The sequence below is a fragment of the Arachis hypogaea genome, chromosome 12 (genome assembly GCF_003086295.3).
Source record: "Arachis hypogaea cultivar Tifrunner chromosome 12, arahy.Tifrunner.gnm2.J5K5, whole genome shotgun sequence".
Classification (NCBI taxonomy): domain Eukaryota; kingdom Viridiplantae; phylum Streptophyta; class Magnoliopsida; order Fabales; family Fabaceae; genus Arachis; species Arachis hypogaea.
Genome location: NC_092047.1, coordinates 53,473,818 through 53,545,906, shown reverse-complemented (window position 1 = coordinate 53,545,906; position 72,089 = coordinate 53,473,818). Strand labels below are relative to the sequence as shown.

Below are 72,089 nucleotides of genomic sequence, written 5' to 3'. Positions count from 1 at the left end.
GGGGTCATCCCAGATGTAGTGTTTGGCATCCTTGATTAGCTTCCTCCTCATGTGCTTATTGGTGTTAGTTGGTAGTTCCCTAATAGCCTTGAAGTTAGCTATGTCTGCAAACCAAGGGGTTACTCGAATCATCATCAATTGTTCATCAGAAAAGCTTTCATTTACTGCTACTTGATGCATTACTTCTTCTTATGGGATCCTTGAGAGGTGGCCAGCTACCATGTTCTCTGCTCCGCTCCTATCTTTAATCTCAATATCAAATTTTTGGAGCAGCAGAATCCATCTTATTAGTCTGGGCTTAGATTCTTGTTTGGTAAGCAAGTATTTGAGTGCTGTATGATCAGTGAACACAATTACTTTTGAGCTAATAAGATATGATCTAAACTTATCAAAAGCAAAAACTATGGGTAAAAGTTCTTTCTCCGTGGTGGTATAGTTCCTTTGATTCTCATTAAGGACCTTGCTAGCATAGTAAATAACATGTACTAGCTTGTCTTTCCTCTATCCTATAATAGGTGCAGAGGAGAGTTTCTTCTTAAGTTCATCAAAGGCTACCATGCACTCTCTATCAAAAACAAAGGGAGTATTTGAGACAAGTAGGTTGCTAAGGGGTTTTGCAATCTTTGAAAAAACTTTGATAAACCTCCTATAGAACCCAGCGTGTCCCAAAAACTTCTGATTGCTTTGACATTGCAAGGTGGAGGTAATTTTTTAATCACTTCCACTTTTGCCTTGTCCACTTCTATGCCATCTTTTGAAATCTTGTGACCAAGAACTAGCCCTTCAGTCACCATAAAATGGCACTTCTCCCAGTTTAAAACCAGGTTGGTTTCTTGACACCTTTTTAGCACAAGAGCAAGATGGCATAGGCAATTAGAATATGAATTCCCAAACACAGAAAAGTCGTCCATGAATACTTCTATGAACTTCTCAATCATATCTGAAAAAATGGGGAGCATACACCTTTGGAATGTTGCAGGTGCATTGCACAATCCAAAGGGCATTTTCCTATAAGCAGAGACACCATATGGACAAGTAAATGAAGTTTTTTCCTGATCCTTGGGGTCTACAACAATTTGATTGTAGCCCGAATACCCATCTAGGAAGCAATAATACACATGTCCTGCCAATCTTTCAAGCATCTGGTCCATGAAAGGTAGGGGAAAGTGATCCTTCCGGGTGGCTTCATTAAGTTTTCGGTAGTCAATGCACATACGCCATCCGGTCACTGTCCTTGTGGGTATCAATTCATTCTTCTCACTTGCCATAACAGTGATCCCTCCTTCTTAGGGACTACTTGCACCGGGCTTATCCAAGAGCTATCTGAGATGGGGTAGATCACCCCTACTTGCCACAATTTCAACACTTCTTTCTGAACCACTTCATTCATAGTTGGGTTCAGCCTCCTTTGTTGTTGTCTTGAAGGTTTGGCATCTTCTTCAAGTAAAATTTTATGCATACACATTGAAGGACTGACCCCTTTTAAATCTGCAAGTGTCCAGCCTATGGCATCCTTGTGTTGCTTCAACACTTGGATAAGCTCCTCCTCTTATTCTTTGCTCAGACTTGAATTTATGATTACTGGGTGAGTGTTGTTGGCACCTAGATATACATATTTCAAGCTGGGTGGTAAGGTTTTTAGCTCTAGTTTTGGTGCCTCTGCATCTTTGTTGTCTGTGGTGATTGGCATAATTGAATTTCTCATGGTTGCTTGTGGTGGTTCTCCATCTGGTGCTTGTTCCAGCTCAATGGTTCCTCCACATTGTTCTTCTTCCAAGACTCCTTGAACTATTTGTTCCATGGTGTCTACTAGCATCCATTCTCCTATGGATTCTTTGGGGTAACTCATTGCTTTAAAGACGTTTTTAGACCATTTTCTCTTCATGCAACCTCAAGACTAGTTCCCCTTTTTGCACATCAATGATGGCTCCAGCAGTAGCTAGAAATGGTCTTCCTAAGGTAATTGACGTGTTGGCCTCTTCTTCCATGTCCAGCACAATAAAATCAACAGGGAAGATGAATTCTCCCACTTTCACTAGCAAGTCTTCTACCACCCGATGTGGAAACTTAAATGTTCTGTCAGCCAATTGGAGTGTCATTCTTGTTGGCTTGGCTTCCTCAATCTTCATCCTTCTCATCATGGTTAGGGACATGAGATTTATGCTAGCTCCCAAGTCACACAAAACTTTCTCAATAGTGATATCCCCTATGATGCAAGGGATTTGAAAACTCCCTGGGTCTTTCAACTTTTGAGGCAGCTTCTTCTGTATGATGCTGCTACATTCCTCGGTCAATACTATGGTCTCTTTTGCCTCCCAGTTCCTCTTTCTTGTTATAAGCTCCTTAAAAAATTTGGCATAGAGTGGCATTTGTTCTAATACCTCAGCAAATGGTATGTTGATTTGTAGCTTCTTAAAGATATCTAGGAACTTAGAGAATTGGCCATCCTTCCCACCTTTTCCCAGTCTTTGTTGTAACGACCCAACTTCCAATACATCATGATCGTACCAAAAGTAAGGCGTTACTGACCTGTTTTCCTTATTAACTATTTACTATTAAGCCTTTAGTTCGATATCGCGATTCAATTTTAGAAAAAAAATACTAGAAATTTTTGTTTTTGTTAATCAAAATCATATAGCAAACATCACCAAGTAATAATAATCACATAATTATTAATAATAGTAATATTATACAAAAGAATTTAAATAAAATTCAGGTACAACTCCTATCCCTCTACGTAAAATAAAAACTAAAGTAACAAGGGCGAGGGAATTCTATGAAAATATCCTAACTCAAAAACTTATCTCATAAATAAATACTATAATCGTCCGCAGCTTCAAACTGAGTCTTCGAACCTGTGTCACTGAAAGGGTGGAAGATTTTGGGGTGAGAACAAACCACACGTTCTCAGTAGGGAATGAGAATGCCGTAAAAGTAATGAAATGAAATGCAAATAATTAACATACTCAAGCAAACTATATTTCATCCTAAATCCAAAAGCCTTTCTTAAAAGTTTTTCCTAGACAGTATGAATGATTAAACTGTTCCAAGCATAGGTTCATTAAGTCTGCTGAACCAGTTTAGCTTTTCATACTTTTCTAAACCAAAAATATAAACCAAACACAGTCTTCAGTCCATCTCGTAATTAACCACGGCCCTAGGCCCAAGCAACTCAATCAACAACCAAATCATTACAATCCAACCAATTTTCAGTCACAAACACAAGTAAGAAGGTTCAAACACAATCAAGCAGTTATATCAAGTAAAGTAATTAGCAATTAAACATAACTATTCACATAGGCAAACCAATTATAATATGCACACCCAAACAATGTCATATAAATGCATATGATGCATGCCTGTCCTACTGGCCATGAGCTCATGCGTCGGTTATGTTGCCAGACCCGACTCGGATAAGCGGGATTCAACCACCATCCTTATCCGTAGGTTCCACAAGCAAGCGGGACTAAACCACCATCCTTGCCCGGAACACGCAAGCGGGATTTAAACCATCGTCCTTGCCAAATAATTTATCAATATGTGAGCGGGACAAAACCACCATCCTCACTGCAGGCAGGACAAAACCACCATCCCTGCATAACAGTTTACGCACTGAGCAAGCGGGACTATACCACCATCCTTGCCAGGCCTCATCATATTCTCAATAACATCCACAGTCAATCAAACTCAAAATCTTATTTCAAAAAAAATCATTCTTGACCCACTTTCAAATTACAAATGTATTCAGTTCACATCTTGCCAAGAACCACTTTTCTTAAGTAAATTTTCTTTTCAAAACTTTCAAACAACTTCATAACCAAGCCAAATTCAAAATATCTTCTGAAAGACTCATAATCACTCATTTTCAAATCATTCGCTTCATCACTTTGAAATCAAGAGTTATTAATCAACAACCTTGGCAAGGACTCAAGACTTTAGGGAAGAATAACCTGCTTCATTTCTTAAACTCTTCAGAAATTCTCGGAATCATAGTTGCTTAAGTTGAGATAAATTAAAGTAAAGATTTAAAATCAAAACCAAAGCATGTAAGCCAAGAGTTCTGAACCAGTTTCAAAACCAAAATTATTTAAGTCCAAAAAAAAAACCCAATTTCTTTTCATTCTTAAATCAGAAACTCTCCCAAAGGTACTTCTTTAACCAAACTTCAAAACATAGGCCCCTTCTTATTTAAATCAATCAGGTAACATGAACTTTTATTAAACAGTTTAGCTCAAAACACCAATTTCTTAATAAATCAAGAACCAATACGTAGAACCTCTCAAGTCCAAATCTTTTTCTAAATCACATTTTAAAACAGAATCTGGATTTTTATGAAAATTCGGCAGCATCTCCCCTAAAACTCGGACCTAACCACCCTTACGGGTTACCTCTTTCTCAACAAGTCTCCCCCTTTCCTCAACTACTACCAAATAAGAGATTCTCAAATCAATCAGAAAATTCACAATTTACAATAGCCAACAGTTCGGTCATAACCCACAATTCCCACATAACCCATCAATTCAACTTTCACCTCATCAATTCGTAACTAACTTTCACTTATCATAGGATTCTTTCAAAATTAAACTCAATAAACTAGTATTCCAAGAAACTTGGTGTTGAGGTAATTTGGTCACAATAAAAACTTGTACCATCTCTCTTAAAATTCTGTTATTGTTTCCTAAGAAAATGCAGAAAAACAGCAGCAAGTAGTAAGTTTGATAAATTTCTTAAAAATCCAGTTTTCACCCAATGCCTTTCAAAATTCACGACCTCAAACAAGACTCTTTTAGTTTTTTATTGAATCAAATTCCAGATTAATACCATGTCATATGAAAAAGTTATGAAGTGAGAAACACAGCCAGACCTTTTAGAATTCGGTTTCCAAAATCCAGCGAGTTATCCATACTCTTTTCAACATATCTACTTGGTTAAATAGGATATTGACATGAAATTTAAAATGAAGATTGTGGACACAGGAAACTTGAAAATGCCGTTGGTTTCAGCTCAAATACTTACCAAAATTGAAAGTTAAGTGAGTTGGAAGTTGGTGCTTCTGCAGTAAAGAAACAGAATTTTCTGTAGAAACCATCAATCTTCAAAAATTCATTTCTCCCAAAATACTCATCAATAAATTCTGAATTTTTTATGAGATGCTCAAAACACAGTAAAGTTTCATGCAAAATAGTTTTATTCAAGTATATGAGCTGGGATGCTCCCAGAAATTGATTCTTTCTACTGTCATGCATGCAGAAATTCTGCCTTAAGCATTTTCAACAACCTTACTTATCAAAAACCACATTTGAACTTATAACCCTTCCAAAATCACACGTTTAACCTCTTTCCAGTTATTCAAAATTTTCTTCATTGCCAACACAGCCCAAGAACCCAAAATCAATAATTCACACGATGTCAAGTACTTAAGCATCATCAAACATTTTCTTTTCTATACTATGCCAAGCATAATTTTCCATATACACTCATCATCATTCAAACACACAATAACTCATCAATTCACACCAGCAAGCTCAGCAACAAAAGTAACACCATTTATTCTATCCCTTACAACATTCAGTACGCACAATCATCAAATCAATCACCAACTACAGTTATAATTCAACTCAATTCCATCCACATCAGAGAAAACAATATCAATTACAACTTCAAACACTCACAACAAAATCCAAAGACATTCGCAGCCTTAACCTGAATTCAATAATCCAATTGAAGCACTAAAACATCATCAAACTTATTCCAAATTTCACAACCTCAAACCAAGCTTATTTCTATCAATTAGTCTCTCATAACAACAAAACTAATTACATTCACAGCAATAATCAAAACTCAATTCATCAGTTATCCATACCACAGCTTTTCAATAATTAACTCGGCATATTTCAATTTAATAAACTATACTAAATTAATCATTAATCACAACAACATCTAAATTCAATCACAACTCAGAATAATCACAACAACCAACTAATTTCACATGCATTTCATGTCATTCATGTTAATTAAGAAATTCTTAACCTTTGTTAACCATTTGCACTTATCCAATAACTTTGTAGGCATTCTAAATTAAAAATGTTAAATCCCCTACCTCAGTTAGTCAAAATCCACAAAATTAAACGTGACTCCAACTTCGTTCTAACTCGCATCAGCAACAACAGCAGCTGTAACATTTTCCTGATGACATCAACAGTGTCCCCTATGATAGTTTTAGCAGTAAACAGGGAAAATAGAGATGCAACACTGAACAAAAATATAGGTTTCCTTAGTTAGAACAGGTGAAAGACATAGGAATAGGATAGAAGCAAAGCAAGGATTGAAGCTCACGGTCTCAAAAATGGAGGAATTGGAACCAAATCAATAGCTTCAATGGCAGCTCTTATGGCGGCAGAGGCTCCGGCAACTATGAAAATCACAAGCAGAAGCAGAACAGAGGACAACAATGAGTAGAGGCAAGGACGAATTACATCAGAATCAAAACAACAACTTCGGCGTTTCAACTAGTACCAGCGGCGGACTTTACTCACGGCGGTGGCGACGGAGGGCACAAACGATGGCACTGGAACAACGGCGCAGAACCTTCGCGGTTCTTCCTCTCTGAACCCGGTTCCCAACGGCGACGGTGGCAGAACAACAATCCAGGAACAGCGGCTCCTCTCGTGCGTCCTCTTCCTCCATCACTCAGTGATGGTGACGCGACTCCACGGAACGGCAGCGACGATGGAGCATGAACGGCGACGGCGACAGGAGGCACAGCGACGCCTTCTTCCTCCTGCTCTTGGCTCGGGCTCGTTTCCCTCCTCCGGCTCCTTCTGCGACGGCATGACTTCAACGGCGATGCTTCCACAGCTCCACGAACGGCTGACAGGAAGCACTGCAGCGCGGGCAAGGCTGGGCGACACTGGGGATGGTGGCGACGGCGTAGCAGGGCCCGACGAGCGGAGGCGGCGACGGTGCCAAGCCCCCTCCGGCGACGCTCTTCCCTCTTTTCTCAGATCCCACTCTCTTTGTGCTTCTTTCTCAGCTCTGTGTAAATGAGTTTTACGTTTAGGAAAGGAAAGGGGGGAAACTAGGGGTGCGGCTGAGTGTGGTGAGGGAGTGAGGGTTAGGGTTTTCAATTTGGGAAATTAGGGTTTCTGAATTGAATTTGGGAATTAGGGTTAGAAATTAGGATTTTATAAAAGAATATGGATAGATATGAATAGATATTTTGATAAAATTGGAGGATAGAGTAGTTTTAAAATCAAATATACTCTCTTAAAAATATTTAGAAACATTATTTATCAACATATTGCTAAGTTCAATCAATTATTTCTAATTTAAAATATAAAATGAACATATTAATCATATTTTTATAAAATATAGTTTTAAACTCAATATTAATTATTCACTTCAAATGGTATAATTTTTCATTATTTTTCAATCACCAGAACATTAATTTCAAATTGCAAAATAACTAATAATAAAAATTGTACAAAAATATTAATTGACTTAACTTAAAGTATTTACAAATATCAGTCTAATCATTTCTAATAAAATAATTTCTAGGAGTTCAAATTAATAACATAATTCATTCAAAATAGAATTTATTTAAATTAAATTATACAAATCTTCTTATTTTTCAATTATCAAAATTATAATTTCAATTATACCAAATATCTAATAAAGATTATATAAAAATTCTAATTAATTTAAACTCCAATTATGATGAATTTTCATTTAATTACCTTTAGTAAAATAATTTTCTTAAAATAAAATTATCAACAAATAAAATAAATCACAAATAACTAATTATTTGATTTTCAAAAACTAGGGTTGTTACATTTGTGGATATGGTGCTTTTGGCACATAAGGCTTCAAGACTGGTTTTGGTTGAGGTAGAGCAGGGATCTCTTTTTCATCCTTATTCCCATGCTTTTCTGTAACTTCTTCATGGTTGTCTTTGCTTTGGGTTCCTTCCTCCACAACCTTCCCACTTCTTAGTGTAATGGCCTTGCATTCCCCTCTTTGGTTAGCTATGGTATCACTGGGAAATGTGTGTGTGGGGAGTGGGATTTGCTTGGATAAAATCCCCACTTGTGCTTCCAACTTTGAGATTGTTGCACCTTGATTTTTCAGATTTGACCTGTATTCCTCTTGATTAGCGTCTATCCTTCTTTCAGTTTGTGCTTGTCTATCCCTAAGGGTGGAGACTGCCCCTGTAATCTGTGATGACAGTTGTGCTATTACAACCTCCATCCTCTCAAAGTTGCTCTTGATTTCACATGGTTGCATAGTTGAGGGTGGTGTGTCTTGATTGAGGTTGTTGTGTATGGGTTGGTTGCTAAGGTATGATGTGTTTTGTGAGTTATGGTAAGGTCTATGGTTCCCTGTTTGATGGTTGGGGTTGTGGGTGGAATGCTTATTTGATGGATAAGGTTTGTTGTGGTCTTGGTTATGGTTTTGTTGGTTTTCCCACCCAAAATTTGGATGGTTCTTCCAACCTAGGTTGTATGTCTTAGAGTGTGGGTCATATGATGGTCTATATGAATTGTTCACATAATTAGCTTGTTCCCAGTCACCTTTAGATTCTGGTGCATTCCCTTCTTGTTGAGGAGTTTGGTCTTGAATGACTAGGGCTTGATTGGCCTCCATCCTCTTAGTTAAGGATGCTATTTGGGCTGCAATTGCCTTGTTCTGAGCTAACAAAGCATCTACAGAGTTTAGTTCTAGCACTCCCTTCTTCTGAGTCCTTTCTGAAGCATAGAAATACTCATTTTCAGCTACATTCTCAATGACATCTATGGCCTCTTCAATGGTTTTCTTTTTGTTGAGTGAGCCTCTTGAAGAATGATCCATGGCCTTCTTTGATTCATAGGATAGCCCCTCATAAAAGATATGTAGTTGTACCCACTCATTGAACATTTCTGGTGGGCATCTCTTGTCAGATCTTTGAATCTTTCCTATGCCTCATAGTGTGTTTTTCCATCTTGTTGTCTGAAGGATTGCACCTCAGCTCTCAACCTGTTGATTCTTTGTGGAGGGTAAAATCTTGCAAGGAATCTGTTCACGACCTCCTCCCATGTAGTTAGGTAATCCTTGGGGAATGATTCCAACCACTTTGCTGCCTTATCTCTGAGTGAGAAAGGGAACAAGAGTAGTTTGTAGATGTCAGGGTATTCTGAAGAACTGAAGACTGATGGTTTAGAAGTTATAGTAAATTCTGGTTGCGAGTATAGTTACTAAACTAAGCAATCAACCTTTCTTACAAACGTTTTGGTTGTCACAAGTAACAAACCCTTTTAAAATTGATAACCGATTATTTAAACCTCGGGTCGTCTTCTCAAGAAATTGCAGGAAAGTATGTTCTTATTATTGGTTATGAGTTTGTAAATTGGGGTTTTGGAGTTTGGGCAATGGGCACAGGTATATTTATAAATTAAAGCAATAAAAATAAATAAGAAATTTTTATTGTAATTAAATTAAAAACCTTGACCCGGAGAAGATTAATCGGAAGTTCTATCCTTGTTGAATTTTTCTCAAGATCAATTGATAATTAAAGGTTGCTTCTACTTAGTTATCCCTTACCAGGTAAAGTAAAAGAAAGTCAAGTAAGTTAGAAGTCTACTTCTATTCACAAGTTCTAATCCTCTCCCTTGGGAAGGATTAGTGTTAGTGACTAGAGAGCCAGCCAACGATAAACCCAATTACAATTTAACTCTGGAGTAATTCAACTCAAGGGTCTCCAAATATTAATCAACTCTAAAATCAAGTTAGGATCCAACTTAGAACATTAATTAATAACAAACAATAGAAGAAGTGATAAATCTTAAATACCTCAATTATATTAAATAAAATATTCAAATCTTAACATGGAAAAGTTCATAAGCCAATTAGGCAACATAACTAATACAAGCATTAAAGTATCTGAAAATAAGAGATAAATATAAAGTAAAAGAAATATTGAACCTGATGAAGAGTTGAATCCTAAATCCTTTAAGAGGAATCCTAATCCTAAAACGTAAGAGAGAGGAGAGAACCTCTCTCTCTAAAAACTTCATCTAAATTATCAAAAGTGAATTATGAAAAGCATGATTATGAATGGATGCATTCTCCCACTTTATAGCCTCTAATCTGTGTGTTCTGGGCTGAAAAATGGGTCAAAAACAGCCCAGAAATCACTCCCAGTGGTTTCTGTTACGTTCAGGTCGCGGAAAAGTGACGCGGAGGCGTCGTCCACACGTTCGCGCGGATTGCAATTCGCAGATACGACGCGGGCGCGTTATTCACGCGTTCGCGTCACCAAACGTCAGTGAAACTATGGCAAATTATATTTCAAATCGAAGCTCCGGATGTTAGCTTTCCAACGCAACCGGAACCGCATCATTTAGGCCTCTGAAGCTCAAGTTATGACCGTTTGAGTGCAGAGAGGTTAGGCTGGACAGCTTTAGCAGTTCCTTCAGTTTCTTGTATTCCTTCCACTTTTGCATGCTTCCTTTCCATCCTCTAAGCCATTCCTGCCCTGTAATCTCTGAAAACACTTAACACACATATCAAGGCATCTAATGGTAATAAGAGAGGATTTATATTAGCAATATAAAGGCCAAAGAAGCATGTTTTCAATCATAGCACAAAATCAGGAAGGAAAACATAAAGCATGCGATTAGTATGAATAAATGGGTAAAGAGTTGATAAAAACCACTCAATTAAGCATAAGATAAACCATAAAATAGTAGTTTATCAACATCCCCACACTTAAACATTAGCATGTCCTCATGCTAAGCTCAAGAGAAGCTATAAAAGAAGTGAAGAGGAATGGTAGAATATATGAAATGCAACCTATCTTATATGAATGCAACTACATGCAAAATATTTCTACCTACTTGGTTAAAAGTAAATAAATCTTCCAAGAACAAATATGAATTGGATTTCACTAATTCAAATTACAAAATAGAGTACAAATAGACTTGCAAGAAGAAAATATCTCATGAAAGCCGGGAACAAGGAATCGAGCATCGAACCCTCACCGGAAGTGTACACACTCTAATCACTCAAGTGTTTAAGGTCCGACTCTCTCAATTCTCTACTAACCTTGCTTTCTAAGGCTTGCTCTTCATCTAACAATCAACATAAATTTAATGCACATATACACATATCAAGAGGTCTTTTAAGGGTTGTAATGGGGTTAGGGTCAAGGTAGGATTGTATTTGGCCAAGTGGACTAAAATCTGAATCCTTAATTAACTTAAACTTTTCCCACCTAACTTAAGACAATCCATGTAATCAAAATACGAAACCTAACTATCCATTAACCATGTTTTTCAAATATTCATGCATTCTAATTTCAAGTACAGTACATATGCATTGCTTTCACCACTTACTTTGGGGCATTTTGTCCCCTTTTTTTTTTTTACTATTTGCTCTTCTTCTTTTTCTCTTTTTCTTCTTCTTTTTTTTCTTTTTTTTTTAATGTTCCCACTCGACGCGGACGCGTCGGCAACGCAGTCGCGTGGGGCGATTTGTGCCACGGGCATGCCTCCAGCCACGCTCTCGCGTGACTCTCTGTTCATTTTATTATTTTCTCCAATCACCTGCGACGCGGACGCGTCAATGATGCGGTCGCGTCGCGTGAATTTTTTTATATTATATATATTTTTTTCTTTTATTTTTTCAATGCATATGATTAAATTATTGAATGCATGAACATGTCCTAAACAGTTCTTTCACATTTTCAGGAAATTCTAACATACTCAATTCTCAAACCAAATGTTTTCAATCCCAATTTTCCCACACTTAATTCATGACCACTCTCACTAGTCTGAGCTAACCAAGGATTTAAATTAAGGACATTATTGTTTTTCGCTTAGAGTTAATGATGTGCTAAAAATAAAGAACAGAGTGGTAAAATAGGCTCAAATTGGTTTGCAAGGGATAATGAAAAGGATAAGGCCATATGGGTATGTAAGCTTAGTGAAACAAGGGCCTCAATCATATAAGTGCATGCATACATCAAACCATAGAAATATAGATTTAAGCAAGACAAAGATTACAATTTTAGAGAGAAAAACACACACCAAAATAAAATATTGGTTAATAAAATGAAACCAATTCAAATATGCTCAAAAATCTTACAGGTTTTATGTGTTCGAGCTCTAACCCATGTTCCAAAATAATATTTCTTCAAACAAGTGTAACAAAAAATTTTATTCAAATTAGTGAAATGCTATAAAAAGTTTCTTGAAAAAAAAAATATTACTTTAACCAAGTGGTAAAATATGCACAAAATCAAACAAACATGCAAATGTAACAATGAACAAACAAAGAAAATAAAACAATGGTGCTTGAAAAGAAGGTAGCTAACCCCTGGAAGTCGGTATCGACCTTCCCACACTTAAATATTGCACCGTCCTCGGTGCATGCTAAGATGTGCAAGTGGACGGGCTGCTCCAACTGATGCTTTTCTTTAAGGATAGTGCAGATGGACTTGTTTGTCTCCCCTGTTAGAAGTTTCTCCCTTTTTTCGTCTTCGGTGGCCAGCCTGAAAGAAGAGAAAAAGAAGAACATTATCCTAGAAAAAAAGATAAGAAAACAAATAAAATATGGTTGGGTTAATGCCAAATAATGAGGGTCTCAATTACATGGAAGCTTCAACATGCAAGTGAGGAAACAGTATAAGCACATGGCATATCAATAGTGCAAAATTTACAACAATGAGGGAGAGTGTGGGTAAAGAGAGGTAATAGAAATTCATGCCAATGCCAAAGTAATACAGGTATAAAAGATTGGCATTGAATTAAATAATATTACCTAACCAGAATAAAACAGGTCACTAAGCACCCAAAATAATTCAAGAGAAGATGCAACAGTTAAATAAGAAATTTCAACACCAACAAAAAAGTAATAAATTTAGAAAAGAAAGTAAAAATATGCACAAAATTAAAATGCAATGAATGAAAGTATGCAAATAAATTAAGTAAAAATAGAATGAAGGTGAAAAAGAATGAGAAGTGAAAGAGATAAAGTAAGAAAGAAAAAAGAAAGAAGGAAAGATAGAAGAAAAATTAGGATTTGGGAAGGAAAAAGATAAGATTTTTTGGCAGAGTTGGATGAGCTGTGCGGCGCGAGCGACGCGGACGCGTGGGGTACGCGTTCGCGTGAGCAGTGCTTAAATGATTCGACGCGGTCGCGTCGGTCACGCGGACGCGTGACATGATCTGTGCGAGTGGCGCGAGGGCAGCCTCGCGCTCGCACAACTCTCTGTTCGAAACTCTTTTGACCAAAATATTGGGTGACGCGGTCGCGTGGTTGACGCGATCACGTGGATGGCCAAGATCGGAGGGCGACGCAGACGCGTGGGGCACGTGGTCGCGTCGTAGGGCTTGTGCGTCTCGCACCATTCCAGCCCCATTCCAGCCCAACTTACTACCATACACCCGTTGACGTTGATTCCACAGAGCCACGCGGTCGCGTGGGGGACGCGGACGCGTGGGAGGCTCTTTTGCCACATGACGCGGTCGCGTCAGTGACGTGGTCGGGTGGGGTCAAATTATGCTAAAGGCGCACCTCCAGCCACGCTCTCGCGTGACTTTCTGTTCGATTTCTTTTCTTCCCCATGCACTGGTGACGCGGACGCGTCAGCGACGCTGCCGCGTCGCGTGCGTGCTTTTTTTTTTTTTAAATATGCAATATGCAGTATGCAGAATGTAAAATGTAGATGTGGATGGTATGAATAAATCCAGGTTCAATAAAAATAGAATAAAATAAAACGAAAAAGAAACAAAACGAAATAAATTATTGGCATGAATTGTTGGCTTTAGGATGCTGCTACCACAATTTTCTGGGTTTGGGTTTATGTAGGAGCCTAAGACTCTCCTTTCTTGCCCAGCATGATTGCCAGCTTCCTCTTCAACATGGTTATGTGCTTCTTCTTCCATGGTGGTTTCTAGATTTTCCTCCACTAGTTCCTCTCCAATTATGCCATTGCCTCTTGCTTCCCTCCTTCGCCTAAGGAGGGTCCTCTCAATTTTACTATCAAAGGGAGATGAAGTCTCTCCTCTTCTACCTGTCATACAATTGGCTAATAACCAGCAGAGAACAAGTGCAGTAGGGAAAACCTTGTTGAGATTAGTGGTTATCTTTGTTGATGCAATTAATCGAACAGTTAAAAGAGTGGAAACATGGATGATGAATAAAAATAATCAAAGAAGGAAGAAATAGAACTTAGAGTGGAAATAAAAAGAAAAAAAATAAAATAAAAGGTGCTAAATAAAAGAAAATAAAATAACAAGGAATTTAAATTGCTTAATCTAGCTCTCCAATCAATTTAATCACTGTCAAATTTAAGCCAATCCCCAGCAACGACGCCATAAAACTTGATGACCGGAATTTACTCCCCATTATAAAATTTGTGAACCCGTTCTTTTGGCAAGCGCACCAAAATTATCGTCAAGTAATAACCCACAGTGGAGTGGGATCATATCCACAGAAATTGGCAAATTCGAGCAGTTTTAATTAATTGATGAATTAGTCAAGCGGATCAATAGAACTGTGAAGTGCAGAATTGTAAATGACATAAATGTAAATGGCTAGAATATAAAGAAAAGCAATAAAGTGCAGAAATGGAAATGGCAGAATGTAAAGTGCAGAATCATAAATGACTTGAAGCGGGAGGATTATATGTCATATATCCAAACACCAAAACCCAGATTCTACTCAAGTGTGAGAAGGGATTTCAAGCATGGTTTCATGTTTCCTTTTCCAAGGTTCCCATGAAACCCAATTGCATTCAATCTCTTTTGCAAGATAATTGAACACTAAGCATTAAGAACGAAATTCCTTCTAGCAAATCAAAGAGAAGATGAAGAGAAGAAGAATTTCACTATTATCAATCCATCAAGTACAACAGAGCTCCCTCTCTCAATGAGAGGGAAGTTAGCTACTCATAGCTCGAAGAAAAGTACTCAAAAGTGAAGTGTAAAAATGGATCTTAAAACTAACTGCTTAACCCCTTTTCAGTACTCCTTGGGGGTATTTATACTACTCCTAGTAAAATAAAAGAATTACAAAAGTGAAAAAGGAAAATTACATTTTGGAGGGAAAAGAAGCTCAATAAGTGTGACCTGGCGTGTGATTGGTGCTCTAGTGGCGTGTCACGTGCTCTTCAATTTAGCTTGGCGTGCCACGCTCAGCCCTTCAAGTGGCACGCTCGTCTTCACTAACAACCTTGGCGTGCCACGCCTTCGAGCTCAAGTGGCACGCCCTAGTCTTTTTCCACTTCTCTTTGCCTCTGGAAACTTGAACTAGCGTGGCACACCCAGGGTCTGGCGTGCCACGCCCCTTTGTGATTGAGTGGTTCCACTGTTTGGCGTGCCACGCCACGAACTCAAGTGGCACGCCCCAATGCTTCTTTGCTCTCTGGATGACACTGGCGTGCCACGCTTAGGATTCAAGTGGCACGCCTAAGTGAAGAATAGTGAGTGGCGTGCCACACCTTCGATACCAAGTGGCACGCCCCTTGTAATTGTCCTCCTTCATCCTCTCTGGAAACTTATACCAGCGTGCCATGCCCATGATCTTGCCTTGGTTCCAGTAGCTGGCATGCCACGCCTCAGCCTTCAAGTGGCACGCCATAGTGAGATGCTTGGGTTGGCGTGCCACGCCTTCGATACCAAGTGGCACGCCCAGTCCTTGTTTTTGTTGTCCTTGTGCATTGGCGTGCCACGCCTGGTTGCTCAAGTGGCATGCCTAAGTGAGATTGAGAGGTTGGCGTGCCACGCCTTCGACCTCAAGTGGCACGCCCAGTCTTCAATTGCCTTCAGCCCTTTCTCTGGATTATTGCATCAGCGTGCCACGCCATGCTGTTCAAGTGGCACGCCCATGGATTTGTGAACTCTTCAAGCTTGGCGTGCCACGCCTAAGTTCTTAAGTGGCACGCCCAAGTGACTTCTTGGAGCTGGCGTGCCACGCCTTCAATACCAAGTGGCATGACATAGTAGAGGTTCTTCTTGGAATGGTGAGTTGGCATGCCACGCCCCTTTGCTCAAGTGGCACGCCCATAGTAGTTGATGGATTAGGCGTGCCACGCCCAATCCTGGCGTGCCACGCCCCTTTTGTGTCTTCCCTTGTTGCTCTCTAGAACTTTGTACTAGCGTGCCATGCCTAGTCCTTGGCGTGCCACGCCCACATGCATGCTTGGACTTCCCCTCTGGAATTTAGTACTGGCATGCCACGCCTAGCTCCTGGCGTGCCGCGCTAGTGCATTTTTGTGGCGTTTGCTCCCAAGTGGCATGCCAGTTTCACACCCCCAGCTTCTTGTTTGTCTTCTACCCATTTTTTATGCCTTTTTCACCTGAAATTCAGCACAACTCATCTCAAAGTAGTGTACCATAATATTCATCAAATAATACATGAATTGTGCTGATCAAATGAGATTTATGCTCTTTTATGGTCTTCTTTATGCAAGAAAGAATGATAGATGATGCAAGTCATTAGCCAGCGCCGCTCTTACTGCATGGTTGGAGGCATCACACATAATCTCAAATGGTTGACTCCAGTCTGGTCCTCTCACAATTGGAGCTTGAGTCAGGGCAATCTTTAGTTTTATCAAATGCTTGCATGCAATCCTCACTAAACTCGAACTCAATATCTTTCTGCAGTAGTCTGGATAAAGGTAATGCTACCTTACTGAAGTCCTTAATGAATCTCCTGTAAAAACCTGCATGGCCAAGGAACGAACGGACTTCCCTCACGGAGGAGGGGTAAAGTAAACTAGAAATAACATCTACCTTTGTTGGATCTACTGAAATACCAGTTTTGGAGATAACATGTCGTAGAACAATCCTTTGTTTTACCATAAAATAACACTTTTCAAATTTCAATTCAAGGTTTAAACTAACACACCTGTCTAATACTCTAGCTAAACTATCCGGCAAAGGTTAAAGGAATCACCATAAACGCTAAAATTATCCATAAAAACTTCCATACAGTTCTTAATAAGATCTGAAAAGATACTCATCATGCATCTTTGGAAAGTAGCCGGTGCATTATATAAGCCAAAAGGCATCCTCTTATATGCATACGTTCCAAAGGGACGTGTAAAAGTAGTCTTTTCCTGATCTTGAGGAGCTATATGAATTTGAAAATAGCTTGTATAACCATCTAAAAAGCAATAATGGGATTTACCTGACAGGCGATCAAGCATCTGATCAATAAATGGCAAGGGGTAGTGATCCTTGCGAGTAGCTTGGTTGAGACGCTTATAGTCAATGCAAACCCTCCATGAATTCTGCACTCTAGTTTTCAGGAGCTCTCCATGCTCATTCTTTATTGTTGTGACTCCAGACTTCTTAGGTACCACTTGTAGTAGACTGACCCATTCACTGTTTGAGATGGGGTAAATGATATCTGCTTCAAGTAGCCTGGTCATTTCTTTCTTGACAACTTCTAAGATAGTGGGGTTTAATCTTCTTTGGGATTGACGGATAGGCTTTGATTCATCTTCTAAGTATATTCTGTGCTCACAAACTTGAGGGCTGATGCCTACTATATCTGCCAAGCTCCACCCAATTGCTTTCTTATGTTTTCTCAGCACACTAAGCAGCTGCTCCTCTTGTTGGGAAGTGAGTTCCCTTGCAATAACAATTGGGAACTTCTGATTATCCTCAAGGTAAGCATACTTGAGGTGTGGAGGAAGGGGCTTCAATTCCAATTTCTGCTCATGGCTAGGCTCTAGATCATCCAGGGCTAGTGATAATGGCAAAGTGTCCTCATTGTGTTTAGAGGGTGTCCCCACACTTGGACCTTGCTTCATGTGTTTCTTTTCTACTTCTTCTTGGTGAACTTCAGCTATAGTTTCATCAATGATGTCGCACTGAAAGATAGAATGATCTTCCGGAGGGTGCTTCATAGCTTCATTTAAACTGAAACTCACTGTTCTGCCATCTATCTCAAAGGAGTAAGTTCCTGAGAATGCATCCAGCTTGAACTTCGAAGTTTTCAGGAGTAATCTTCCAAGCAGGATTGATGATGGTCTTCTTGAGTGATTAGGGGGGCATTTCCAGGATATAGAAGTCAATGGGAAATGTGAGCCCCTTAATGCTCACTAATACATCTTCAGCAATTCCAACTACTGTAATAATGCTTTTATCTGCTAACACAAAACGAGCTGCCGACCTTTTTAAGGGAGGGAGCCTCAAGGTATCATATATAGACAATGGCATTATACTAACACACGCTCCTAAATCACACGTTCAATCAGAAAATATTGCACCTTCAATGGTACAATTTACCATACATGGACCTGGATCACTACATTTTTCAGGTATACCTCCCATTAAAGCAGATATAGAACTATCTAAAGGAATAGTTTTTAAAGCATTAATTTTATCTTTATGTATGCATAAATCTTTTAGAAACTTTGCATATTTAGGTACTTGCTGAATAACATAAAAAAGGGGAACAGTTACCTCAACCTTTTTGAAAATTTCTACCATTTTGGGATCAAGTTTCGTCTTCTTTCTGGGCTTCCTTGCAAGGTGTGGAAATGGGATAGGAATGGTGCCACTTGTAGTTTCTGCATCCTTTGGTTCTCCGTTCCCTTGCTGAGCTACTTCTTCTTCAACCTTGTCTTGTACTTTCTCTTCCTCCTCAGCTTCTTCCTTTTTTACCATATCCTCAACTAGGGCGTGTTCTGATGGGCTTGGCTCCTCCTGATTCCTCTCTGGTACTGTGGTTCCGGACCTCAAAGTGATGGCATTGATGCCACCCTTGGGGTTAGGTAAGGGTTAAGAAGGAATTCCGCTGGAACTTAAATGTTGGTTAGTGGAAGTAGGTAATGAATCTATCCGAGCGGCGAGAGCTTGTAAAGTGGCATTCAGACCGTTTAGAGTAGAGTTCAGTGTAATCTGCATGTCTTGTTGTCCTTGTGCAAGAGAGCGAAGCATCTCGTCATTTGATGAGGAAGTAGGATAAGTGATCTGTGGGACTTGTTGTTGGTTATGTTGGGGTCCTTGTGACTGTCTTAGGTGAGGAGCTCTGTAAGGTTGGTTCTGATTCTACTGTCTGTTGTTGTTATTCCACCTCTGATTTCCATTGTTGTCTCTGCCTCCTTTGTTATAGTTATCCCTCCAGCCATGGTTGGAATTATCTCTCCAACCTTGGTTGGAGTTGTCCTGCCATCCTTGGCTGTGGTTCCCACCTTGGTTGTAGTTGCCGCCTTGTTGATTGTATCCTTGATTTGAGTGGTTATAGAAGTTATAAGTAGCTACCACAGTGTTGTCTTCTTGTTGGAGCTGTGGGCATTCATCAGTATAATGACTATAATCAGCACAGATTCCGCATACTCTTTGGGGAACTAACTGTTGGCTTTATTGTGGTGGGGAGGGCTGAGTTTGTTGTTGATTTAACTGCAATTGCTTCAGTAGGTTGGTCATTTCACATATACTCTATGTAAGAGCAGTAGTCTCACTGCTAGAGGAAACTTCTGCAATAGCTTTTGAGTGGCTATTCCTGTGCCTGTGATTTCTAGTAGACTCAGCTAAGTCGCTAATCAGTTGCCATGCCTCATCTGCGGTCTTGTACTTTTTCAGAGAACCATTACTAGCACCATCTAGTGTAGTTTTATCCCGAGGCTTCATGCCCTGAGTGAAGTAGCTGATCAAAACTAACCCATCAATCATGTGATGGGGGCATGCGTCCAAAAGGTTCTTAAAGCGCTCCCAGTACTCATAAAGAGTCTCTGATTCTCCTTGAACAATGCAGGAAATCTCTTTCCTCAGTCTGTCTGTAACTTCGGCTAGAAAGTATTTTTCCAAGAATTCTCTCCTGAGCGTATCCCAGTTGGTAACAGTTGCTTCAGGTTGGGAGTAGTACCACTCCCTCACCTTTCCCTCAAGAGAAAACAGGAAAGCGGTTAACAGAATAGAAGTTTCATTTGCACCATGACGCCTAACAGTAGAACAGGCTGTCTGGAAATCCCTTAGGTGCTTGATAGGCTCCTAAGCAGGTAAGCCATGAAATTTAGGCATCAAGTTGATTAGTGCAGTCTTCAGCTCAAAATCTGTAGCCATAATTGGATGATGCACTTGATACGGCTGCAGTGTAAAATCTGGAGCTCCAGCTTCCTGGATAGTAATCCTCCTAGGTGCTGCCATGTTATCTGCACGTGAATCAACTGAATCAGTAGTAAAGGAGCTTGTTTCTTCCTCATATGGTGGTTCAGATTCGCCCTTAGATGAGCCTGGTGAATCGATAACAATCACTTCACCACCCTCTGAGGCTAACTTGCACCGAGCTCGCCTAATACGTGAAAGAGTTCTTTCAATTTCAGGATCAAATGCAGCTAAGCTCGGATCAAGCAGTGAATGCGTCATTCGATGAAAGAAACATATAGCTCATGGTAATAAAATAAAATAAAATATGCAAATAAAATAAAAATATATACACTAATTAATAATTCAGCACACAATTGCAACTCCCCGGCAACGGCGCCAAAAACTGATGCATGGCAGAAGTTAGACCAATTAAGAGATTATAATATAATAGAACAGCATTGCGAGTATAGCTCTTAACCAGCAAAAATCCGCCTCATCAATTTAGAAAGGTTGTCACAAAAAGATTAGAATAAAAATACTGGGAGTATGAGTCCCAGGTCGTCTCCCAACGAGTTGCTAGAAAGGGTGCTAAGTTATTAATCAGTAGTTTTCTGAGAATTTTGAGAGTTGAATGACAGAAAATAAATAATTGTAAATTAAAAGAGAAATATATATTCTAATTGAAAAGCCTTGACTGGGGGAATGATTAATTGGAAGTTCTATCCTTGTTGGAATTTTCTCAAGTGTAGTATAAAGAGGTTGTTATTTTCACTTAGTTAACCCTTACTAAATAAAGGAAATTCAAGTGATTGAGCTAACTCTTATTCGCAAATCCTAGTCCTCTCCCTTAGGAAGGTCTAGTGTTAGTAAATACAGAATTAGCCAACAACTTCCAATTTAACTAACCACTTGAGCATTCCAACTCAAGTGTCTCCTCCTAATCAACCCCCATGTCAAGTAGGGAATCTACTCTATTGACATGGATATCATCTTCGTTGTTGGGAGTTTGGAATAGAAAAGAGACATGATAAATTAAATAAAATAGGAATTCAAAATTAATTAAAAGTAAAAGTAATCCTTTGCATTAACAATCCATGAAAATAATCCAATTACCACTCTAAACAAGAATTAAGAATATGGAATAAATAAAGAAAAGAGTAAGGAAATAAACTAGAATAGTATCTTCAACGGAAGTGATGACTCTTCAATATCCAAAAGCAAAAGCATAAAACTAATAAACTATGAATGTAAAGAAAAACTAGAGGAAGAGTAATTCTCTCTCTAGATTCAGATCTAAAAACCTAAAACTATCCTAATGAGAATATGTGAACGTGTCTCTTGAGTCTCTGCATGTTTCCTGGCATTATTGTGTTTTTGGGTCGAAAACTTGGTCAAAACTTGGCTCGAAATTGCCCCCAGCATTTTCTGTTAATTCTGCAGATCGCACAGGTCACGCGTACGCGTCAGTCACGCGTGCGCGTCATTTGGCGAATTTTCTTGTCACGGGTACGAGTCGCCCACGCGTGCGCGTCTTTTGTGCAGATTCCAATCTACGCGTATGCGTCAGGCACGTGCACGCGTCGCTGTAAATTTCTCCATTCCGCGCGCTCGCGCGAGCCATGCGTGCGCGTCGGTGCTCGCTGGTCATCTCCTTATTTTCTTGTGTACCTTCCATTTTTTTGCAAGCTTCCTCTCCATTCTCTAAGCCATTCTTGCCCTATAAAGCCTAAAACACTTAACACACAGATCACGGCATCGAATGGTATAAAGGAGAATTAAAATATACTAATTAAAGATCTCTAGGAAGCAAGTTTTCAATCATAAAACAATACTAGGAAGGGATTATAAAATAATGCAAATCATATGAATAAGTGGGTAAAGGCTTGATGAAACCACTCAATTAAACACAAGATAAACCAAGAAATAGTGGTTTATCCTGGAGCAAAAGTCTGATTCAGAGACAGAAAAAACACTTCAGATGCTGTCCAAATCTGACCTCCTTGCACACGAAAGAGCTTTTTTGGAGCTATGGAAGTCCACATGGAGCGTTCTCAATTGCTATGGAAAGCTAACTTTTATAGCTTTCCAGCAATGTATAATAGTCCGTACTTTGCTTCAGAATAGAAGGCCCAAAACTGGCGTCCAACGCCAGCCTCTTGCCCCATTCCAGGCGTCTCGCACCCAAAGGAGGAGACCAGCGTCCAAACGCCCAAAGAGGACCCCTTAGCCAGCGTTCAACACCCTAGAGGCCTCATAGCACATGGATCTCATCAAGGCTCAGCCCAAACACTCACCAAGTGGGCCCCAAAGGTGGATTTTAGCACTAAAAATATTGTTTTACCTTTCTTATTTAATCCTTAGTCATTAGTTTAGTATTTAAGGGATATTTTACATAATCTTAGGGGACTTTTTGCCATATTTTTGTTTAACATTGTATTTTCTATCAGTATGAGTTTCTAAACCTCCTAAGTTGAGGGAAGGAGCCCTGCTGACTCTTATGGATTAATAAAAGTACTACTGCTCTTTCTCAATTCGTGTTTGATTCTCTATTCTAAGATGTATCTTCGTTCTTCATCAATATGAATGCGTTGAACTGGCATAAGGATATCACATTCCACATGGATTCAGAGTGAGTCTTTCAGCAGACAATCATGAACCACCAGCTTGATTATACATCTCTTAGATGGCTAATCCACAAATTTCTTAGGGACTTCTCGAGACACCAATTCGGCCGAAGTATGGGGAGATTAGGGTCTCTGTGGTAGAGGCTAGAACCCAAAGGCGCAGAATCCTCTGATCTGGAAGATTCGACCTTGTATGTGGCATTTTAAGTAGGATCACCAAGGAGAATGAACTGCAGGAGCTTCACCTTCAATCAGACTGGATCCGCACTAACTCTGGGGTTCAGATCTGGAGGAGTATTGGCGGCTGCTCAAACTAGCATCAATAACATACAGCCTGCTGATGATTGGACTTTTGTGTGGTTTAGAATTCATAATAAATTCTCATTGCAAGTACAGTTTCTAAACCAACAATAATCCTTTCATACAAAAATTTGTTTGTCACAAGTACAAACCCCTAAATTTATAAACCGAAGTATTGAACCTCGGGTAGTTCTCCCTAGGGATTGCAATACAGTGCCTTGCTATTGGTTATGGAGCTATGTTTGGGGTTTTTGAGATATTAGACATGAAAGGTAAATGCCAATGAAAGTAAACTAACAACTAGAAGGCTCTTGGCAAGGTTGTGAGAATTAGAAGTCCTATCCTAGTTATCCTCCTCAATTGAGACCATAAATTGTCCATTGCTACCACTTAGTTAACCCCTAACGATGGAGAAAAGTCAAGTGGGTGAATCAACTTGATTCCACAAGTCCTAGCCAACTCCCAAGGGAAAGACTAGCTTTAGTGGTATCCAAATCAATTAGCAACTTCTAATTATCAATCTACAAAGGAATTAGATAACTCAAGCATCACTAATTACTCTATCAAGACCAAGAGGAGAAAAATATATACTAAAATCCAACCAAGCATTTTATCAAACACTTGGGAGGCACGAAAGGAAAGCATAGTAAATTGATAACAAGGATAAAATCTATCAACAATTGAATGTAAGAAATTAATGACAACAATCAAAGAACACAAGATCTACATGAATTATCTCGAATTGCATTAAAAGAAAATAGAATGAACAAGAGTAGATCTACAAACAAAATAGAAGAAAGTAATAACAACAACGGAAGAATAATGAATGTAACAACAAGGAATTAAGAAGAAGAGGTAGAAGAGAACATGAATTTAAACCTAGATCTAAGAAATAAACCTAATCCTAATCCTAATTCTAGAGAGAAGTGAAAGCTTCTCTCTCTAAAACTCAAACTAAACTAGCCTAATGTGTGTTATGATAGGTCCTCCCCTCTCCCTTCAATCCTTGGTCCTTTTGAGTGTTTTGGCGCCAAAGTTGGCTTGAATTGGACCCCATAGGCCTTGAGAATTCGCTGGCCACGTTTTCATTAAAAAAATCATAAATCAGCACCAACGCGTATGCGCACAGCACGCGTACGCGTCCATGGGCAAGTTCGCAATGTGCGCGAAAGCGCCTGGTGCGCACGCGCGTCCATGGCCGAGTTCAACTCTTTGGCTTTTCATGATCTTCTCTACTTGCATGCTTCCTTTCTTGCTCCCTTGATTCATTCCTAGCCTTTTTCAACCTGAGATTACTAATAAACACATCAAGGCATCTTATGGAATCAAGGAGAAGTTAAAGTTATCTAATCAAAGACCAAAAAGCATGCTTTTTACACTTAGGCACAAATAAGAGATATCACAAAAAATCATTCTAAATCATTGGTTAATTGTGAGAAAAGGTTAGCAAAATACTCTAAATCCAACACAAGATAAACCCTAAAAATGGGGTTTATCAACCTCCCCACACTTATACCTTAGCATGTCCTCATGCTAAATTAAAAGGGAAACAAGGGGTATGATCTTTATTTAATGCAACTAAACTACATGAATCCCATCTAAATGCAACTACCTAGGGTGAATGCAAATGCTTGGTCAAAATAATTAAACTTCCAAGAGAATATATATGAGCATAAGAGCTAGAGTAATAGGGATCAAGTCCAAACCACAATTGTATTGAATTATGAAAAGAATTTCAAACTTGCAAGAATATAGATAATAGGGGTGAATACATGTAATTGAGCTATTGAACCCTCACCGGATGTGTATCCACTCTATTCACTCAAGTGTTTAGGGGTTTATTCATTCAATTCTCTCCTAATCACATTTTCCAAAATTTGTTCTTCATCTAACAATCAACAATCATTCAATGTATGCATTCATTCATCATGAGGTCTTTCTCATAGGTTGTAATGGGGTTAGGATCAAGGTGGGATCATATATGGCTAAGTAGACTAGAGATTTAAATCTTTGATTAGTCTAGACTTTCCCACCAAACCCATATAATAACCTATACAATCAAGTACTAACCTAATTATCCATCCTTCACTTTTCACACACTCATGCATTTCTTTTGATTTTTCCAACACTTATGCATTGATCCTTATTGAGGTTTGCTTTGGGGCATTTTGTCCCCTTTTTACTTCTTTCTTTTTCTTTGTTTCTTTCTTTTTCTTTTTTTTATTTTTTTCTTTTTTTTTCTTTTTCACATTTACTTTTTTTCTTTTTCTTTTTCTTTTTCTTTTGTTTTTCTCATTTTTTTTCTTTCTTTCAAGCTACATACAAGAACATCAATGCATAAGGTCTATACATTTAATCAATACATGAGTATGCACCCAACTTCCCAAATACAAATACAAAATATTCTTTCATCCTAACCAATGTTCCTAATCTCCCCAAACTGGAATATAAGACACTCTCACTAGCCTAAGCTAATCAAAGATCCAAACAAGAGACTTTATTGTTTTCCGCTTTAGGCTTGTAATGTGCTAGAATAGGAACAATTGGGTTAAGCGTAGGCTCAAAATTGGTTAACAATGGAGGATAGAAGGTAGGCTATTTGAGTAAGTGAGCTAATTGAAATGATGGCCTCAATCATATAAATGCATGAATACAAGGAATAAATGGACATATAGAATCAAGCAAATCAAGGATCACAATCATAGGAAGGGAACAATCACACACAAGAATGGAAAATAGGTGGTTATAAAATGTAACTACATCAATAGGCTCAAATCTCACATGCTTGTGTTCTTGGCTCAATACATGCTTCACAAAGTATGAATTCAAGCAAGTTTAAAAAATTTTCAATCAACTGGGGTGTGTTCTATGGATGGATTCTTTTGAAAATATCATCATTTTGACTAAGCTTATTAATGCAATGTTGTGATTGAGAGTTTCCAAAAATTCCTTAGTTTACCCTTTTCCCTTTTTCAATCAAAACAAGTTTCATATGAAAAAGGGTTAACTAGGTCTTAACAATTCCAAAATAATTTCTAATCACAACGACAAGCTAAGAGGATAACTATATAAAGAAAAACCCAACTAAAGTATAAAATCTAACATCCACAATATCTACATCCAAAATGAAAGAGTATGCAACATAGAAGTATCCAAAATATCTAAAACAACCAATATATACAATAACGTGCAGAATAAGATAACTAGAAAAATATAATTAGGAAAATAGCCGAAATATTCACCGATCTACCGACGGTGCCAACGGCAACCTCCTCACACTTAAGATCAAGCATCATGCCCGATGCTAATCTTCAGGCTCAGGGAGAGGTACACCAGTCGGCTCTGGCTCTGGCTGGGGCTGTGGCTGAGGTATCTCCTGAGTAGCCTGGGTCTGTGATGGTGCCTCCACGTGAACCTGCTCCTCCTCATGAGTATCCTTATCATGTAAATTCGTATGCTCCTCTTTGTGGGTCTCCTCATCTGAACTGGAGGACTCTGGAAGAGGGGGCAGCTCAAGGCCCTGGGCCACAAACATCTGGTCAATCCGGTCCAGGCGACGCATGATCTGGCGCTTGCTGCAATCCATGAATCGGAAAAGACACTGAACCAGTAAGTAAGTCGGCTGAGGTGCTGGTGGTGGTGGTAAAGGAAGTGCTGCCGCTGAGGTAGATGCACCTGCTGAGGCTGATGATGAAAAGGGTCCAGCTCCTTCTTCTGTTGCTTTGGCTCGAGATCGGCGTCGGGAAGGAGGCTTCTCGTTCACCCAGGACCCCCATGGAATGGTCACCGGCTCCTTTTTAGGGAGCGGTGGGGGTGGTGACACGTCCTCCGGTAGCCACTGGACACAGGCCCGCTGAAGCATCTGTGTGATAAGGACGGAAAATAGAAAGATACCTCTAATATGGGCCCGCCACATGAACCGCCTGATCAGCCGGGGGAAATAGACCTCCTTCCCCTCCACCACACAGCTGATCAGGATTAACATGGCCATAGGAATCTCTGAGAAGTTGGTAGTCGACATGAGGTAGTGGGCAAAAATCTACTACCATATCTTGGCCTCCTTGCTCAAATAGATAAAACGCATCCCCTTGGGTGCCTTGTTTTCCGCATCCATGACCCAGGGGGCCTCTGGGGTAGCTACCACTGCCCTCAAAGCATCAAAATCGAAGGTCATGCAGTGGAGCTCCACCTCGGCCTGCTCGAAGGCATTAGTATCACCTTCCTTCGGCCTACAGGTAAGGGCGTCCTCAATAGCTTACTCAGTGATGGGCACCTGAATACCTCTAACCAGAACCGAGTCAAGGGTGTGGCAGAAGAAGTTGCAATAGAATTCCTTCACCCACGACCGGTTCACCCGGCTAAGCTCTCGATCCACAAAGTCTAAACCCATCCTCTCAATGCTGTTATTAATCGTTTGCCTCAAATCGGATGGAAGGGCTAACTTCTTTTCAATGTTCAAGTTCTTTGTGTTGTAGCTCGGGAGCCGAAGTTCACAGTAGAGATTCAGGAACTTTACTGAATCTTGGGTAGGTAAGGATTGATTTGCCCTCTCCTCATCATCAATAGGATTTTTAGAATAATCCACATAGGGAGAGAAAGTGGAATCTGGGGCCCTTTTCCTCTTTTTGGAGGTGGCCTTGCCTTTTCCTTTAGCCGACATCCTGAAAATAGAGTATGAGTGTGAATGAGCAAGTATGCAAGTAGCAAGAAGCAAGGGAAAGCATGTTTAGGATGCAAGGTAAATGGCAAGTAATCATGTTGTGACCCAAAATTGAAAACTCGGAATCCAAGTAAGCGTAGAAAACATAACTATAGACTAAGAATTCAAACAATTCAAACAATATAGCACAAAAGTCATGCATTAGGCATATTCATCATCACACCTGAAAAGAATGGTTACAGAGTTAGGTGAACTGAAAAGTGAAGTTAGTAGGTTAGACAAGTTAGTGAGTTAGAAAAAAAATAAAGTTGAAAGTTAGTGGTATGATGGAGAATAGCTTAATTAATAGAGAGTTACAAATTGTGCACAAGAATCTTGTTCACAATCATGAGAATATAGAGATACCAAAACATGGATAATGGACTCACAATAATTGGTGTTGCAAGATATAGAAAGCAATTGTGTAACTATGAAAAGTGGAAGAGTGACACAAAGATGGTACACCGAATATTGTAGAAGAATACACATTATGAAAGAGAATTGCCAATTGATTCAATTGAAAAATTAAGCACTTCCTGAAGTTTCTTTAGTCATTGCGAATCATGGGAACCAAAATGAGAATAGGAGGCTGGCCCGAAAGTCCCAGGGATTGAACTTGGTGCGGTTTAGGCAAGAATCAATATGAAAATTCCAAGTTCAATCCGAAGTGGAAATGTGGGGTTAAAAACAGTTCTAGGAAAATCGAGCAGCATTCCGGCATAATATTGGATGTTCCTGGATAGGCAAAAAACAACAAGGGAGCCATATGAATTCAGAAGCACTAATCAGTCAATAACCATATATCCAAGCAGCATCAATCAATGTCAGAGTGAGAAATGCAGCAAGTCGTGGCAGAATATGAAAAGTTCATCATGAGAATTCATGAACATACCACTCAGCAGTCAATCAAGAGGTGCTCAAAGAGGTAAACAAATACGGCGCAATTATCAGGCCTAGAATCCTCTATCCACATCCTAGCTACCTAACAGCAGAAATTTCTATCTATCCTAACAATCAAAATTCAAATTCTAACTAACTAACAAGAGCTAACAGCAACTAATAACAAAAATAAACTTAATGAAATAAAATAGAGTTGGAGCAGAGGCTGGTAACTTGGAATGCAGGGCAGAGATGGGAATTGGGACTGGGTAGGTAGTAGGGATGAGGCGGGTTAGAAATGGAGTAGCCGCCTCAGATGGTGGTGGCGGTGACCCCACGGCTGTGCTCGGTCAGGGTTGCAGTGGTGAGAGGGGCAAGTGAGACAAGAGGGATAAGTGAGAAACGGAGATAGGGAACGGGAGTGAGGGTGGGAGAAGAAAGGTGGGGGCAACGGCGGTGGAGGGACGCCGGCGCAGTGGTCGGAGGCGCGATGGGGATGAGAAGGGGTAGGAGAGGTGTTGGAAAAGAAGAGGGGTTGAGTGGGTGCGTCTGCGCGAGTGCTCGTCACGCCCTAGGGTTATCCCAATTTTGGAACCGACGTGGGAGTGCACAGTACGCGTCCGCGTGCATTGATGAATTTAGGGATGGACGCAGGAGCGTCTCGTGGACTCATGCGTGACTGGGCTAATTAATAAGGATGCGCACGCGTACTGTACGCGTTTGCGTGGTATGAGTTGGGCTAAAGGCTCAATGCTGGCCCAACGCCAACATAACTCTCCAGAAATTGTATGGACTGGTGGCAGCCGCTTAGGGACGCGTACGCGTACAGCGAGCATCCGCGTGCATGGCCATTGGTGCACGAAATTGTGATCTCCAGGCTCGAACAAATCCTGGTAATGGCTCCAAAGCTTGGTGCTCTGATCTTAATTCATAATTGTCACAACTTCGATACAACTAACCAGCAAGTGCACTGGGTCGTCCAAGTAATACCTTACGTGAGTAAGGGTCGAATCCCACGGAGATTGTTGGTATGAAGCAAGCTATGGTCACCTTGTAAATCTCAGTCAGGCGGATATAAAATAATTATGGAGTTTTCGAATAATAAATAATAGAATAGGGATAGAGGTACTTATGTAAATCATTGGTAGGAATTTCAGATAAGCGAATGGAGATGCTTTTCGTTCCTCTGAACCTCTGCTTTCCTGCTATCTTCATCCAATCAGTCTTACTCCTTTCCATAGCTGGCTTTATGTGATACATCACCACTGTCAATGGCTACTTTCGGTCATCTCTCGGGAAAATGATCCAATGCCCTGTCACGGCACGGCTAATCGTCTGGAGGCATCACCCTTGTCAATGGCTTCATCTTATCCTCTCAGTGAATAATATGCTCACGCACCCTGTCACGGCACGGCTATTCATCTGTCGGTTCTCGATCATGCTGGAATAGGATTTACTATCCTTTTGCGTCTGTCACTAACGCCCTGCAATCGCGAGTTAGGAGCTCGTCACAGTCATTCAATCATTGAATCCTACTCGGAATACCACAGACAAGGTTTAGACTTTCCGGATTCTCTTGAATGCCGCCATCATTCTAGCTTACGCCACGAAGATTCCGGTTAGGAGATCTAAGAGATATTCATTCTAGCTTATTTCATGTAGAACGGAAGTGTTTGTCAGGCACGTGTTCATAGGGGAGAATGGTGATGAGCGTCACACATAATCATCACCTTCATCACGTTCTTGGGTGCGAATGGATATCTTAGAAGCGAAATAAGATGAATTGAATAGAAAATAGTAGTACTTTGCATTAATCTTTGAGGAACAGCAGAGCTCCACACCTTAATCTATGGAGTGTAGAAACTCTACCGTTGAAAATACATAAGTGAAAGGTCCAGGCATGGCCGAGATGGCCAGCCCCCTAAAACGTGATCAAAGGATCATAAGGTAATCCAAAGATGATCCTAAGATCCTAAGATGATCAAAAGATGTCTAATACAATAGTAAGAGGTCCTATTTATAATAAACTAGTCACTAGGGTTTACATGAATAAGTAATTGATGCATAAATCCACTTCCGGGGCCCACTTGGTGTGTGCTTGGGCTTGGGCTTGAGTGTTACACGTGCAGAGGCTATTTGTGGAGTTGAACGCCAGTTTCTGTGCCAGTTTGGGCGTTCAACTCTGGTTTTGGATCCTTTTCTGGCGCTGGACGCCAGATTTGGGCAGAAGGCTGGCGTTGAACGCCAGTTTACGTCGTCAATTCTTGGCCAAAGTATGGACTATTATATATTGCTGGAAAGACCTGGATGTCTACTTTCCAACGCAATTGGAAGCGCGCCATTTCGAGTTCTGTAGCTCCAGAAAATCCACTTTGAGTGCAGGGAGGTCAGAATCCAACAGCATCAGCAGTCCTTTTTCAACCTCTGAATCTGATTTCTGCTCAAGTCCCTCAATTTCAGCCAGAAAATACCTGAAATCACATAAAAACACACAAAATCATAGTAAAGTCCAGAAATGTGAATTTAACATAAAAACTAATGAAAACATCCCTAAAAGTAACTAGATCCTACTAAAAACATACTAAAAACAATGCCAAAAAGCGTATAAATTATCCGCTCATCACAACACCAAACTTAAATTGTTGCTTGTCCCCAAGCAACTGAAAATCAAGTAGGATAAAAAGAAGAGAATATACTATAAATTCCAAACTATCAATAAAACATAGCTCCAATCAGATGAGCGGGACTTATAGCTTTTTGCCTCTTGAATAGTTTTGGCATCTCACTCTATCCATTGAGGTTCAGAATGATTGGCTTCTATAGGAACTCAGAGTTCAGATAGTGTTATTGATTCTCCTAGTTCAGTATGATGATTCTTGAACACAGCTTCTTTATGAGTCTTGGCCGTGGCCCTAAGCACTTTGTTTTCCAGTATTACCACCGGATACATAAATGCCATAGACACATAATTGGGTGAACCTTTTCAGATTGTGACTCAACTTTGCTAAAGTCCCCAATTAGAGGTGTCTAGGGTTCTTAAGCACACTCTTCTTTTGCTTTGGACCTTGACTTTAACTGCTCAGTCTCAAGTTTTCACTTGACACCTACACGCCATAAGCACATGGTTAGGGACAGCTTGGTTTAGCCGCTTAGACCAGGATTTTATTCCTTTAGGCCCTCCTATCCACTGATGCTCAAAGCCTTGGGATCCTTTTTATTTGCCCTTGCCTTTTGGTTTTAAGGGTTATTGGCTTTTTGCTCTTGCCTCTTGGTTTTAAGAGCTTTTGGCTTTTTCTGCTTGCTTTTTCTTTTTCTTTCTATTTTTTTTTTTCGCCCTTTTTTTTTCTGCAAGCTTTGTTCTTTGCTGCTTTTTCTTGCTTCAAGAATCATTTTTATGATTTTTCAGATTATCAAATAACATGTCTCCTAGTCATCATTCTTTCAAGAGCCAACATATTTAGCATTCTTAGACAACAACTTCAAAAGACATATGCACTGTTCAAGCATACATTCAGAAAACAAGAAGTATTGTCACCACATTAATATAATTAAGCTAAGTTCAAGGATAAATTCGAAACTCATGTACTTCTTGTTCTTTTGATTTAAAACAATCTTTATTTAAGAGAGGTGATGGATTCATAGGACATTTATAACTTTAAGACATAATTACTAACTACTAATGATCATGTAATGAAGACACAAACACAGATAAGTACATAACATAGAAAACGAAAAACAGAGAAAGTAAGAACAAGGAATGAGTCCACCTTAGTAATGGTGGCGTTTCCTTCTTGAGGAACTAATGATGTCCTTGAGCTCTTCTATGTCTCTTCCTTGTCTTTGTTGCTCCTCCTTCATTGCTTTTAGATCTTCTCTGATTTCATGAAGGATGATGGAGTGCTCTTGATGTTCCACCCTTAGTTGCTTCCAATAATTGTGTGGAAGAAAATGTATCCCCTGAGGTATCTCAGGGATCTCTTGATTTGCAGTCAAATGTTCTACCACTGAGCTATAGACCCTTGATGGAAGCTTTTGTCTTCCCTTTCCTCTTTCTAGAGGCCTCTCTGGCCTTAGGTGCCATTAATGGTTATGGAGAAAAACAAAAAAGCTATGCTTTTTACCACACCAAACTTAGAATGTTGCTCGCCCTCGAGCAAAAGAAGAAAGAATAGAAGAAGAAGAGGATATGGAGGAGATGGATGGGAGTGTGTATTCGGCCATATGGGTGGGATTGGGTGGGAGAGAGATGTTGAATTTTGAGGGTAGTGGGTGTATGGATGTGAGTGGTAAATGGAAGATAGAAGGGATGAGTGTTTATTGGGAATAGAGGATGATTGAGAAGAGAAAAGAGAGTGAGTGAAGGTAGGTGGGGATCCTGTGGGGTCCACAGATCTTGGGGTGTCAAGGCATTTACATCCCTGCACCAATTTAGGCATGCAAAATGCCCTTGCACACAACTCTGGGCGTTCAGCGCCAGGTTGGTGCCCATTTTGGGCGTTCAACGCCCATTTGCTGCCATTTCTGGCGTTGAACGCCAGAACCATGCTTGTTCTGGGCGTTCAGCACCAGGATGCTCCCATTCTGGGCGTTCAGCGCCAGAACTATGCTCTGTTCTGGCGTTTGAACGCCAGACAGATGCTCCTCCAGGGTGTGATTTTTCTTCTGCTGTTTTTGATTCCGTTTTTGATTTTTTTGTTTATTTTGTGACTCCACATGATCATGAACCTAAGAAAACATGAAAAACAATAAAAATAAGAATTAGATAAACATTGGGTTGCCTCCCAACAAGCGCTTCTTTAATGTCAATAGCTTGACAGTGGGCTCTCATGGAGCCTCACAGATGTGCAGAGCTTTGTTGAGACTCTCCAACACCAAACTTAGAGTTCAGATATGGGAGTTCAACACCAAACTTAGAGTTTGGTTGTGGCCTCCCAACACCAAACTTAGAGTTTGACTGTGGGGGCTCTGGTTGACTCTGCTTGGAGAGAAGCTTTTCCTGCTTCCTCTCCATGGTTGCAGAGGGAGATCCTTGAGTTTTAAACACAAGGGAGTTTTCATTCCATTGAAGGACTATTTCACCTCTGTCAACATCAATCACAGCTCTTGCTGTGGCCAGGAAAGGTCTTCCTAGGATGATAGATTCATCCTCATCCTTTCCAGTATCCAGGACTATGAAATCAGCAGGGATGTAAAGGCCCTCAACCTTTACTAACACGTCCTCTACTTGTCCATAAGCCTGTCTTCTTGAGCTGTCTGCCATCTCTAATGAGATTTTAGCAGCTTGCACCCCATAGATTCCCAGTTTCTCTATTACAGAGAGGGGCATGAGGTTTATTCCTGAACCAAGGTCACACAGAGCCTTAAAGATCATGGTGCCTATGGTACAGGGTATTATGAACTTTCCAGGATCCTGTCTCTTCTGAGGCAATGTCAGTTGATCCAGATCACTTAGTTCATTGATGAACAAGGGAGGTTCAACTTCCCAAGCATCAATGCCAAACAATTTGGCATTCAGCTTCATGATTGCACCAAGAAACTTGGAAGTTTGCTCTTCAGTGACATCCTCATTCTCTTCAGAAGAGGAATACTCATCAGAGCTCATGAAGGGCATAAGGAGGTTCAATGGAATCTCTATGGTCTCTAGATGAGCCTCAGAGTCCTTTGGTTCCTCAGAGGGAAGCTCCTTATTGATCACTGGACGTCCCAGGAGGTCCTCCTCCTTGGGATTCACGTCCTCTCCTCTCCTCAGAGGTTCGGCCATGGCGCTTATGTCAATGGCCTTGCACTCTCCTTTTGGGTTCTCTTCTGTATTGCTTGGGAGAGTACTAGGAGGGATTTCAGTGATCCTTTTACTCAGCTGGCCCACTTGTGCTTCCAGATTTCTAATGGAAGACCTTGTTTCATTCATGAAACTTACAGTGGCCTTAGATAGATCAAAGACTAGATTTGCTAAATTAGAAGCATTTTGTTCAGAGTTCTCTATCTGTTGCTGAGTTGATGATGGAAAAGGCTTGCTATTGCTAAACCTGTTTCTTCCACCATTATTAAAGCCTTGTTGGGGCTTTTGATCCTTCCATGAGAAATTTGGATGATTTCTCCATGTTGAGTTATAGGTGTTTCCATAAGGTTCACCTAAGTAATTCACCTCTGCTATTGCAGGGTTCTTAGGATCATAAGCTTCTTCTTCAGAAGATGCCTCTTGAGTACTGTTGGATGCAGCTTGCATTCCATGCAGACTCTGAGAAATCATATTGACTTGCTGAGTCAATATTTTATTCTGAGCCAATATGGCATTCAGAGTATCAACTTCAAGAACTCCCTTCCTCATAGGCGTCCCATTACTCACAGGATTCCTTTCAGAAGTGTACATGAACTGGTTATTATCAACCATGTCAATGAGTTCTTGAGCTTCTGCAGGCGTTTTCTTTAGGTGAATGGATCCACCTGCAGAGGTGTCCAGTGACATCTTTGATAGCTCAGATAAACCATCATAGAATATATCCAGGATGGTCCATTTTGAAAGCATGTCAGAAGGGCACTTTTTGGTCAACTGTTTGTATCTTTCCCAAGCTTCATAGAGAGATTCACCTTCTTTCTGTCTGAAGGTTTGAACATCAGCTCTAAGCTTGCTCAGCTTTTGAGGAGGAAAGTACTTGGCTAAGAAAGCCGTGACCAGCTTATCCCAAGAGTTCAGGCTGTCTTTGGGTTGGGAATCCAACCATAATCTAGCTCTGTCTCTTACAGCAAAAGGGAAAAGCATGAGCCTGTAGACTTCAGGATCTACTCCATTAGTCTTAACAGTATCACATATCTGTAAGAATTCAGTTAAGAACTGAAAAGGATCTTCAGATGGAAGTCCATGAAACTTGCAGTTCTGCTGCATCAGAGAAACTAATTGAGGTTTCAGCTCAAAGTTGTTTGCTCCAATGGCAGGAATGGAGATGCTTCTTCCATGTAAATTGGAATTAGGTGCAGTAAAGTCACCAAGCATCCTCCTTTCATTATTATTATTTTCGGCTGCCATCTCCTTCTCCTGTTCGAAATTTTCTGAAAGGTTTTCTCTGGATTGTTGTAATTTAGCTTCTCTTAATTTTCTCTTCAGAGTCCTTTCAGGTTCTGGATCTGCTTCCACAAGAATGTTCTTATCCTTGCTCCTGCTCATATGACAAAGAAGAAGGCACAGAAAAATAATAATAATAATAATAATAGAGATCCTTTCTACCACAGTATAGGGATCCCTGTGTGAGTAGAAGGAGAGGGGGAGACAATGAATGTAATATAATGGAAGAAACACAACTGTGAGGATGGCAGAGATGTGAGATGAGATGTTAGGATATGAATGAATAAATAGAATAAGATGGGGGAGGGATAATTTTCGAAAATTATTTTGAAAAAGAGTTAGTGATTTTCGAAAATGGTTTTTGAAAATTGTTAGTATTTTTTCGAAATTTTTTTTTAAATTAAAAATAAAAATAATTAGTTAATTAAAATGAAATTTTTGAAAAAGAGGGAAGATATTTTCGAAAATTAGAGAGAGAGAGTTAGTTAGGTAGTTTTGAAAAAGTTAAGAAACAAACAAAAAGTTAGTTAGTTAGTTGAAACAAATTTTGAAAAGATAAGAAGATAGGAAGTTAGAGAAGATATTTTGAAACCAACTTTTTGAAAAAGATAAGATAAGAAGATATTTTTGAAAAGATATGATAGAAATTAGTTTTGAAAAAGATTTGATTTTTAAAATCACAATTAATGACTTGATTCACAAGAAATCATAAGATATGATTCTAGAACTTAAAGTTTGAATCTTTCTTAACAAGCAAGTAACAAACTTGAAATTTTTGAATCAAAACATTAATTGTTATTGTTATTTTTGAAAATTTGGTATAAAAATAAGAAAAAGATTTTTGAAAAATATTTTTGAAATTTTCGAAAATAACTAAGAATTTTGAAAATGATTTGATTTTTGAAAAAGATTTTGAAAAAGATAAGATTTTCAAATTGAAAATTTGATTTGACTTATGAGAAACAACTTGATTTTAAAAATTTTTTGAAAAAGTCAACTCAAATTTTCGAATTTGATGAGAGAAAAAGGGAAAGATATTTTTTTGATTTTTTGAATTTTTATGAAAACATGAAAAATTATGCAATGCATGAAATTTTTAGATCAAAACAATGAATGCATGCAAGAATGCTATGAATGTCAAGATGAACACCAAGAACACCATGAATGTCAAGATGAACATCATAGACACAATTTTGAAAAAAATTTTAATGCAAAGAAAACATGCAAGACACCAAACTTAGAATTCTTTAATGCTTACGCACTAAGAATTCAAGAATGCATATGATAAACATGAAAAGACACAAAACAAAAAATCATCAAGATCAAACAAGAGGACTTACCAAGAACAACTTGAAGATCATGAAGAACACTATGAATGCATGAAATTTTCGAAAAATGCAAGATGCATATGCAAGTGACACCAAACTTATGATATGACTCAAGACTCAAACAAGAAACACAAAGATATTTTTGATTTTTATGATTTTCTAAATTTTTTTTTTTCGATTTTTTTGAAAATTATATGAAAAAGAAAAAATAAGGATTCCAAAATTTTTAATATGAATTCCAGGAATCTTGCATTCTTAGTCTAAAGCTTCAGTCCAGGAATTAGACATGGCTCACTAGCTAGCCAAGCTTTCAATGAAAGCTCCAGTCCAAAACACTAGACATGGCCAATGGCCAGCCAAGCTTCAGCAGATACCTCTCATGCATACAACAGGAAATTTTATTGGCAACAACTAACTTGCTCTTGTGATGATGATTAGGAAGCCTCAGTCCAAAAGAATTTAGACATGGCTTTGCAGCCAGCCAGGCTTCATATGCTTCATGAAACACTAGAATTCATTCTTAAAAATCTTGAATAAAATTTTTGAAAACATTTTTATTTTTTTCGAAAATAGATGCGAGATTTTTGAAAATATTTTTGAAAGATATTTTTGAAAATAAAATAAAAAGAAAATTACCTAATCTGAGCAACAAGATGAACCGTCAGTTGTCCAAACTCAAACAATCCCCGGCAACGGCACCAAAAACTTGGTGCTGTTACCGGATCAAAAGGGAATCTGGCACTGATGTTTCCGGACCAAAAGCTTGCCGAAGACTCAAACAATCCCCGGCAACGGCGCCAAAAACTTGGTGCACGAAATTGTGATCTCCAGGCTCGAACAAATCCTGGTAATGGCTCCAAAGCTTGGTGCTCTGATCTTAATTCATAATTGTCACAACTTCGATACAACTAACCAGCAAGTGCACTGGGTCGTCCAAGTAATACCTTACGTGAGTAAGGGTCGAATCCCACGGAGATTGTTGGTATGAAGCAAGCTATGGTCACCTTGTAAATCTCAGTCAGGCGGATATAAAATAATTATGGAGTTTTCGAATAATAAATAATAGAATAGGGATAGAGGTACTTATGTAAATCATTGGTAGGAATTTCAGATAAGCGAATGGAGATGCTTTTCGTTCCTCTGAACCTCTGCTTTCCTGCTATCTTCATCCAATCAGTCTTACTCCTTTCCATGGCTGGCTTTATGTGATACATCACCACTGTCAATGGCTACTTTCGGTCATCTCTCGGGAAAATGATCCAATGCCCTGTCATGGCACGGCTAATCGTCTGGAGGCATCACCCTTGTCAATGGCTTCATCTTATCCTCTCAGTGAATAATATGCTCACGCACCCTGTCACGGCACGGCTATTCATCTGTCAGTTCTCGATCATGCTGTAATAGGATTTACTATCCTTTTGCGTCTGTCACTAACGCACTACAATCGCGAGTTAGGAGCTCGTCACAGTCATTCAATCATTGAATCCTACTCGGAATACCACAGACAAGGTTTAGACTTTCCGGATTCTCTTGAATGCCGCCATCATTCTAGCTTACGCCACGAAGATTCCGGTTAGGAGATCTAAGAGATATTCATTCTAGCTTATTTCATGTAGAACGGAAGTGTTTGTCAGGCACGTGTTCATAGGGGAGAATGGTGATGAGCGTCACACATAATCATCACCTTCATCACGTTCTTGGGTGCGAATGGATATCTTAGAAGCGAAATAAGATGAATTGAATAGAAAACAGTAGTACTTTGCATTAATCTTTGAGGAACAGCAGAGCTCCACACCTTAATCTATGGAGTGTAGAAACTCTACCGTTGAAAATACATAAGTGAAAGGTCCAGGCATGGCCGAGATGGCCAGCCCCCTAAAACGTGATCAAAGGATCATAAGGTAATCCAAAGATGATCCTAAGATCCTAAGATGATCAAAAGATGTCTAATACAATAGTAAGAGGTCCTATTTATAATAAACTAGTCACTAGGGTTTACATGAGTAAGTAATTGATGCATAAATCCACTTCCGGGGCCCACTTGGTGTGTGCTTGGGCTTGGGCTTGAGTGTTACACGTGCAGAGGCTATTTGTGGAGTTGAACGCCAGTTTCTGTGCCAGTTTGGGCATTCAACTCTGGTTTTGGATCCTTTTCTGGCGCTGGACGCCAGATTTGGGCAGAAGGCTGGCGTTGAACGCCAGTTTACGTCGTCAATTCTTGGTAAAAGTATGGACTATTATATATTGCTGGAAAGACCTGGATGTCTACTTTCCAACGCAATTGGAAGCGCGCCATTTCGAGTTCTGTAGCTCCAGAAAATCCACTTTGAGTGCAGGGAGGTCAGAATCCAACAGCATCAGCAGTCCTTTTTCAACCTCTGAATCTGATTTCTGCTCAAGTCCCTCAATTTCAGCCAGAAAATACCTGAAATCACATAAAAACACACAAAATCATAGTAAAGTCCAGAAATGTGAATTTAACATAAAAACTAATGAAAACATCCCTAAAAGTAACTAGATCCTACTAAAAACATACTAAAAACAATGCCAAAAAGCGTATAAATTATCCGCTCATCAGCCATCTAGTCTAGTGGCGTGCAAGCGCGATGTGCGCGCTCGCGTGTTGCCCCCCCAACGCTGCATGGACACTGAAGAACGAAACTCTCGTGCGATCTAGAATTTTCACTATAAATTCGCGTTGTAAGTATAGCTTCTAGACTGACAAGAATTCCTTTCTTACAAAAGTTTGGTTGTCACAAGTAACAAAACCCATTAAAATTTATAACCGAAGTATTTAAACATCGGGTCGTCTTCTCAAGGAATTGCAGGGAGGTATGATTTATTATTGGTTATGGAAAAGGTAGAATTTTTGCTTTTTAATGTATAAGATAAAAAGCAAGAATAGTAAATGGCAAGAAAGTAAATTGTAAGGAATTAATTTAAATAAATAATAAAACTCTTGGCAAGGTATAAGAACTGGAAGTCCTATCCTAGTTATCCTTATCGATGGTGATGAGAATTGAGTTTTAATCCCACTTAGTTAACCTTTACTAAAGCAAAGGAAAGTCAAGTGGACTAATTAGTTTGATCCTCAAGTCCTAGTCAATCCCTGTGGGAAGACTAGCTTTAGAGCAATCTAGATCAATTAGTAATCTGCCAATTTCAACCACTGCTGAGTTTGACATCTCAAGTGTTACCAATTACTTAACCAAAGCCAAAAGGAAGAAAATATCTAAATTAAATTAAAAGCATTAATAAATAGAATAAAATGATCATAAACTGAAATACCTCAAATAATATTAATTAAGAAAATCATAACATGAATGTAGCATAAGCTAAATTGGAAAGATAAATAATAATTAAAGGTATATAATAAAAATAGAAAATAAATAAGAGGAACAGTAAGCCTGGAAATTGAGAAGAAATAATCCTAAATCCTTTAAGAGGAATCCTAATCCTAAATCCTAAGGGAGAGGAGAGAACCTCTCTCTCTAAAAACTACATCTAAATTATGAAAAGTGAAAAATGGAAGACATGTTAATGAATGGATGCATTCTCCCACTTTATAGCCTCTAATCTGTGTTTTCTGGGCTGAAAACTAGGTCAAAAACAGCCCAGAAATCCCCCCCAGTGTATTCTGGTACGTACAGATCGCGGGAAAGTGACGCGGAAGCGTTGTCCACGCGTTTGCGTGGATTGCGTTTCTGCCAGGTCACGCGTCCGCGTGATCGACGCGTTCGCGCCACCTGGCTTCGAGGCAGCTATGGCAAATTAAATAACATTGCGAAGCCCCGGATGTTAGCTTTCCAACACAACTAAAACCGGATCATTTGAACTTCTGTAGCTCAAGTTATAGTCGATTTAGTACCAAGAGGTCAGGCTGGACAGCTTTAGCAGTTCCTTCAGTTTCTTGTATTCCTTCCACTTTTGCATGCTTCCTTTCCATCCTCTAAGCCATTCCTGCCCTGTAATCTCTGAAAACACTTAACACATATATCAAGGCATCGAATGGTAATAAGAGAAGATTAAACATATCAAAATTAAGACCAAAGAAGCATGTTTTCAATCATAACACAAAATCAGGAAGGAAAACGTAAACTCATGCAAATCATATGAATAAGTGTATGAAAGATTGATAAAATCCACTCAATTGAGCACAAGATAAACCATAAAATAGTGATTTATCAGACACCCACGCGTACCGTGCGCGTCCGCGTGGGACGAGTTGGGCTAAAGGCTTAACGCTCGCACAAGAGAGGCCCAAATCTCTGGAAAAAGTATGGGGCTGCATCCGCTTATGGACGCGTGCGCGTACAGTGTGCGCATGCGTCCCCACCCCCCCTTTTTTTTTAAAAGCTAAAGGCTCACAATGCCCAAAAATTCCCTAGCAACATTTACAACTTCTAACTAATCACAAAGTACTCCATTTACAAAGATTTTTCCTTCAACTACTAACAAGCACAACATGCATGTTAAAATGCTAACAATCAATTCATTAAAAAAACTAAAATGACATGGAAAACTACCTAAAATGGTAACTCAAATCACTTACTGATGAAATCTACAAGAGAGTGGAAAGAGTATACCATGGTGAGGTGTCTCCCACCTAACACTTTTGGTTTAAGTCCTTAAGTTGGACTTTTGGGAAGCTCTTGTCATGGTGGCTTATGCTTGTACTCATCCTTGATTCTCCAAGGATTTTTGCGCCTCAGATGGTTGACAAAAATTCCAACCTTCTTCACTAAGTTTGGATGGAGTTCTATCCAAGATATGAGCTTCTTTAGTTGGTCTTCATGCTTCGATCCGGGATCCCATATCTTATTTTCGCACCCATCTTCTAGTTGATTATCATGATTCTTCCATCCGGGTGGTTGACGAGTGGAACATGAAGAATTCTCTCTAACATAGCAAGACTTCTTCCCAGACTAACACAAAATAGCATGCTTCCAATTATAGTTCACATATTTTGAAGCTTTGACCTCAATGAGCCTAATTCTAAACTTCCAACCACTACACAACTCCTTTCTACTCTTGCTCTCACAAAGAGCCCTAAGTTTCCCATCCGTTTCAAGCAAGCCATATTCAAGTGAGAAAGTGAAGCCTAAGGTTAGGGGTTTTACCCACTTTAATGGTGTGTTGGATGGTGACTTAGGGAGGAGAACCTTCCCACACTTAGACAATGCAAGGTCGGTTTTCTTTTTCTCTTCTTTGTGCGTTTCTACCTCGTGACAACTTCTTTCATCTTCTTCATGCTTGTTGCTTTCTTCCAATTCCTCCTCATCATCAATCAAATCAAACTTGGGAGGTGGTTGTGTAAAAAATACTTCCATATCAAACTCATATTTGATGGAAGAGTCTTCAATGAGATCACCAACATTATTTGGTGTTGAGTTGTTTTCACGGGCCTCAATTTCATGTCCCATGGGGAAGGATTCAGTATTTGATAGAAAATCGTCAATGAATGAATCCATCTCTTGATCAACCTTTTCATATTCTTCAATTTTGATATGCTCCAGAGGTTGTTGGGATTCACATGGTGGTTCCGCATCTCCTAAATCTTCAACCACTTCTCCCCTTTCTTCAATGACTCTAGGTTTCTCCAATTGTTCTGACACAAAGTGGCATCCCTCATCACCCACCGGGGTTTCCAATCTCTCCTTCATGCTATGCTCTTCAATTGATTCTTCACATGTGGCTATGAAAGCACCTTGAGTGTTCAAGCATTGGTAGGCTAAAGTATGTGACGTGGCGGAAATTGGCGAGTTAAGAAATTGTTATAAGAGATACGTTGCAAGTAGAGTTCATAACCAACCGAAGATCCACTTATCAATTTAGAAGTGGTTGTCACAAAATTAAAATTAAAATACTGGGAGTATGAATCCCAGGTCGTCTCCCAACGAGTTGCAGGAAGATGTGCTATTTTATTAATCAGATGTTTTCTAAAAATGGTTTGAGTTGATAAATAGGAAATTAAATCAGAAAAATTATGTAATTTAAATAAAAGTGATAATTAAAGTGATAATTATGTAATTTAAATAAAAATTATGTAATTTAGTTGGAAGCCCTATCCTTGATGGAGTTCTCTCAAGATAAAAGTGATAATTAAAGGTTGCCTGCTCAGTTATCCTTTACCAGGTAAAGGAAAGTTAAGCAAGTTAGAAGTCAATTTCTATTCACAAGTTCTAATCCTCTCCCTTGGGAAGGACTAGTGTCAGTGATTAGAGGGCGACCCAACGCGAAACCCAACTATAATTTTAGTCTTGAGCATCCAACTCAAGGTCTTCCTGTCAATCAACTCCCAATCAAGTTATAGAACTACTCGCTCACTATGATTGTAAAATCCACGAAATAAGAAAGGAAAATATTGAAAGACATGATAAATAATAATCAAAAGGATCAATTAAAAATAAAAATAGTTCTTGTATTAATAAATTCTAAAAATAATCCAATAATAATTTTGAGTAAATAAAGGACATGGAAGAGTAAGTGACAAGTAAGGAAACAGACTAGAATGACGAAGTCTTTACGGAAGTAATAACTCTTCTCAATATCCCAGTCCAAAAAGCAATAAAATCAAAATCCTAAGAACTATGAATGTGTAGAGAGAAAATCTAGAGGAGGAGTAAAATCAGATCTAAAACTAAAATTATGCGAAATGAATATTGTCTTCTGGTCTCTGCATGTTCCCTGGCTCTAATCTTCTTTTCTGGGTCGAAAACTGGGTCAAAACAGGGCCCAAAATCGCCCCTAGCGAATTCTGCAGATTCTGCAGATCGCGCACGTCATGCGATCGCGTCATCCAGGCGATCGCGTCATCCAGCGTTTTGCCTTGCCACACGTGCGCGTCGTCCACGCCTTCGCGTCACTTGTGCAGTTTCCAATCCGCGCGGTCACGTGAGCCATGCGTCCGCGTCACTGCAATTTCCTCTATGTCGCGCGGTCGTGTGAGCCATGCCTCCACGTCACTTCTCGCTGGTCATCTCCTCAATTTCTTGTGTTCCTTCCATTTTTGCAAGCTTCCTTTCTAATCTCCAAGTCATCCATGCCCTATAAAGCCTGAAACACTTAACACATAGATCACGGCATCGAATGGAATAGAAGAGAGTTAAGCTACATAATTAAAAGTCTCTAGGAAGCAAGTTTTCAACCATGAAGTATTTTTAGGAAGGAATTATAAATGCATGCTAATCATATGAATAAGTGGGTAAAGATTTGATAAAATTGCACAATTAAGCACAATATAAACCATAAAATAGTGGTTTATCAACCTCCCCACACTTAGTCATTAGCATGTCCTCATGCTTAGTTGAAGGAGATAAAATAAATGAGTAGGAACATGTAAAACTCATGCAATGCAATGCAACCTATATATGTGAATGCAACTATATGATTCTTTGTCCACTTGGTCAAAAGTAAATAAGCTCTTCAAGACAATCACAAATCAAATTCTATTAATTCAATTCTTATACAGTAAGAACAGATAAAAATGCAAGAAGGTAACTCATGAAAGCAGGGAACATAGAACTTAAGCATTGAACCGTCACTGATGATGTATGTACACTTTAATCTCTCTAGTGTATAGGGTAATCACTCTATCCTTCTCTAATCATGCTTTCTAATTTTTTTGTTCTTCTCCTAACCAATCCACAACATTTAATATACCAATGCAAACATCATGTGGTCTTTTCAAGGTTGTAATGGGGCCAAGGTATGGGTAAGGGTACATATATGGCTAAGTAAGCTTATAAATTGAATCTTTAATTAACCCAAGCTTTCACCTAATCACACATATATATTCCTTATAGCTTAAATTTCGCACCTAGCTGCCCAAAATTTTCCTTTCACATTCCTTACTCATATATCAACTTTTATTTCAATTTTATCATACATGCATTGATCTTTGAATTCTTAACTTAACATTAGGGTAATTTTGTCCCCTTATTTATTTATTGAATTTTTTTTATTTTTGTGAACATAAATATAAACGTAGTTTATCAATGCACATAGATTTTTAATTTTTATAGTTTTACATGAGTAGGCACCCAAATTTCCATTATATTGTCATGACACATTCCCTTATTATCTTTTGTTCCCACAATTTTTCCATACTTAATTAACACATAATTCTATCTTAAGCTAACCAAAGATTCAATTGGGATACATAATTATTTTTCCGCTTAAGTCTAGTAATGTGGTAAAATAAAGAACAAAATGGGATTTAAAAGCTCGAAGTGGCTAACAAAGGTAACTTAAGGGGTAGGCTTGATTTGGATAAGTGAGCTAAACAAATAATGGCCTCAATCATATGAAAGCATATAGATATATTAAAAATTGGACATATAGGATGAAACAAAATATAAATTACAATCATAGAGAAGTAAACATACAAGAATAAAATAATTATGGTTAAATAATGTAACCATGTATAAAGGCTCAAATCTTACAGGTTGTGTGTTCTTTAGCTCAAAAACCATGTTCCAAATATAACTTCAAGCAATTTTAACACAAAAGTTTTGATTAAAACTAGTGAAATTTTGTTCTAAAAATAGGGTCTTAGAAGAAACTTATTGTCTTTTCAATCAAGTAGAACATGCATGCAACTAATCTATTACTATGCAATCTATCCTATTCTACAAAAGAAAAACTAACTAAAATCCTATTTTATTGGTGTTAGGGAAGAGAATTTACCTCCGGAAGTCAGGTACATACCGACCTCCCCACAGTTAAGGCTTTGCACCGTCCTCGGTGCCATCTGTCAGGAACAAGGGTGGGCTGGTAGCAGTATCTCCACAGTCGGGACCATCATGGCTCCCTGTGCTGGTAAAGGAAGTGGAGTACGGGGTGTCTGAGTCTCTATATTTTCCCTTCAGTAGCTCCTTGAGGTATGTGAATCGGCGCTTGTTACGGCGCTCTCTTAGCTTTGCTTTATGTTCCTGCCGATCCAACTTTTCAAGTATCTGATGGAGTAGTTGATTGGTTGTAGGTGCTTGTAGTGGTGAAGGAGGAATGTCTTCAGCCGGTTTAGTAGGCAAGCTTGTAGTGGCTGATGGAGGTCTGATATATTTCCCGTTAGGGACATACTGATCATCCCGTGGAAGCATGGCTTTGGTGTCACCAGCTCTGTAGGAGACTCCGGCTGCTGAGACAAGATCTGAGACCAAGGCGGGAAAAGGTAAGTTGCCCACGATTTGTACGTGTCCCATAGCATTCCGGATGTGTCTTGGTAGGTTCAGAGGTTGATCTGTAAGGATGCACCATAGTAGAACGTCCATGTCTGCAGTGAAGAAGGACTCGTGAGTGCTCGAAAAGACGTCATGGGACATAATCTGTGCCCATACGCGAGCCTCCAATATTCCCCTAGGACGGGAACAATGGTATCCGTAAATCCAACTGCTGCCAGGTAGGGCGATAACTCTGAGAACAGCGTCCTAATCAAATTGGTACATCTGGCGCTTGAGTGCGGACATAAACAGACTGCAGGGTTGGTAGGTGGAAATTGTAGTAGAACTCGACTACCCAGGAAAGATTAACCTGCCGTGGCTGTCTCTGTAGGAAACCCCATTGTCTTCGTTCAATTTGCGGCTTAACAAGTCCAGCAATACGGGTCGGGAGGATAAGAAGGTATTCGTTGTTGTAACTCCTTTCTGCCAGGATGGGGAACATCTGCTCACAGAAGTGATTAGGAAATCGCGCAGTGTCCTTTGTTGGGAAGGCTTTCTCCTTTTTATCAACCTTTATAATCCTCTTGATTCTTTTTGTTGAGGGTTTAACTGCAGTCGAAGATGGTTCTACCACTAATGCTCTCTTTGTTCCTCTTCTTGCTGGTGGTTTGGGAGTAGCTTTCTCCTTGCCTTTCTTGGTGGCCATCCTAAAAGGGAGTGGTGCACGAATTGTAAATCACACTTTTCACAACTCGTACCACTAACCAGCAAGTGCACTGGGTCGTCCAAGTAATACCTTACGTGAGTAAGGGTCGATCCCACGGAGATTGTCGGCTTGAAGCAAGCTATGGTTATTTTGTAATTCTTAGTCAGGAGATCAATGATAAGAGTGATTATATTTATGAAGAGTAAAAAGTATAAATTAGTGTGAATGTTTGTACTTCAGTCTTCAATTTAATAACTCTTTGAGGTGGGTAAAACTTGGCAAGGAACTTGGTTACTAGATCATCCCAATTGTTGATGCTGTCTCTTGGGAAGGATTCTAACCATTGAGTGGCTTTGTCTCTGAGAGAAAATGGAAATAGCAGTAGCTTGTAGCTGTCAGGGTGCACACCATTGGTTTTGACAGTGTCACAAATCCTCAAGAAAATAGACAAGTGTTGGTTTGGATCTTCAAGTGGTCCTCCTCCATAAGAGCAGTTGTTCTGCACCAAGGTGATGAGTTGGGGCTTCAATTCAAAGTTATTTGCATCGACATTTGGGGTAAGGATTCTACTCCCACAATGCCTTGGATTAGCAAATGTATATGAAGCCAATACTCTCCTTTGGGGCTGACCATTGTCGTTGGCCACTTCCACTTGTGGATTTGTTGGATTTTCCTCCATTTCTTGGTTCTCTTCTCAACCTCCAAAGTGTTTCAGGATCAAAAGATATGGATTCATCGCTTCTTCCTCCTGACATAAACACAGAACCAGGAACCAAAATTAAGCACTCTATTGCTAGAGTGAAGTTAGTGTTAACTTAAGCAAAAATTCAAACAGTTAGTATGCTTAGTAAAAAGAAAAAGAAAAAGTGCTTAATCTAGATCTCCATTTCACTTAATCATTGTCAACCTAATCAATCCCCGGCAACGGCGCCAAAAAACTTGATGGGATTTTTGTGGAAACAAATTCCAACACCCAAACTCACGGGCAAGTGTACCGGGTCACATCAAGTAATAATAACTCACAAGAGTGAGGTCGATCCCACAGGGATTGAAGGATTGAACAATTTTAGTTTAGTGGTTGATTTAGTCAAGCGAATCAAGTTTGGTTGAGTGATTTGTGCTTTGCAGAAACTAAATTGCTTGAAATATAAAGGGAGAGGGGTAAAGTGCAGTAAATTAAAGAGCAGGAAAGTAAAGAAGCAGATTCTTAAAGTGCAAGTAATATAAATTACAGAAACTTAGATTGCAAGAAATGTAAATGGCTGAAACTTTAAAGTGCAAGAAATATAAATTTTCTTGAATCATAAAAGGAATTGGGAATTGGGATTGCAGAATCTGAACAAGAACAACTAAATTGCATTAAACATAAAAGAGAAAATCTAAGTGCAATGAAGTGGATCTTAACAGAAAAGTAAAATGACTTGAAGAATTTAAAAGCAGGAAAGCAGTGCTTAATTTGCAGCAAAGTAAAAGAGGTTGAAGATCTCAGGAGTGGAAGAGACTAGATAACAATTCTAGATCTCAAATCCTTCCTTGATCCAACAAGAACAATTGCAAGAGAAATGAAGAAAAGTGAATTTCAGAAATTGTAGAAGAAGAAGCAGTAAATGGAAATTGGAATTCAATTATGCAGAAAATTAAAACAAGATCTCAAGGTGAGATTGAAACAGAAGTTCTTCAATTCTCCACCCAAGATCCAAAGCAAGAAAATAAAAGAGTGCTCAAACAAGAACCAAGAAGAAGAGAGATCAATTCTTCTACCAAGTTCTCTGAAATCTAAACTCAAAAACAAAAGCTCAAAATTGAAAAATCAAAGTTCAAAGAAAAATTCAAAATAAAATTCAGCTCTTTAATTACATCAAACTAACTCCTATTTATACACTTTTTATTCTTGGATATTGGAATTTGGATGGGCTTTTGATTTGGTGAAGATTTGAATTAAATTGGACTTTTGGTTGAATTTTCAGCCCATGGGTAATATGCTTCCAGGGGAGTGCTCAGCTCACAAAGTGAGCTGAGCTTTGACACTTAGTATGGGGAAGCATTGGTAGCGTGCTGCTGTCTTGGGGTGCATCAAGGGAGAGCTCAGCTCACTTTGTGAGCTGAGCATTGGTGCCTTGGTGCCAAATTTGTTGCGCGCTATGTGCCCCTGGACCGTGTCAAGTTGTGTTGTGTGATGCCCATGGATAGCGCTCAGCTCTCCAAGTGAGCTGAGCTTTGGTGCTCACAAGGAGAGGTCCTTGGTTCGAAACTTGAGGGAAGCATGCGCTGAAGCTTTTCTTGGTGAAGGAAGTGGCGCCTTGAAATATTTCGCGTGCCAAGTCTTGGACAACATCAGGGTAGCGTCCAAGTGGTGCTAGGAGCGCACCTTCCTTGCTGAAGCTTCCGTGTTTGAGACTTGCTCGGAACATTTTGGCCAATTTTGGCTTATTTTCCTTGCAAGGAGTAGCGTTCCCCCATCCCCTTTGGTCATGGGTTCAAGTCTTGGAGCATGCATTTGCAAATCATTTTCCTTGAATTATTTCCTTAGTGCTCTCAATAATGCTCACTTTGTGAGCTGAGCTTGGTCCTTCTTTCCTTGTTTCTTGGCCTCATGTTGTGCTCAACTCACAAAGTGAGCTGAGCTTTGTGCCTTGGTCCCTTGGGAGTGAGTGTAGCGCTCATTTAGTGAGCTTGGTGCTCTTGGAGTGAGCTTCATGGTTTGTTGCATCACACTTCCTCCTTTCTTGGCCACACTTCCTCTTCCTTGAACCACGCTTCTTAGGCCACGCTTTTCTTCTTTTCTTCTTTTCTTCACCTACAAATAACCAAAACAACCAATCAAAGTATCACCAAATTCACAAGGCTTATAAATCATTAAAAATCAATTAAATTTAGCTTAAACCTCATGATTTAGCATAAATTTCATGGTGGTTGTTTGATTCAAAGAAGTTGTGCATTTTCATTCCAAATTGATTTCTTAGGATGCAAGAAAGTGTATAAAACTAAATAAAAATAAAGAAAAAGGCTAGTAAAACTGGGTCAATATGACTTGTCATCACAACACCAAACTTAAAACTTGCTTGTCCCCAAGCAAGCATCAAACATAAGAGAAGATAGAATGAAATAGATAAGTATATATGTTCTTATTAGGCAGATAGTTGAACTTGGTCTATGGGGCTTTATGCAGATCAAAAGTAGCTCATTTATTACTTGCTGTCAAAACAAACAATGTTCCTTTAAGGGTTCACTAAGGTTGCTGCTATGAATCCTCACTTTTTGCTCATTTCCCTTGTCAGCTTTTCTTCTTTCTTTTGCATTACAGAACTTATTTCTTATTGAAGGCTTGGTTTCAAATGTTGCAGTGGCCTTTGGCCTTATTTTACTCAACATTTCTTCACCACAGACACATGGCTCACTTTGTTCTTCCTAGGATCATTGATGCCCAGCATCTCTTTGGATCACTAAATGTTTTGTAGCTAGGTTGCTCTTTATTGTGGACTTTCAGTTGGCAATCCCAGATCAGTTGATCTAAGTTGCCAAGTTTTAAAATACTCATTAGAACTTACTTGTCCAAGCATATCCTAGTACACAAACACCACAGGCATATGTCCTAGGGTCCAAGCTATTGGTGTCTAGCCTTATTGTTTTTTTCTTTGCCAAATTTTGGCTTTTCTTCTTTCTTTTTCTTCTTCTATTTTGGTTTACTTTCAAGGTACTTTCATTGATTGAGACATCATAGCAGCAAACTAGCTTAGGCTTTAAGAAACATGTCATTTTGCAGCTTTTATTCTATGAGCTAACAATTAATTCAAACACACACCACCACTAACTTTCATTCTAACTTCTGTGACATTGAACAATTACTTTTTTAAACCAAACATCTCTCTTTTATTCAAACAGCCAGGGAACACAAAACAAAGTATTCAAGTTGATGAATGATGACAATTATTAGGCAGATAATTTTCAAGCAAAAATTATGCAGATAGCTTTCTTTTTCAACATGTACTTCCACTTGCAACTAAATAATCATTTCAGCCAGACATAAAGGAGTCCCTGAATTAATTCATTGCACAATCAATGATCAAGTATAAATACGACCTGTTGGATTGCTGCTTTTCTTTCTTCCTTCTGTTTTGCTCCTTCTGAGTCATAGTGCAAGTGTTCTTTAATTTGTTGACTATTTTCCTGCATAATCTTTCAGAAGTGGCTTGCTTCTTAAACCGTTAAAGTATCTGGTTAGTATGCCAAGCTTTATTTGTGGGCTCTTGAACTTACTTTGGTGTGTGAACACCAAACTTAGTTCCTTGCTAATGCTTCTTATGCAACAAATTAGCTATATGCAAAATCTCTTTTTTTTTCTTTTTCAAAAGCAATAAAACTAATAACTAGAAAATAGCAGAATAGTCAACTAGTTTATCTGAATGCTTGAAGCTAGCTTTGTGCAGGAAGTGAGAATGTGTTTTATGATGGGATTTTGGTGGAACACCAAACTTAGAATCCTTCATTCTCTCTTATATTGTTTTGGTGTGCAACACCAAACTTAGCTTCTTGTAATACAGATGGTGGACGAAATTGTGATCCTCAAAGTTAGTCTCTTTGTATTTGTATGAAATCAAAAATACCCCAAAGAGATCATGGTGTAATGAATTGGGATCTTAATAATCCCTGGTAATGGCACGTGTGATCACAACTCCGTTCAACTAACCAGCAAGTGTACTGGATCGTCCAAGTAATAAACCTTACGTGAGTAAGGGTCGAATCCACAGAGATTGTTGGTATGAAGCAAGCTATGGTCACCTTGTAAATCTCAGTCAGGCGGATTTAAACATGATACTTGATTAGATTAAAATAAACAATAAAAGAATAGGGATAGAGATACTTATGTAGATTCATTGGCAGGAATTTCAGATAAGCGAATGGAGATGCTTTTCGTTCCTCTGAACCTCTGCTTTCCTGCTATCTTCATCCAATCAGTCTCACTCCTTTCCATGGCTGGCTTTATGTGATACATCACCACTGTCAATGGCTACTTTCGGTCATCTCACGGGAAAATGATCCAATGCCCTGTCACGGCACGGCTAATCGTCTGGAGGCATCACCCTTGTCAATGGCTTCATCTTATCCTCTCAGTGAATAATATGCTCACGCACCCTGTCACGGCACGGCTATTCATCTGTCGGTTCTCGATCATGCTGGAATAGGATTTACTATCCTTTTGCGTCTGTCACTAACGCCCTGCAATCGCGAGTTAGGAGCTCGTCACAGTCATTCAATCATTGAATCCTACTCGGAATACCACAGACAAGGTTTAGACTTTCCGGATTCTCTTGAATGCCGCCATCATTCTAGCTTACACCACGAAGATTCTGGTTAGGAGATCTAAGAGATACTCATTCTAGCTTAATTCATATAGAACAGAAGTGTTTGTCAGGCACGCGTTCATAAGGGAGAAGGATGATGAGCGTCACACATAATCATCACCTTCATCACGTTCTTGGGTGCGAATGGATATCTTAGAAACGAAATAAGAAGAATTGAATAGAAAACAGTAGTACTTGCATTAATCTTTGAGGAACAGCAGAGCTCCACACCTTAATCTATGGAGTGTAGAAACTCTACCGTTGAAAATACATAAGTGAAGGTCCAGGCATGGCCGAGATGGCCAGCCCCCCTGATCTAAGAACCAGGCGTCCAAAGATGCCTAATACAATAGTAAAAGGTCCTATTTATAATAAACTAGTCACTAGGGTTTACATGAGTAAGTAATTGATGAATAAATCCACTTCCGGGGCCCACTTGGTGTGTGTTTGGGCTGAGCCTGAGTGTTGCACGTGCAGAGGCCATTTGTGGAGTTGAACGCCAGTTTCTGTGCCAGTTTGGGCGTTCAACTCTGGTTTTGGATCCTTATCTGGCGCTGGACGCCAGATTTGGGCAGAAGGCTGGCGTTGAACGCCAGTTTACGTCGTCAATTCTTGGCCAAAGTATGGACTATTATATATTTCTGGAAAGCCCTGGATGTCTACTTTCCAACGCAATTGGAAGCGCGCCATTTCGAGTTCTGTAGCTCCAGAAAATCCATTTTGAGTGCAGGGAGGTCAGAATCCAACAGCATCAGCAGTCCTTTTTCAACCTCTGAATCTGATTTTTGCTCAAGTCCCTCAATTTCAGCCAGAAAATACCTGAAATCACAAAAAAAACACACAATCTCATAGTAAAGTCCAGAAATGTGAATTTAACATAAAAACTAATGAAAACATCCCTAAAAGTAACTAGATTCTACTAAAAACAATGCCAAAAAGCGTATAAATTATCCGCTCATCACAACACCAAACTTAAATTGTTGCTTGTCCCCAAGCAACTGAAAATCAGATAGGATAAAAAGAAGAGAATATACTATAAATTCCAAACTATCAGTGAAACAGAGCTTCAATCATATGAGCGGGACTTATAGCTTTTTGCCTCTTGAATAGTTTTGGCATCTCACTTTATCCATTGAGGTTCAGAATGATTGGCATCTATAGGAACTTCAGATTTCGAATAATGTTATTGACTCTCCTAGTTCAGTATGATGATTCTTGAACACAGCTTCTTTATGAGTCTTGGCCGTGGCCCTAAGCACTTTGTTTTCCAGTATTACCACCGGATACATAAATGCCACAGACACATAATTGGGTGAACCTTTTCAGATTGTGACTCAGCTTTGCTAAAGTCCCCAATTAGAGGTGTCCAGGGTTCTTAAGCACACTCTTTGTTTTTGCTTTGGACCTTGACTTTAACCGCTCAGTCTCAAGTTTTCACTTGACACCTACACGCCACAAGCACATGGTTAGGGATAGCTTGGTTTAGCCGCTTAGACCAGGATTTTATTCCTTTAGGCCCTCCTATCCACTGATGCTCAAAGCCTTGGGATCCTTTTTATTTGCCCTTGCCTTTTGGTTTTAAGGGTTATTGGCTTTTTCTGCTTGCTTTTTCTTTTTCTTTCTGTTTTTTTTTTTCGCTTGTTTTTTTTTTTCCCTATTTTTTTTTTCTGCAAGCTTTGTTCTTTGCTGCTTTTTCTTGCTTCAAGAATCGTTTTTATGATTTTTCAGATTATCAAATAACATGTCTCCTAGTCATCATTCTTTCAAGAGCCAACATATTTAACATTCTTAAACAACAACTTCAAAAGACATATGCACTGTTCAAGCATACATTCAGAAAACAAGAAGCATTGTCACCACATCAATATAATTAAACTAAGTTCAAGGATAAATTCGAAACTCATGTACTTCTTGTTCTTTTGATTTAAAACATTTTTCATTTAAGAGAGGTGATGGATTCATAGGACATTTATAACTTTAAGACATAGTTACTACTACTAATGATCATGTAATGAAGACACAAACATAGATAAGCACATAACATAGAAAATGAAAAACAGAGAAAGTAAGAACAAGGAATGAGTCCACCTTAGTGATGTCCTTGAGCTCTTCTATGTCTCTTCCTTGTCTTTGCTGCTCCTCCTTCATTGCTTTTAGATCTTCTCTGATTTCATGAAGGATGATGGAGTTCTCTTGATGTTCCACCCTTAGTTGCTTCCAATAATTGTGTGGAAGAAAATGTATCCCCTGAGGTATCTCAGGGATCTCTTGATCTGCAGTCAAATGTTCTACCACTGAGCTTTAGACCCTTGATGGAAGCTTTTGTCTTCCCTTTCCTCTTTCTAGAGGTTTCTCTGGCCTTAGGTGCCATCAATGGTTATGGAAAAAACAAAAAAAAGCTATGCTTTTACCACACCAAACTTAGAATGTTGCTCGCCCTCGAGCAAAAGAAGAAAGAATAGAATAAGAAGAAGATATGGAGGAGATGGATGGATCTGTGTATGGGTGTGAGTGGTGAATGGAGAACAGAAGGGATGGTCATGAATGGAGAGAGAGAGGGTGAGGTGGGTGGGGATCCTGTGGGATTCACAGATCCTGAGATGATCCTATGGTGTCCACAGATCTTGAGGTGATCCTGTGGTGTCCACAGATCCTGAGGTGTCAAGGCATTTACATCCCTGCACCAATTTAGGCATGCAAAATGCCCTTGCACACAACTCTGGGCATTCAACGCCAGGTTGGTGCCCATTTTGGACGTTCAACGCCCAATTGCTGCCATTTCTGGCGTTGAACGCCAGAACCATGCTTGTTCTGGGCGTTCAGCGCCAGGATGCTCCCATTCTGGGCGTTCAGCGCCAGAACTATGCTCTGTTCTGGCGTTTGAACGCCAGACAGATGCTCCTCTAGGGTGTGATTTTTCTTCTGCTGTTTTTGATTCCGTTTTTGATTTTTTTGTTTATTTTGTGACTCCACATGATCATGAACCTAAGAAAATATGAAAAACAATAAAAATAAGAATTAGATAAACATTGGGTTGCCTCCCAACAAGCACTTCTTTAATGTCAATAGCTTGACAGTGGGCTCTCATGGAGCCTCACAGATGTGCAGAGCTTTGTTGAGACTCTCCAACACCAAACTTAGAGTTTGGATATGGGAGTTCAACACCAAACTTAGAGTTTGGTTGTGGCCTCCCAACACCAAACTTAGAGTTTGACTGTGGGGGCTCTGGTTGACTCTGCTTGGAGAGAAGCTTTTTCTGCTTCCTCTCCATGGTTGCAGAGGGAGATCCTTGAGTTTTAAATACAAGGGAGTCCTCATTCCATTGAAGGAATATTTCACCTCTGTCAACATCAATCACAGCTCTTGCTGTGGCCAGGAAAGGTCTTCCTAGGATGATGGATTCATCCTCTTCCTTTCCAGTATCCAGGACTATGAAATCAGTAGGTATATAAAGGCCCTCAACCTTTACTAATACATCTTCTACTTGTCCATAAGCCTGTTTTCTTGAGCTGTCTGCCATCTCCAGTGAGATTTTAGCAGCTTGCACCTCATAGATTCCCAGTTTCTCCATTATAGAGAGGAGCATGAGGTTTATTCCTGAACCAAGGTAACACAGAGCCTTAAAGATCATGGTGCCTATGGTACAGGGTATTATGAACTTTCCAGGATCCTGTCTCTTCTGAGGCAATGTCAGTTGATCCAGATCACTTAGTTCATTGATGAACAAGGGAGGTTCAACTTCCCAAGTATCAATGCCAAATAATTTGGCATTCAGCTTCATGATTGCATCAAGAAACTTGGCAGTTTGCTCTTCAGTAACATCCTCATTCTCTTCAGAAGAGGAATACTCAGCATAGCTCATGAAGGGTATAAGGAGGTTCAATGGAATCTCTATGGTCTCTAGATGAGCCTCAGAGTCCTTTGGTTCCTCAGAGGGAAGCTCCTTATTGACCACTGGACGTCCCAGGAGGTCTTCCTCCTTGGGATTCACATCCTCTCCTCTCCTTACAGGTTCGGCCATGGCGCTTATGTCAATGGCCTTGCACTCTCCTTTTGGGTTCTCTTCTGTATTGCTTGGGAGAGTACTAGGAGGGATTTCAGTGATCCTTTTACTCAGCTGGCCCACTTGTGCTTCCAGATTTCTAATGGAAGACCTTGTTTCATTCATGAAACTTACAGTGGCCTTAGATAGATCAGAGACTAGATTTGCTAAATTAGAAGCATTTTGCTCAGAGTTCTCTGTCTGTTGCTGAGTTGATGATGGAAAAGGCTTGCTATTGCTAAACCTGTTTCTTCCACCATTGTTAAAGCCTTGTTGAGGCTTTTGATCATTCCATGAGAAATTTGGATGATTTCTCCATGTTGAGTTATAGGTGTTTCCATAAGGTTCACCTAAGTAATTTACCTCTGCTATTGCAGGGTTCTCAGGATCATAAGCTTCTTCTTCATGAGAAGCCTCTTGAGTACTGTTGGATGCAGCTTGCATTCCATGCAGACTCTGAGAAATCATATTGACTTGCTGAGTCAATATTTTATTCTGAGCCAATATGGCATTCAGAGTATCAACTTCAAGAACTCCCTTCTTCATAGGCGTTCCATTACTCACAGGATTCCTTTCAGAAGTGTACATGAACTGGTTATTAGCAACCATGTCAATGAGTTCTTGAGCTTCTGCAGGCGTTTTCTTTAGGTGAATGGATCCGCCTGCAGAAGTGTCCAGTGACATCTTTGATAGCTCAGATAAACCATCATAGAATATATCCAGGATGGTCCATTCTGAAAGCATGTCAGAAGGACACTTTTTGGTCAACTGTTTGTATCTTTCCCAAGCTTCGTAGAGAGATTCACCTTCTTTTTGTCTGAAGGTTTGAACATCAGCTCTAAGCTTGCTCAGCTTTTGAGGAGGAAAGTACTTGGCTAAGAAAGCCGTGACCAGCTTATCCCAAGAGTTCAGGCTGTCTTTAGGTTGAGAATCCAACCATAATCTAGCTCTGTCTCTTACAGCAAAAGGGAAAAGCATGAGCCTGTAGACTTCAGGATCTATTCTATTAGTCTTAACAGTATCACATATCTGCAAAAATTCAGTTAAGAACTGAAAAGGATCTTCAGATGGAAGTCCATGAAACTTGCAGTTCTGCTGCATCAGAGAAACTAATTGAGGTTTCAGCTCAAAGTTGTTTGCTCCAATGGCAGGAATGGAGATGCTTCTTCCATGTAAATTGGAATTAGGTGCAGTAAAGTCACCAAGCATCTTCCTTGTATTATCATTATTTTCGGCTGCCATCTCCTCTGCCTGTTCGAAAATTTCTGAAAGGTTATCTCTGGATTGTTGTATTTTAGCTTCTCTTAATTTTCTCTTCAGAGTCCTTTCAGGTTCTGGATCTGCTTCCACAAGAATGTTCTTATCCTTGCTCCTGCTCATATGACAAGGAAGAATGGCCAGAAAAATGATAATAATAATAGAGATCCTTTATACCACAGTATAGGGATCCCTTTGTGAGTGGAAGAAAAGAGGGGGAGACAAAGAATGTGATGTAAAGGAAGAAATGCAACTGTACGAATGGAAGAGATGTGAGATGAGATGTTAGGATATGAATGAATAAATAGAATGAGATGGGGGAGGAATAATTTTCGAAAATTATTTTGAAAAAGGGTTAGTGATTTTTGAAAATTGGTTTTTGAAATTTGTTAGTATTTTTTCGAATTTTTTTTTTAAAATTAAAATAATTAATAAATTAAAAAGAAATTTTGAAAAAGGGGAGAGATATTTTCGAAAATAAGAGAGAGAAAGTTAGTTAGGTAGTTTTGAAAAAGATAAGAAACAAACAAAAAGTTAGTTAGTTAGTTGAAACAAATTTTGAAAACCAATTTTGAAAAGATAAGTAGTTAGGAGGTTAGGAAAGATATTTTGAAAAGATATTTTTGAAAAAGATAAGATAAGAAGATATTTTTGAAAAGATATGATAAAATTAGTTTTTTTTTAAAAAAGATTTGATTTTTAAAATCACAATTAATGACTTGATTCATAAGAAATCACAAGATATGATTCTAGAACTTAAAGTTTGGATCTTTCTTAACAAGCAAGTAACAAACTTCAAATTTTTGAATCAAAACATTAATTGGTTTTGTTATTTTCGAAAATTTGATATAAAAATAAGAAAAAGATTTTTGAAAAATATTTTTGGAATTTTCGAAAATAACTAAGGATTTTGAAAAAGATTTGATTTTTGAAAAAGATTTTGAAAAAGATAAGATTTTCAAATTTGAAAATTTGATTTGACGCATTGGCAACAACTTGATTTTAAAAATTTTTGAAAAAGTCAACTCAAATTTTCGAATTTGATGAGAGAAAAAAGGGAAAGATATATATTTTTTTTTATTTTTGAAATTTTTATGATGCAAGAATAAAACACTAAAAAAAGATGCAATGCATGAAATTTTTAGATCAAAACATGTGATGCATGCAAGAATGCTATGAATGTCAAGATGAACACCAAGAACACTTTGAATGTCATGATGAACATCAAGAACATATTTTTGAAAAATTTTTAATGCAAAGAAAACATGCAAGACACCAAACTTAGAATTCTTTAATGCTTAGACACTAAGAATTCAAGAATGCATATGATAAACATGAAAAGACACAAAACAAAAAATCATCAAGATCAAACAAGAAGACTTACCAAGAACAACTTGAAGATCATGAAGAACACTATGAATGCATGATATTTTCGAAAAAATGCAAGATGCATATGCAAGTGACACCAAACTTATGACATGACTCAAGACTCAAACAAGAAACACAAAAATATTTTTGATTTTTATGATTTTCTAATTTTTTTAGATTTTTATTTTATTTTTTTCGAAAATATTTGGGAAAAAGGAAGTAATGAATTCATAGTCCTCAATCAAAATCCTGGGAATTGGACATGGCTTAATAGCCAGCCAATCTAAACCATGTTACATGAAACACTAGAATTCATTCTTAAAAATGTTGAAGAAAAATATATTTTTGAAAACATTTTTTTTTATTTTTTTTCGAAAACAAAGGAGAAAATTTTGAAAGATTTTTGAAAAATTTTTGAAAATAAAATAAAAAGAAAATTACCTAATCTGAGCAACAAGATGAACCGTCAGTTGTCCAAACACGAACAATCCCCGGCAACGGCGCCAAAAACTTGGTGGACGAAATTGTGATCCTCAAAGTTAGTCTCTTTGTATTTGTATGAAATCAAAAATACCCCAAAGAGATCATGGTGTAATGAATTGGGATCTTAATAATCCCTGGTAATGGCACGTGTGATCACAACTCCGTTCAACTAACCAGCAAGTGTACTGGGTCGTCCAAGTAATAAACCTTACGTGAGTAAGGGTCGAATCCACAGAGATTGTTGGTATGAAGCAAGCTATGGTCACCTTGTAAATCTCAGTCAGGCGGATTTAAACATGATACTTGATTAGATTAAAATAAACAATAAAAAAATAGGGATAGAGATACTTATGTAGATTCATTGGCAGGAATTTCAGATAAGCGAATGGAGATGCTTTTCGTTCCTCTGAACCTCTGCTTTCCTGCTATCTTCATCCAATCAGTCTCACTCCTTTCCATGGCTGGCTTTATGTGATACATCACCACTGTCAATGGCTACTTTCGGTCATCTCACGGGAAAATGATCCAATGCCCTGTCACGGCACGGCTAATCGTCTGGAGGCATCACCCTTGTCAATGGCTTCATCTTATCCTCTCAGTGAATAATATGCTCACGCACCCTGTCACGGCACGGCTATTCATCTGTCGGTTCTCGATCATGCTGGAATAGGATTTACTATCCTTTTGCGTCTGTCACTAACGCCCTGCAATCGCGAGTTAGGAGCTCGTCACAGTCATTCAATCATTGAATCCTACTCAGAATACCACAGACAAGGTTTAGACTTTCCGGATTCTCTTGAATGCCGCCATCATTCTAGCTTACACCACGAAGATTCTGGTTAGGAGATCTAAGAGATACTCATTCTAGCTTAATTCATGTAGAACAGAAGTGTTTGTCAGGCACGCGTTCATAAGGGAGAAGGATGATGAGCGTCACACATAATCATCACCTTCATCATGTTCTAGGGTGCGAATGGATATCTTAGAAACGAAATAAGAAGAATTGAATAGAAAACAGTAGTACTTGCATTAATCTTTGAGGAACAGCAGAGCTCCACACCTTAATCTATGGAGTGTAGAAACTCTACCGTTGAAAATACATAAGTGAAGGTCCAGGCATGGCCGAGATGGCCAGCCCCCCTGATCTAAGAACCAGGCGTCCAAAGATGCCTAATACAATAGTAAAAGGTCCTATTTATAATAAACTAGTCACTAGGGTTTACATGAGTAAGTAATTGATGAATAAATCCACTTCCGGGGCCCACTTGGTGTGTGTTTGGGCTGAGCCTGAGTGTTGCACGTGCAGAGGCCATTTGTGGAGTTGAACGCCAGTTTCTGTGCCAGTTTGGGCGTTCAACTCTGGTTTTGGATCCTTATCTGGCGCTGGACGCCAGATTTGGGCAGAAGGCTGGCGTTGAACGCCAGTTTACGTCGTCAATTCTTGGCCAAAGTATGAACTATTATATATTTTTGGAAAGCCCTGGATGTCTACTTTCCAACGCAATTGGAAGCGCACCATTTCGAGTTCTGTAGCTCCAGAAAATCCATTTTGAGTGCAGGGAGGTCAGAATCCAACAGCATCAGCAGTCCTTTTTCAACCTCTGAATCTGATTTTTGCTCAAGTCCCTCAATTTCAGCCAGAAAATACCTGAAATCACAAAAAAAACACACAATCTCATAGTAAAGTCCAGAAATGTGAATTTAACATAAAAACTAATGAAAACATCCCTAAAAGTAACTAGATTCTACTAAAAACATACTAAAAACAATGCCAAAAAGCGTATAAATTATCCGCTCATCAACAGATAAAGCTAATTGACCTTTTTATTAAAATAGATATGAAAAGAAAACTACCTCAGGTTGGGTTGCCTCCCAACAAGCATTCTTTTATTGTCACTAGCTTGACATCTTGTTCTTTGATCATGGAGGCTGATAAGCATAGTGCCTTAGCTTTTCTCCTCTTACTGTGAACTTCCTTCCGGTCTCCTCTTTGATGATTTCTAGGTGTTCAAGTGAAAGGATCCGGTTCACAGTATAGTACTCAGATAATTGTGGACACACCTTCATTGGTTGAGTGTTCAACATCACTTTATCTCCTGGTGAGAAGCCTTCAGTGGGGATTTTCTTGTTTTTCCACCCTTTTGGCCTCTTCTTCTTCTCTTCTTTCTTAGGAGATGATTCATGCATTGGTGGTTCTTTATCTGGAGTGTTGAGGTTCTCATCTGGGGGTTTTGGATCTAGTTCCTCCTTGATTTCTTTAGTCTGTTGCACCATCTCTACTTCTTTCAAGCATGGATTTAGAAGTCTTGGAGTTAACTCATTGAATACCTCCTTCAAGCTTTGATCCCTGGCCTTATCCTTCATAAAATCTTCTTCATGAGTGAGCTCATGCAGGGTTTTAAAAACATGGAATGCTAGGTGCTCATCATATACTCTCAACAACAATTCTCTTTTTTCAACATCTATCAATGCTCTGCCTGTAGCCAGGAAAGGCCTCCCCAGGATGATGGGAGTGTTAGGGTCTTCCTCCATATCCAGGATGACAAAATCAGCTGGGAGAAGGAATTTCCCCACTTTTACCAGTACATTCTCTACAACTCCGATTGCTTGTTGAATGGACTTGTCAGCCATTTGAAGAGCTATTCGAGTGGGTTTCAGTTCAAAAATTTGAAGCTTCCTCATGAGAGATAGAGGCATCAAGTTTATGCTTGCACCAAGGTCACAAAATGATTTCTCAATAGTTATGTCTCCTATGGTACAAGGTATATAAAACCTTCCAGGATCATCCTTCTTCTCTGGTAGACCTCTTTGGAGAATAGCACTACACTCCATTGTCATTTCAACAATTTGTCCTTCCTTCAAGGGTCTTTTCTTTGTTAGCACTTCTTTCATAAATTTGGCATATAATGGCATCTGTTCAAGTGCTTCTAAGAAAGGAATATTGATGCTGAGTGTCTTGAATATGTCCAGGAACTTTGAATATTGCTTATCCTCGTTTTCTTTTTTGAACCTCTGAGGGTACGGAAGTTTGGGGACATCTGGCTTCACCCCTTCCTTCTTCTCTTGTAGCTGTGTTTCAAGGATGTCCTCATCTTTCTTTGAGCTTTTTGCATTCTTGGTCTTTTTCTCCTCTTCACTTCTTTCTTTCGTCTCTTCTTGTGGAACTTTTCTGTTGTGTTCTTCCTGATTGATGGCTTCCTTCTCACTTTCCACCATGATTGCTTTGCACTCCTCCCACTTTGTAGCTTTTCCTTTGTCCCTTGGGTGATCTTGAGTGGTACTAGGGGATGTATTTGATTGCTTCTCACCCATCTCTGTAATTCGTTTAGCCATTTGTTCCATATGCCTCTCAAGATCTCTGATTGAAGCTTCTTGGTTTTTACTTGTTATGGCTTGATCTTTTCTTGATGCTTCTTGATCTTTTCTTGTTGTTTCTTGATCTTGTCTGGCCATCTCTTGATTTTTCATGAGTTTCTCCATCATTATCTCTTGGTGCTTCATCATCTTTTCCATCAATATCTCCAAATTGGAGATTCTTTGAGTGTCTTGTGATGCTTGTGGCTGGTTGTGAGATGTTGAAGGTTGATGATAGGTGTTTTGGTTAGTGATTTGGTTATTGGGTGGATAGTAGCTAGAATTTAGGTGGTTGTTTTGGGGTTTTCTATATGGATTGGGGTTAGTGTTTTGCTGGTTGTGGTTTTGGTTGTTTCTTAAGTTGTTTTGGTTTGAGTTTCTTTGCCATGGTTGCTGGTTTTGAGTGTGGTTATCTCCCCATCTTATGTTTGGATGATTCTTCCAGGATGGATTGTAGGTGTCACCATAGACTTCATTTTGGCCGGAGCTTTGGTTGTGCACATATTGAGGTTGTTCCTGCTGCTGATCTTCTTGGTTTTCTTCATTTTGCCCCCATTTGGTTGATGATTGGCTTGTGTTGACTGCTGCAACTTGGAGACTATCAATCCTCTTGGCCATTTGATCAAATTATTATTAAATTTGCTGCTGCATCATTTTGTTTTGAGCCAGAATTGAGTCCACTCCTTCCAACTCCATCACCCCTTTTCTTTGTGATGGTTGGCGTTGCCTTTGGTGAGCAAAGAAATACTGGTTGTTGGCCACCATATTAATGAGATTTTGGGCTTCCTCTGCAATTTTCATGAGTTGCAAAGAGCCTCCTGCTGAATAATCCAAAGCCTCTTGAGATTTCAATGTCAAGCCTTCATAGAAATTCTGCAATCTGTCCCACTCACTGAACATTCCAGGTGGGCACTTCCTGATTAGAGCTTTGTATCGTTCCCATGCCTCATACAAGGGTTCAACATCCATTTGTGTGAATGTTTGTACTTCAGTCTTCAATCTAATAACTCTTTGAGGTGGGTAAAACTTGGCAAGGAACTTGGTTACTAGATCATCCCAATTGTTGATGCTGTCTCTTGGGAAGGATTCTAACCATTGAGTGGCTTTGTCTCTAAGAGAAAATGGAAATAGCAGTAGCTTGTAGCTGTCAGGGTGCACACCATTGGTTTTGACAGTGTCACAAAACCTCAAGAAAGTAGACAAGTGTTGGTTTGGATCTTCAAGTGGTCCTCCTCCATAAGAGCAGTTGTTCTGCACCAAGGTGATGAGTTGGGGCTTCAATTCAAAGTTATTTGCATCGACATTTGGGGTAAGGATGCTACTCCCACAATGCCTTGGATTAGCAAATGTATATGAAGCCAATACTCTCCTTTGGGGCTGACCATTGTCGTTGGCCACTTCCACTTGTGGATTTGTTGGATTTTCCTCCATTTCTTGGTTCTCTTCTCAACCTCCAAAGTGTTTCAGGATCAAAAGGTATGGATTCATCGCTTCATCCTCCTGACATAAACACAGAACCAGGAACCAAAATTAAGCACTCTATTGCTAGAGTGAAGTTAGTGTTAACTTAAGCAAAAATTCAAACAGTTAGTATGCTTAGTAAAAAGAAAAAGAAAAAGTGCTTAATCTAGATCTCCACTTCACTTAATCATTGTCAATCTAATCAATCCCCAGCAACGGCGCCAAAAAACTTGATGGGATTTTTGTGGAAACAAATTCCAACACCCAAACTCACCGGCAAGTGTACCGGGTCGCATCAAGTAATAATAACTCACAAGAGTGAGGTCGATCCCACAGGGATTGAAGGATTGAACAATTTTAGTTTAGTGGTTGATTTAGTCAAGTGAATCAAGTTTGGTTGAGTGATTTGTGCTTTGCAGAAACTAAATTGCTTGAAATATAAAGGGAGAGGGGTAAAGTGCAGTAAATTAAAGAGCAGGAAAGTAAAGAAGCAGATTCTTAAAGTGCAAGTAATATAAATTACAGAAACTTAGATTGCAAGAAATGTAAATGGCTGAAGCTTTAAAGTGCAAGAAATGTAAATTTGCTTGAATCATAAAAGGAATTGGGAATTGGGATTGCAGAATCTGAACAAGAACAACTAAATTGCATTAAACATAAAGAGAAAATCTAAGTGCAGTGAAGTGGATCTTAACAGAAAAGTAAAATGACTTGAAGAATTTAAAAGCAGGAAAGCAGTGCTTAATTTGCAGCAAAGTAAAAGAGGTTGAAGATCTCAGGAGTGGAAGAGACTAAATAACAATTCTAGATCTCAAATCCTTCCTTGATCCAACAAGAACAATTGCAAGAGAAATGAAGAAAAGTGAATTTCAGAAATTGTAGAAGAAGAAGCAGTAAATGGAAATTGGAATTCAATTATGCAGAAAATTAAAACAAGATCTCAAGGTGAGATTGAAACAGAAGTTCTTCAATTCTCCACCCAAGATCCAAAGCAAGAAAATAAAAGAGTGCTCAAACAAGAACCAAGAAGAAGAGAGATCAATTCTTCTTCCAAGTTCTCTGAAATCTAAACTCAAAAATAAAAGCTCAAAAATGAAAAATCAAAGTTCAAAGAAAAATTCAAAATAAAATTCAGCTCTTTAATTACATCAAACTAACTCCTATTTATACACTTTCTATTCTTGGATATTGGAATTTGGATGGGCTTTTGATTTGGTGAAGATTTGAATTAAATTGGACTTTTGGTTGAATTTTCAGCCCATGGGTAATATGCTTCCAGGGGAGTGCTCAGCTCACAAAGTGAGCTGAGCTTTGACACTTAGTGTGGGGAAGCATTGGTAGCGTGCTGCTGTCTTGGGGTGCATCAAGGGAGAGCTCAGCTCACACACCCCAAGAGAGAGCTCAGCTCACTTTGTGAGCTGAGCATTGGTGCCTTGGTGCCAAATTTGTTGCGCGCTATGTGCCCCTGGACCGTGTCAAGTTATGTTGTGTGATGCCCATGGATAGCGCTCAGCTCTCCAAGTGAGCTGAGCTTTGGTGCTCACAAGGAGAGGTCCTTGGTTCGAAACTTGAGGGAAGCATGCGCTGAAGCTTTTCTTGGTGAAGGAAGTGGCGCCTTAAAATATTTCGCGTGCCAAGTCTTGGACAACATCAGGGTAGCGCCTAAGTGGTGCTAGGAGCGCACCTTCTTTGTTGAAGCTTCCGTGTTCGAAACTTGCTGGGAACATTTTGGCCAATTTTGGCTTATTTTCCTTGCAAGGAGTAGCGTTCCCCCATCCCCTTTGGTCATGGGTTCAAGTCTTGGAGCATGCATTTGCAAATCATTTTCCTTGAATTATTTCCTTTTTGTTGCACCACACTTCCTCTTCCTTGAACCACGCTTCTTAGGCCACGCTTTTCTTCTTTTCTTCTTTTCTTCACCTACAGATAACCAAAACAACCAATCAAAGTATCACCAAATTCACAACTCTTATAAATCATTAAAAATCAATTAAATTTAGCTTAAACCTCATGATTTAGCATAAATTTCATGGTGGTTGTTTGATTCAAAGAAGTTGTGCATTTTCATTCCAAATTGATTTCTTAGGATGCAAGAAAGTGTATAAAACTAAATAAAAATAAAGAAAAAGGCTAGTAAATCTTGGTCAATATGACTTGTCATCACCCAGCACTCGTGAGTTTGAAGCTCGTCACAGTCATCCCCTCCCAGATCCTACTCGGAATACCATAGACAAGGTTTAGACTTTCCAGATCTCAGGAATGGCCCCCAATAATCCTAGCCTATACCACGAAGACTCTGATCATGAACCAAGAGTCTAAGAGATACACACTCAATCTAAGGTGGAATGGAAGTGGTTGTCAGGCACGCGTTCATAGGTTGAGAATGATGATGAGTGTCACGGATCATCACATTCATCATGGTTAACTACAAGCGAGTATCTTAGAATAGAAACAAGCATGATTGAATAGAAAACAGAAGTAATTGCATTAATTCATCAAGACACAGCAGAGCTCCTCACCCCCAATCATGGAGTTTAGAGACTCATGCCGTAGAGATACAATGTAAAACGTGAAAATGTCATGATGTCCAAAATAAATCGCTAAAAGTAGTTTAAATACTAAACTAGTAACCTAGGTTTACAGAAAATGAGTAAACTATGATAGATAGTGCATAAATCCACTTCTAGGGCCTTCATGGTGTGTGCTGGGGCTGAGACTTAAGCTTTACACGTGCCTAGGCTGTTTCTGGAGTTAAACGCCAAGTTGTAACCTGTTTTGGGCGTTTAACTCCAACTTGTAACCTGTTTCTGGCGTTTAACGCCAGAATAGGGCAGAGAACTGGCGTTGAACGCCAGTTTGTGTCATCTAAATTCAAAAAAAGTATGGATTATTATATATTTCTGGAAAGCCCTGGATGTCTACTTTCCAACGCAATTGCGAGCGCGCCATTTGGACAATTGTAGCTCCATAAAATCCATTTCGAGTGCAGGGAGGTCAGAATCCAACAGCATCTGCAGTCCTTTTTCAGCCTCTGAATCAGAATTTGCTCAGGTCCCTCAATTTTAGCCAGAAAATACCTGAAATCACAAAAAAACACACAAACTCATAGTAAAGTCCAGAAATGTAATTTTTATTTAAAAACTAATAAAAATATACTAAAAACTAACTAAATCATACTGAAAACTATGTAAAAACACAGCTACTTTATGAGTCTTGGTCGTGGCCCTAAGCACTTTATTTTTCAGTATTACCACCGGATACATAAATGCCACAGACACATAATTGGGTGAACCTTTTTAGATTGTGACTCAGCTTTGCTAGAGTCCCCAATTTGAGGTGTCCAGGGTTCTTAAGCAAACTCTTCTTTTTGCTTTGGACCTCGACTTTAACAGCTTAGTCTCAAGTTTTCACTTGATACCTTCACGCCACAAGCACATGGTTAGGGACAGCTTAGTTTAGCCGCTTAGGCCAGGATTTTATTTCCTTAGGCCCTCCTATCCATTAATGCTCAAAGCCTTGGATCCTTTTTACCCTTGCCTTTTGGTTTTAAGGGCTATTGGCTTTTCGCTCTTGCCTTTTGGTTTAAAGAGCTTTTGACTTTTTCTGCTTGCTTTTTCTTTTTCTTTCTCCTTTATTATTTTTTTTTTTGCTAATAATTTTTTTTCTCTTTTTTTTCTGTAAGCTTTTGTATTCACTGCTTTTTCTTGCTTCAAGAATTAATTTTATGATTTTTTAGATTATCAAATAACATTTTTCCTTTTCATCATTCTTTCAAGAGCCAACATATTTAATATTCATAAACAACAAATTCAAAAGACATATGCACTGTTCAAGCATTCATTCAGAAAAAAAAAAAGTATTGTCACCACATCAAAATAATTAAACTAATTTTAAGGATGAATTCGAAACCATGTACTTCTTGTTCTTTTGTAATTAAAATATTTTTCATTTAAGAAAGGTGATGGATTCATAGGATGTTCATAACTTTAAGGCATTGACTCTAATCTTTATTTATTATTTAATGGAAATAATATAAATTAGGCATAAAGGCAGACACTTAGCAATAAAAGAAAAGAAACTAAAGACATAAAGACACATGACTCTAATTTTAATACTCATATACTCTTAAAATAGATAAAAGGTTATCACAGAGTTAGGACTCAACAACCTTTGCTTTGGGAGGTAGATGCCTCTTTAGTTTGTGGGGTGCTTGGCCCTTCAGGAGATAGCTTCTGGCACTTCAGTTCTTTCAGTTCACGCCCTTTTTCTTCTTGTTCCCTAAGCAGTTTGCAGAGCATGCTGTTTTGATTTTGCTGTTCTTCCTTCAGTTGATCCATAGTTTCTTGCAACTTGGTGATAGATGCTTCTAGGCGCCCCCAGTATTCAAATTGAGGAATTTTCGGGAGGAACTCCTGTGCTCTCCTCTTGATGGGGTCGTTGATAAACCACTATTTTATGGTTTATCTTGTGCTCAATTGAGTGGATTTTATCAACTCTTTACCCACTTATTCATACTATTTGCATGGTTTTACATTTGCCTTCCTAATTATGTGCTTTGATTGAAAACATGATTCTTTGGCCTTAAGTTCCCTATGTTTAATCCTCTCTTTTTACCATTAGATGCCTTGATATGTGTGTTAAGTGATTTCAGAGATTACAGGGCAGGAATGGCTCAGAGGATGGAAAGGAAGCATGCAAAAGTGGAAGGAATACAAGAAGTTGGAGAAATTGCTAAGCTGTCCAACCTGACCTCTTCGCACTCAAATGGCTATAACTTTAGCTACAGAGGTCCAAACGATGCGGTTCCAGTTGCGTTGGAAAGATAACGTCCGAGACTTCGATTTGATATATAATATTCCATATTAGCCCTGATGCTAGGTGACGCGAACTCGTGCTCCATGCGGATGCGTCGCAGTTCCGAAAATCAGCGTGGCAAATTTCTTCTCCAGCGATTTCTGGGCTATTTCTGACCCAGTTCTCGGCCCAGAAAACACAGATTAGAGGCTATAAAGTGGGGAAATGCATCCATTCATAAGAACAAGCTCAGAATACACAATTTTAGGATTTAGATGTAGTTTTTAGAGAGAGAGGTTCTCTCCTCTCTCTTAGGATTAGGATTAGGATTTCTATTTCTTCATCACAGGTTCAATGTTACTTTAATTTATATTTCTCCTCCATTTGAGATACTCTAATTCTTTTATTTTTTTACTTTAATTATTATTTATCTTTTCAATTTAGCTTATGCTACATTCATGTTATGATTTTCTTAATTAATATTATTTGAGGTATTTCAGTTTATGATTGTTTTATTCTATTTATGAATGCTTTTAATTTAATTTAGATTTTTCCCTTTTGGCTTTAGTTGAGTCATTAGAGACACTTGAGTTATCAAACTCATTGTTGATTGAAAATTCGAATTCTTCCAGAATTAATTCAGGTTCCAATAACTCTAACTTTTCCAAGGAAAGACTAGGACTTGAGGAATCAGAATTAATTCATCCACTTAACTTACCTTCATAGTTAGAGGTTAACAAAGTGGGAGAAAAAACCAATTCTCATTACAATTGATAAGGATAACCAGGATAGGACTTCCAGTTTTCATACCTTGCCAAGAGTTTTATTATCTATTTAATTTAATACAATTTACTTTCTTGCCATTTACTATTCTCGCTTTTTATCTTATACATTAAAAACCCCCAATTTACAAACTCATAACCAATAATAAGAACACCTCCCTGCAATTCCTTGAGAAGACGACCCGAGGTTTAAATACTCGGTTATCAATTTTAAAAAGGGGTTTGTTACTTGTGACAACCAAAACGTTTGTAAGAAAGGACTTTTGTTGGTTTAGAAGCTATACTTGCAACGAGAGTTTACTATAACCTCTAAACCATCAATCTTCACTTTTTCAGTTGTCCTGCACTTGTCCTTCCATTGAATTTTTGGTGATTGGTTGCTCAACTGAAATATACTTATTTACTCCCATTTTTACTCCAGCATCTTTACATAACAGAGAGATCAAGCTTGGATAAGCCAATTTGGCATCTTTGGAGTTCTTGTTTGTAATTTTGTAAAGCTCACAAGAAATCAGCTGATGAACTTCCACTTCTTTTTCCAGAATAATGCAATGAATCATCACTGCTCTTTTGATGGTGACTTCAGAGCGATTGCTAGTGGGCAGTATAGAGCGCCCAATGAAGTCCAGCCAGCCTCTGGCGACTGGTTTGAGATCTCCTCTTTTGAGTTGGTTTGGGACACCCTTTGTGTTGGTTGTCCATTTGGCTCCAGAGAGGCATATGTCCTCTAGGATTTTGTCCAAGCTCTGATTTGGTCTCATCATTCTCCTATTAAAGGAGTCTGGGTCATCTTGTAGTTGAGGTAGCTTGAAGATCTCCCTTATTTTGTCAGGATGGGTGTGAACAATCTTCCCTCTGACCAGAGTTCGATAGTCATAGAATGCGGTTTCAGCTATTCTCTGCCTGTCTGTCTGCCACAGATTAGAGTAAAATTCCTGAACCATTTTTTTCCCCACCTTTGTTTCAGGATTAGCTAGGACTTCCCAGCTCCTATTTTGAATTTGCTCTTGGATCTTCGGATATTCGTCTTCTTTCAGATCGAATTTAACTTCCAGGATCACTGACCTTAGACCCATTATTTTGTAGTAATGGTCTGAATGTTCTTTGGTTAAGAACTTCCCTTGATTCCAAAGTGGTTTTGGAATATTCTCTTTCTTGCCTCTTGAGTTGGTTTTTTTTCCCTTAGGAGCCATGATCTTGGTGGGTATTGGCTTAGTGATCATGGACAAACACACCAAACTTAGAGGTTTACTTGTCCTCAAGCAAATGAAAAGAAAGGAGAGGGATAGAGGGAGAGCCATGTTCGAATGTGTGGATGAGAGGGGGGAGGCCGAACGAGGATTTAAAGGGGAGGGGGTAGGTTTTCGAAAATCTTTTAAAAAGATATGATAGAAAATGTGATTTGAAAAAGATAATAAGATAGGAAAAGATGTAATTTAAAATTGAAAAGATATGAAACATATTAGAAAAAGATAGATTTGTTCTAAAAAAATTCTGAAGATTTGAAAAAGATATTGATGAGTTTGAAAAAATTTTTTTTGAAAAAGATAGATTTGTTTTTAAAAAGAATTGAGAAGAGGTTGAAGAAGAATTGAGAAAGATTTAATTTTAGGAAATAAGATATTTTAAAAATTTTTGGAAAAAGTTTGAAAATTGAAAGTATGGGAACATGTTTATGCAAGAAAAATGGATGGAGATATGAAATTTTGAAAAAAATCAAGTTGGGAACAAAAACTTCCTCCCCTCCACAATCCTGGTGTTAAACGCCCAACTGCTGCTTGTTTTGGGCGTTTAACGCCCATCTGTAGCCTATTTTGGGCGTTTAACGCCCAGCTGTTGCTTCGGGCTGGCGTTAAACACCAGAAATCTTTCGTCACTGGGCGTTTTTCTGAACACCCAGGATGCTGCAGGTATGGCGTTAAATGCCCAGAATGGTGCCCATTCTGGCGTTTAATGCCCAAAAAGGTATCATTACTGGCGTTAAACGCCTAGTAGATGCTTCTTTTGGGCGTTTAACGCTCAAATATACCTCTTACTGGCATTTTCTTGCCAGTGAGCTCTTTCTTCCTGTTTTGTAACCTTCTGTAACCCTGTGAACTTATGCAATTGATTCTTTACCTTGAAGATTATTTATATTAAAATTTTATAATTAAAAATAAATAATTAAATAAATAAATAAAAAGCTTTGCTAATGGCTGGGTTGCCTCCCAGCAAGCGCTTCTTTATTGTCTTTAGCTGGACCTTGCTGAGCTTTTAATCTAGCCTCAGCCTTGAGCACTCTTGCTCAATATTGCCTTCAAGATAATGCTTGATTCTCTGTCCATTAACAATGAACTTATTAGAATCAATGTCTTGAAGCTCCACATAGCTA

The 72,089-nt window shown here is 39.0% G+C and overlaps 1 non-coding gene across 1 annotated transcript; it reads left to right on the top strand.

Annotated features, from left to right (window-relative positions):
• The first annotated feature begins 35,100 nt into the window (after positions 1-35,100).
• LOC112731369 (small nucleolar RNA R71) lies at positions 35,101-35,208 on the top strand. Its single transcript, XR_003167150.1, has one exon. It is a non-coding gene; the product is annotated as a small nucleolar RNA R71 (small nucleolar RNA).
• Positions 35,209-72,089: the final 36,881 nt, after the last annotated feature.